Genomic DNA, 71,492 nt, shown 5'->3' on the forward strand with positions numbered 1-71,492 from the left:
TATGAAGACGTGGACATACATGTCTCATTTTTGACTTTGGATGAAGTATCTATTACGAACTTCAAATACCAAATTTGAAACGATTCCGGTAAACAATATCGCTAAAATCATCAAAATACCGAATATCGGGGGGTACCGTTATATGGGGGCTATATGAAGACGTGGACCTGCACATATAATTTTCTGTCTTAGGCTGTAGTATCCATTACGAACTTCAAATACCAAAATTGAAATAATTCCGGTGAATAATGCCGCTAAAATCATCAAAATACCGAATATCGGGAGGTACCATTATATGGGGGCTATATAATAACTTGGACCTACATGGCCCATTTACGAACTTAACCTGCCTACTGGGAAAATATACATGTGTGCAAAATTTTAGCCTTCTATCTCAATTTGTTCGAAAGATAGCGTGATTACAACAGACAGACAGACAGACAGACGGACAGACAGACAGACAGACAGACAGACAGACACACAGACAGACAGACAGACGGACAGACGGACATGGCTAAATCGTCTTAGAATTTTACGCTGATCAAGAATATATATACTTTGTTGGGTCTGACATGAATATTTCGAGGAGTTACAAACGGAATGACAAAATTAATATACCCTCCATAGTATGGTGGAGGGTATAAAAATATTCGTTAAAAAAAATCCCAGCTTCATCTGCCACTTTCTAATGAGGCTGGAAAAAATATTTAAAAAAATCAACTTCTGTTGTTCCTTGAAAAAAAAAAAATATTTAAAACATCTACTTTCTGTTGGTCCTTGAAAAAATATTTTTAAAAAATCCACTTTCTAATGATCTTAGAACAAAATATTTAAAAACAAAATCAACTACTGTTTGTCCTTTTCAAAAATATTCTTTAAAAAATCCACGCTTCTGTTGGCCGTTGAAAAAATATTCATTAAAAATCCCCGTTGACCATTGGTCCTTGAAAAAAATATTTTTAAAAAAATCCCCTTGATTGGTTGTCGTTGAAAAATATTTTTTAAAAAAATCCCCTTGATTGGTGGTCCTTGAAAAAATATTTTTTAAAAAATCCCATTGATTGGTGGTCCTTGAAAAAAATTCTTTAAAAATCCACGCTTATGTTGTTCCTTTTCAAAAATATTCTTAAAAAATCCACGCTTCTGCTGATCCTTTTCAGAAATATTCTTTAAAAATCCACGCTTATGTTGTTCCTTTTCAAAAATATTCTTAAAAAATCCACGCTTCTGCTGATCCTTTTCAGAAATATTCTTTAAAAAATCCACGCTTCTGTTGGTCCTTTTCAAAAATATTCTTAAAAAATCCCTGCTTCTGTTGGTCCTTTTCAAAAATATTCTTAAAAAATCCATGCTTCTGTTGGTTTTTTTCAAAAATATTCTTTAAAAATTCACGCTTCTGTTGGTTTTTTTCAAAAATATTCTTTAAAAATTCACGCTTCTGTTGGTCCTTTTCAAAAATATTCTTTAAAAAATCCACGCTTCTGTTGGCCCTTTTCAAAAATATTTTTTCTTTAAAAAATCCACGCTTCTGTTGGTCCTTTTCAAAACTATTTTTTCTTTAAAAAATCCACGCTTCTGTTGGTCCTTTTCAAAACTATTTTTTCTTTAAAAAATCCACGCTTCTGTTGGTCCTTTTCAAAAATATTTTTTCTTTAAAAAATCAACGCTTCTGTTGGTCCTTTTCAAAAATATTTTTTTCTTTAAAAAATCAACGCTTCTGTTGGTCCTTTTCAAAAATATTTTTTCTTTAAAAAATCCACGCTTCTGTTGGTCCGTCCTTTTCAAAAATATTCTTTCTTTAAAAAATCCACGCTTCTGTCGGTCCTTTTCAAAAATATTTTTTCTTTAAAAAATCCAGGCTTCTGTTGGTCCGTCCTTTTCAAAAATATTCTTTAAAAAGTCCACGTTTTTCTGTTGGTCCTTTTCAAAAATATTCTTTAAAAAGTTTGTTGGTCCTTGAAAAAAATATTCTTTAAAAAGTCCACGTTTATCTGTTGGTCCTTGAAAAAAATATTCTTTAAAAAGTCCACGTTTATCTGTTGGTCCTTGAAAAAAATATTCTTTAAAAAATCCACGTTTATCTGTTTGTCCTTGAAAAAATATCTGTTGTTCCTAGAAAAAATATTCTTTAACAAAATTCACGTTTATTTGTTGGTCCTTGAAAAAATATTCGTAAAAAATTCCACGTTTTTCTGTTGTTCCTTTTCAAAAATATTCTTAAAAAATTCCACGTTTATCTGTTGTTCCTTTTCAAAAATATTCTTTAAAAAATACACGCTTTTGTTGGTCCTTTTCAAAAATATTCTTTAAAAAATCCACGCTTCTGTTGGTCCTTTTCAAAAATATTCTTTAAAAAATCCACGCTTCTGTTTGTCCTTAAAAAAATATTATTTAAAAAATCCCCTTTTTTTATTGGTGCTTGAATAAATGTTCATCTTCGAGTGTAACATTTCTATACACAAACATATATTTATTAATTGAATTGAAACTTACTTTTAACAAACCAACAACAACAACCACTGCCAACAAAAACATCGCAGTTTATAACTGTTTTGTTTAATAAACAAAATTAAAACATTTTAATTAATGGCAGGCAGCGCCACTCAAATCTCCAAACACAAAACAAGTTGTTGGCGTAGTTGGCATAGTTTGTGTGTGTTGGGAAAACTGAGAGAATGGCCTCTCAAACTATTCTCGCAAACAAAACGAAAACAGCAACAACAAAAAAGAAAACTATATAAAAACTGAAAGTTTCTCCAACAAATGAAAACAATTTCAAATGGGTCATAACAACACATTTATTTATGCCACCCAACAGCAACAACAACATCAGGAACAGCAATAGTAAAAACAACAACATTGGAAGCAGTTTCCACCATTATCCAGTTAATACATAAGCCTTAACGTGGTCATTAAAGAACTTCGTAAACAATTAAAAAAAAAAACAGAAAGTTCGGCATAAATGTTTCTTCCAGTCAGAGGAGGCTCTCCCCATTTCCCATCCTGCGCTACCGCCTTCTCATCCCTCGCATTGGCCATTTAGTTTCGTTTGAGTAATAATTAGAATGTTATCAAGTAACACCCATTTAAAACATTAATGAATTTTATTTTTATTGGAGAATGCTTTGGGGGGCCAAAGATTAAAGAAAAGCTGTCAAGGCACTATTTTAACCCATGTTGGGCCCACCAAGATAAAGGAAATTTGTTTACAACAATTACTGGCAAATGTAAGTCCTTCCTATACAACATTTTATTTTTTTTAAAAAATATTTCATATTTTTATGGCATATTGAGTTTGTTGGCCCTGAAGTTGGTGGGTTAATTTGTTGGGCCTTGCTTAGGCAGATGACATTTTTTTTTCTCTTTCAACAACCACACCAGCAATACTTACAACAACAACAGTTGACTGAACTTTCCATGTAAAGGAGCCACTATAAAAGTCACAAGTATAATTGTAATAGTTGCAGTGGACAGAATATTATCTTAAGTAGCTAAGCAGAATTTTCATCTCGAAGGACTATTTAATTAAATTTAATTTACATTGGTAAGATATTAGAGAAAAAAACATTTTAATCAAAAACTCAAAATTATGAGAGCTTAAAAAATAAAATGAGAAGAACGAAATTTAGAATCAACATGTAAAAATGTTCGCCGGGCCGAACTTTTAATTTTGAAACGAATTCTCCAATTTTCAAAAAAAAAAAAAAATCCTTAAAAAATCTGTTCAAATCTTAAAAATACAGAATATTGTCGTTATATTAGAGTCTATGCGACGACGTGGACCAGCATAGGCAACTTTTGTGATAAGCCATTACAATATTGAAATGCAAAACTTGAAAAAATCGGTGAATAATATAGCTAAAATCATCAAAATACCGAATATCGGGAGGTACCATTATATGGGGACGAAGGCGTGGACCTGCACAAACAATTTTCTGTCATAGGCTGTAATATCCCTTAAGAACTTAAAATACAAAATTTGAAATATTTTTGGTGAATAATGTCGCTTAAATCATCACAATACCGAAAGTCAGGACGTATCGTTATATGAGGGCTATACGAAGACGTGGACCTGCACAGCCAATTTTCTGTCATAGGCTGTAGTATCCATTACGAACTTCAAAAACCAAATTTAAAACAATTTCGGTGAATAATGTCGCTAAAATCATCAAAATACGAAATATGGGGAGGTATCGCTATATAGGTGCTATACGAAGGCGTGAACCGAGAGACAATTTTTTGTCATAGGCTGTAGTTTCCACTACGAACTTCTAATACCAAATTCGAAACAATGCCGGTGAATAATGTCGCTAAAATCATCAAAATACCGAATATCCGAAGGGTAGGATTATATGGGGACTACACGAAGGCGTGGACCTGCACAAACAATTTTCTGTCATAGGCTGTGGTATCCATTACGAACTTCAAATACCAATTTTGAAAAAAATTCCAGTAAATAATGTAGCTAAAATCATCAAAATACAGAATATAGGGAGTTACCATGGAGGTTATACCAAAACGTGGACCTGCACAGACAATTTTCTGTCAATTTCTGTCATAGTATCTATTACGACCTACAAATAAAAAATTTTAAACAATTCCGGTAAATAATGTAGCAAAAATCACCAAAATACCGAATATCAGGAGTTACCATGAGGGTTATACGAAGACGTCAACCTGCACAGACAATCTTCTGTCATAGGCTGTAGTATCCATTACAAACTTCAAATACCAAATTTGAAACCATTCCGGTGAATACTGTCGCTTAAATCAAAAAAAAAAATAAAATAAATAAATACCGAAAATAAGTTATATTTGGGCTATACCAAAACGTGGGCCTACATGGCTCATTCTCAATACCAAAAGTCCTTCAGACATAATATCTAAGTAAAATTTTATGACCCTACTTCATTTCGTTCGGAAGCTAGAGATATTCCCACAGGCGGACAGACGTACAGGCGGACAACGTTAAATCGACATAAAATGTTATGCTATGGTGGAGGGTATAAAAACTAAAACGATTATAAAATCCGAAATAAGCATCCGGTTCTCTTTATGTTAAACACATCTCATTATTTCTACTAACACTAGATCTGGATCGAAGATGAAATATATCGCTCCACTCCCTATGGCACCTCCCCCACAAAGGGTCAAAATTTTGATTATCCATGAAGCTCATAAAAAGCCATATTAACACCCGTTTCCATTCAAACTAGGCACATCTCAATATTTCCATCCACACAAGATTTGTTATAAATATGGAAGAGATTGGACAATTTCCTCTGGTATCTCTCCCACAAATGGTCAAAGTTTTGATTAACCAAAACGATCATAAAATCCGAAATAAGCATCCAGTTCTCTTCGTATTTCACACATTCCAATATTTCTACTAACACAAGATCTGCTGTGAAGATGGGATATGTCGGTCCACTCCTATTGGCACCTCTCCCACAAATGATCAAAATTGTCGAAATTTTCGAAATGAATTTCTCATTACATTCAGACTTGGTTCAACTCAATATTTCCATCGATACAAGATCTGTTATACAGATGGTAGAGATCGAACAATTCCTTCTGCTACCTCCTCTGCACAAAGGGTCAAAATTTTGAAAAGAAAAACGCCCATAAAACGCGCTGAAACAGATTTGGTCCAAAGAGACCTAGGGTCTAAAACCGTTATTTTGATGAGGCACGTTTTGACCGCCTTAAATAATATTTACCCTCTCTAGCCACATATCTGAGGTTATAAAAAAATTTTAGAGCAAAAATCGTACTTCATGTGAGTTTATGAAAAACTCTCCTACAAAACATTATTTATTATTTTTAATGGCGTCAGAGGAGGTCGAAGTCCAGAATGGAAACCTTTTCAGGGGACGAAGTAGACCAAACACAAATTGCATTATAGACTGGTAGATGGGAAATTTAACAAATGTTAGAGGTTAGAGAGGTGAAAGTAAACCAGTTTGGATACTGAGGAGATATATACAGGGTGAGATAAAATAACTGCAACAAAGTCAAACGTCATAATTTTTAGCGTCATATTTAAAAATAAGTTTAGATTTGTTCGAATTAGTCGCATTTTGTACGAATTATGACCTTCACACGGCCAATGAAACTGTCACACGCGGCCCGAGTGTTGCTCTCCGGTATTTTGGTCCATTCCGGGCGAAGCGCTTGCTTGAGGTGGTCCACACTTTGGTATTTTTTAGTGCCAACTTTGCTTTCAAAAATACTCCAGACACAATAATCCAACGGCTTAGTATCCGGAGATTTTGAAGGCCACTGTGCGCTGAAAATGAAGCGAGGAACCTCATTTTATATCCATTCTTGGGTTGTTCATGCTGAGTGCGAAAGTACTGAGTCCAGTGGGAATGTCCAAGGTCCGCGGCCAAAATGTTTGCGTGCCCAAGGTTTTATTTACACCCTCCTGAATATTTTCGTAATAATATTCGGCAATTATTTTGATTTCGATTAATACGAGTTGAGGGCGACCATCGGCTGTTATGGCGGCCAACACCATCATCATGGCCGGCGCTTAAGTTCTGATGGCCAACCGGCGGTGCTAATTTTCAGCTGACCTCTTTGGCAAGTAAACGCGATCATTTTGTTTGTGTACAAACTGCTGGACAACAAATGTTTTCTCATCGGAGAAAACCAAATTCGGCAGTTCATCACTCTCGGCCAAGCGAAGCAACTCTTTAGAGCTCTTTTGAGTCTATTTTCTTCATATTGCGGTGTAAGTTCTTGCACTTTTTCGAATTTTCAATGGCTTTACCCTGAGCTCATTTTTCAATATTTGCCAAATGAAATATTACGATGTGTTCAGCTCACAAGCCATTTTTCGGCCACTGCGACACGGGTTTCGATCAAGTCGCTTTTTTTATTTTTCGAACCATTTCTGCTGATGTTGCTGTTTTCTTCTGTCCAATTCCTTGACTTTGGGCTACGCTACCAGTATCACGGTAGCGAGCGATGCTACGAGACACAAAAGATTTATTCACATTTAAATGTTGGAGTTGTCTAACTATAGCCACTTGTGGTTTTCCAGCCAAATATAAGGAAATCACACTATCCCGCTTGAATTCCATCACGAATAACTTTTTTTCTGGATAATTCTCACCAAAATGCTTTTGTATATTTGTAAACAATATAATGAGCTGTCACTGGAATAATTTTAACAGCTGTCGGCCGAGTGGTTTAGAAATGACAGCAGTCTGAAGTTGGTTGCATTGTTTTTATCTCACCCTGTAGTCTACGAATAATTGCAAAAATTCTCCTCTGAACTGAATCGATATGATTCTCAAATGAAAGTTTTTCGTGAACCAAAGTACCCAACATTCTAAGACAGCGTACAAAACCATCGAGAGCAATATTAATAGATATTAATTTTTTCAGTCCACAATGTTCGATTTTCTCAAAGCCTCAATGCCGATAGCGAAAAGTTTCATGTTGGTGCCTCGGGCATGTGGTCGTCTCTGTGGTGTTTGGCCTGATCCCGAGTATAGATGGAGAAATACACTATTTGTGATATTCAGCACCGTTGTAACATTATTTGGTGGAGTGGGAGAATTATCCTACGGGTTTACACATCTAAACGATCTGGTTGATGCCCTGGATGCCTTTTGTCCGGCTGTGACGAAAATTATCTCATTCTTTAAGGCAACCATCATTTTTATCAACCGTAAGAAATTTTATGATATTATGCAGCGTCTGAGGACTCTCATTATGAGAGGTGAGTAGGGAGCAAATTGGAAGAAATTTACAATTTTGATTAAATATTTTTATTTTACTTTGTTTTTCATTGGGTTTTTTTTACAGAACAACATGATTCGAAGAAAATGAAAATGGTCCAGGGATTTTCTTCGTTTGGCAACATTTGCACCTTCATCATTGTTTCGGGAGGTTCATCAACGAACGTTTTCTACAATTTAAGGGCAATAATTACAAATATCATTTATCACTTTCAAGAGGAGGAAAGGAAACTGGAATTTCCTTTTAAGTCACTGTAAGTAAGACAAATAATCGGAACAAAAATATTTTTTAAATAACTTACTCATCGTTCAATTTTCTCTTCACACGCATATTTTTCAGTGTACCGGAATTCACAACCAGATTTCCATACTTTCCTGGTATGTTTTTAATCCTGACTGCATCCGGTGTAATGACTGTATTTTCATTCAGCATTGTCGACGGGTATTATGTGTGTACCACCGTCTTCATATGTTCAATTTTCAAAATTATACAACAGGATATTGGCAGTATATTTGATGAATTGAAAGATTGTAAGTATAATTATTATTCTAAAGGAATTAAAAAATAAGTAATTAATTTTGGCCGGGCCGAACTTTCGATACCCTCTATTGTTTGATAAGAAATAATTTTAAGAAATTGTTTATAGGTGCCAAAATTTCAGTATTCGAGAGCTATAGTTATATCTGATATTACCAACATTTAATTAAAAATTTCAAACTATTATATTGAAAAGTGGGCTAAAATTTCAATGAAGAGGTACAGGCAGAGAGGCAGAGAGGTACAGGCTGCTGGTCCTTGGAAAAATATTCTTTAAAAAATCCACGTTCTCAAGATCCTTCGAAAAATATTTTTTAAAAAATCCACGTTCTCAAGATCCTTCGAAAAATATTTTTTAAAAAATCCACGTTCCCAAGATCCTTCGAAAAATATTTTTTTAAAAATCCACGTTCTCAAGATCCTTCGAAAAATATTTTTTAAAAAATCCACGTTCTCAAGATCCTTCGAAAAATATTTTTTAAAAAATCCACGTTCTCAAGATCCTTCGAAAAATATTCTTTAAAAAATCCACGTTCTCAAGATCCTTCGAAAAATATTCTTTAAAAAATCCACGTTCTCAAGATCCTTAAAAAAATGTTCTTTAAAAAATCCACGTTCTCTAGATCCATCAAAAAATATTCTTTAAAAAATCCACGTTCTCTAGAACATCAAAAAATATTCTTTAAAAAATCCACGTTCTCTAGATCCTTCAAAAATATTCTTTAAAAAATCCACGTTCTCTAGATCCTTCGAAAAATATTCTTTAAAAGTCCACGTTCTCTAGATCCTTCAAAAAATATTCTTTAAAAAATCTACGTTCTCTAGATCCTTCAAAAAATATTCTTTAAAAAATCCACGTTCTCTAGATCCTTCAAAAAATATTTTTTTAAAAAATCCACGTTCTTTAGATCCTTCAAAAAATATTCTTTAAAAAATCCACGTTCTCTAGATCCTTCAAAAAGTATTCTTTAAAAAATCCACGTTCTCTAGATCCTTCAAAAAAATCCACGCTTCTGTTGGTCCTTTTCAAAAATATTCTTTAAAAAATCCACGCTTCTGTTGGTCCTTTTCAAAAATATTCTTTAAAAAATCTATGCTTCTGTTGGTCCTTTTCAAAAATATTCTTTAAAAAATCCTCGCTTCTGTTGGTCGTTGAAAAAATATTCTTTAAAAAATCCACGCTTCTGTTGGTCCTTTTAAAAAATATTCTTTAAAAAATCCTCGCTTCTGTTGGTCGTTGAAAAAATATTCTTTAAAAAATCCACGCTTCTGTTGGTCCTTTTAAAAAATATTCTTTAAAAAATCCACGTTCTCAAGATCCTTAAAAAATTTTTCTTTAAAAAATCCACGCTCTCGAGATCCATCAAAAAATATTCTTTAAAAAATCCACGCTTCTGTTGGTCCTTTTAAAAAATATTCTTTAAAAAATCCACGTTCTCAAGATCCTTAAAAAAATTTTCTTTAAAAAATCCACGCTCTCGAGATCCATCAAAAAATATTCTTTAAAAAATCCACGTTCTCTAGAACATCAAAAAATATTCTTTAAAAAATCCACGCTCTCGAGATCCATCAAAAAATATTCTTTAAAAAATCCACGTTCTCTAGAACATCAAAAAATATTCTTTAAAAAATCCACACTCTCGAGATCCATCAAAAAATATTCTTTAAAAAATCCACATTCTCTAGAACATCAAAAAATATTCTTTAAAAAATCCACGTTCTCTAGAACATCAAAAAATATTCTATTGTAAATTGATGACTCCGAGGAATACAATTGTAAACGCCAACTTTTTATGTGTAGATGAATGAAAATTTATTAAGAGACTGACAATAAAATGTATGAAAATATTTTCTTGAACATACAGAAAATCTAGGATTACTATGTTATAATATAAAACAATCACATACAGTAGAAATGTATAAAGTATTATTTTGACATTTACAACACTTCCCCTCAAAAAATACTTAATACATTTAAATATCAATATTAACTAATCCTAATTTATTAATACATTTTTCGTGATTTGGTTTAGCTAAACATTTCGTCAAAACATCCGCAGGCATCTCTTCAGTAGGTAAATATTTGACTTCAATAACGTTCTCTATAACATTCTGCCTAACAAAATGATGTCTGACGTCCATGTGTTTAGTTCTGTTGTGAAATACAGGATTTTTGCTTAACATTCCGGCACCTTGATTGTCATTGAAAATTGTTGTTGTTTGTTGTTCACCAAATATTTCAGCCAAAAATCTTCGAATATGAATTGCTTCTTTTGTACAATCTGAGAGAGACATATATTCCGCCTCGGTGCTTGACATCGCTACAGTTCTTTGTTTGCGTGAATCCCAACTTATTACTGCATTTGCTAATTTGAATGCATAACCAGTATATGATCTCCGATCGTCTACATTTGACCCCCAGTCTGCGTCTGCGTATCCTACTAGCGATTCATTCGCTCTTTTGAATTTCAACGCATAGTTTTCAGTTCCCTTTAGGTAGCGTAGAACTCTTTTTCCAGCAATCCAATGTTGTTTCCCATAGTTAGTATTATATTGGCTAAGAACGCTAACTGCATGGGCGATATCTGGTCTAGTTGATGTTGCAAGATACATTAGAGAACCTACAAGATTTTGGTACGGTAGGTTTTGCAACTCTGCTTTCTCTTCTTCCGTTTTTGGGCTCATGTTCAAGGATAGTTTAATACTGCAATTTAATGGGGTACTTACAGGTTTGCAATCGCTCATTTTAAACCGCTTAAGAATGGTCTGCACGTACTTTTGCTGAGACATCGTTATTTCTTTTGAATCTGGATCTTGTTGAAATTCTATTCCAAGACATAAATTTAAACGACCTAAGTCTTTTATCTCAAATGATTTCGCCAATTCTGTTTTCAATTCATGACATTTACTCTTGTCATTTGTAGCCACTATTAAATCGTCAACATAAATTGCTACAAGCGTGATATTTTTTCCATCCTTTGACAAATATATGCAGGGATCTGAATCCAAGGGCTTTAGTTTTAACTGCTTCAGTTTTTCATCTAACTTCTTATACCACTGCCGGCCAGATTGCTTCAGGCCATATATAGCCTTGTTCAACAGAAACACTTTCTCACCTCTATATGTTTTCATTTCTGATTCTTCCAATATATGCTTTAAATCGTCTGGTATTTTACGAAATCTAATTGGAAAACATCAAGTTTTAATTCAGCAGCAATTGCCATCACTAAGCGAATAGACGACATTCTGGCAACTGGAGCAAAAGTTTCATTAAAATCCACACCGGGTGTTTGTGTAAAACCTCTTGCTACGAGACGCGCTTTGTAGCGATCAACGACTCCATTTGATCCTTGTTTCTTTCTTAGTATCCATTTTGCATCAATGATTTTCTTACCCTTTGGGCGGTCAACTACTTTCCATGTACCATTCTTCAGCAGTGCTTCATATTCATTTCTCATAGCATTTTTCCACTCTTCAGATTCATAACTTTGAATAGCTTCGTTTACTGTCATTGGATCATTTTCGTTTATCAAATAAGCCATATTTATTTCCGGCGTTTCATCTCCTTGAAATTCGTGAAAAATTTTTCTTGGTCTTCCCCTATTTCCTGTAAGAAATTTCTTCGGACGTCCAGGTCCTCGTTTCGTGGCTATTGGCGTATGAAACTCCTCCATTGCGTCATCACCTTCAGCTACTTTTTCTTGTTTATTTCTATCGTTATTCACTTCATCTTGTGACTCTTCTTCTTCACTAATCACCTTTTCTTCAGCTTTGTCTTCAAAACGAGATTCTTGCGGAAGTATCAGAATATCGTCTCCTTGTTTCAACTCATCGTCAATAAAATCACAGTAATTGTTTTCAGATTCGTACAAATTTGTAAACTTCACATCTCGTGAACACAATACCTTCCGACATTGAGGATCCCATAATCTGTATGCCTTCGACTTTACAGAGTAACCAATAAATACACATTTCTTTGATTTGGCTTCAAATTTTCCGTGTCGCTTTGATTTTTCTAACATATAAGCTGTTTGGCCAAATTTTTGAAAATAACTCACCACAGGCTTCCGGTTCGTCCACAATTTAAATGGAACTTCTCCACCTAGGCTTCTTGAAGGACATCTATTTCGTATATGATTCGCAGTACACACAGCTTCTGCCCAGAAACTAGGAGCTAAACCAGATTGAATCATCATACAGCGGGCCATCTCGACTAATGTTCGATTCTTTCGCTCAGCTACCCCATTTTGCTGCGGAGTATACTCAACCGTAAATTCATGTTTTATACCTTCCTTCTTCAAATAATTCTTGAATTCATTATTGGTATATTCTGTCCCGTTGTCCGATCTTAATGCCTTTATCTTTCGCCCTGTTCGTTTTTCAACCATTTTCTGGTATTCCTTGAACATTTCCAACACTTCGGACTTCTTCTTCAAAAAATATATTTCGCACCATCTAGACTTGTCGTCAATGCACGTCAAAAAATAACGACTTCCTCCAAGAGAACTTACCCTCATTGGGCCACATACATCGGTATGTATTAGCTCCAATAATTCTGACGAGTTTGTTGTTGATCTGTTATATGGGGCTTGGGCATGCTTCCCCTTAATGCAAGTCTCACATACCTGTAATTTCACATTAGTATTGAAATTTACACCAGTTACTTTCTTATTCCGAATAATATCTTTCAAATCGTTTTCATTAAGATGGCCAAAACGTTCATGCCATTCCTTTAAGCATGTCCATTGAACTGATCTGCAATTTTCTTCAAGCCTCTCCTCAACATAATATAAGTTTTGGTTCCTTACCGCTGTTAACAAGGTTTCCTTCGTTTTTGGATTTACTACTACAGCCTTATCCTTGAAGAAAGTCACTTGAAAACCTCTATCCGTCATTTTTGCAACAGACAACAAATTTGACCGTAGATCCGGCACATACAAAGTATTCTCTAGTCTTGCGATACAACCACTTTTTGATTTTAATTTCACAATTCCAGCTCCTTCTATTCTTGTTGAATTATTGTTTGCCAAATGCAAAACGTCTGTATCGGAATCTCCGATGCTGTAAAATTTTCCTTTATTTGCACACATGTGCGATGAGGCACCTAAATCTAAACACCATTGCTCTTTCTCTACATTAGTCCTCATCGAAATTTCCGCATTTCTTGTAAATTCCTGTTTCTTTCGGTTAATATCTGCATTCTTATTTTCATTTTTGATTCTGCAGTCTCTCGCCATGTGACCAATCCGTCCACACGAAAAACATTTTGGTTTAAAATTTGATCCATTTGTATTCCTAGTCTCCTTTCTATTAAAATTCCTTGCAGACTTTTTCACAAACATTGCATCTGTAGACTCACCACTTTCATTCCTTTTTCTAGCTTCATATTCTTCTAGCAATTTCACTTTCAATGTTTCCGGATCAGGCAGCTTCTCCTGTGTTTCTATGGCAATTCTGAATGATTCATATTCTTCTGGAATGCTGTACAATAGCAATATTGTAAGCAAATCGTCTATTATTTCTAGATCCATTTCATTTATTTTATCGACAATGTCAAAAAACTTCCTTATATGGTCTCTGATATCCTCCCCATTTTTCATTTTTAATAGAATCAAGGATTTGAGAAGCATCGCTTTCCGAGCAGGACCTTTTGACTGGTATATGCTATGCAGTTTGTCCCACACTTCCTTTGAGGTATTGCAATTCTTAATTTGTTTCAGTTCCGCAGGGAAAATTGTCAAAATCAAATCAGATTTGGCTTTACCATCTTCTATAATCCATTCGTTAACTTCGTTCGGAGGCGAACTCGGCTTTGGGAAACTTCCATTCACATATTTCCATGCATTATTCTTGACTAACAATGCCTCCACCTGAATCTTCCACGTATCAAAATTCTCTTTACCAAGCGGCTCAATTTTTACATTTGTATAACTCATTTTTGCAAGATTATTTTATTCCTTTCAATATTCCTTTGATACAGCGCAGTGGAAGCGTGCTGGGCCCATAACCTATTGTAAATTGATGACTCCGAGGAATACAATTGTAAACGCCAACTTTTTATGTGTAGATGAATGAAAATTTATTAAGAGACTGACAATAAAATGTATGAAAATATTTTCTTGAACATACAGAAAATCTAGGATTACTATGTTATAATATAAAACAATCACATACAGTAGAAATGTATAAAGTATTATTTTGACATTTACAACATATTCTTTAAAAAATCCACGTTCTCTAGATCCTTAAAAAAATGTTCTTTAAAAAATCCACGTTCTCTAGATCCATCAAAAAATATTCTTTAAAAAATCCACGTTCTCTAGAACATCAAAAAATATTCTTTAAAAAATCCACGTTCTCTAGAACATCAAAAAATATTCTTTAAAAAATCCACGTTCTCAAGATCCTTAAAAAAATGTTCTTTAAAAAATCCACTTTCTCTAGATCCATAAAAAAATATTCTTTAAAAAATCCACGTTCTCAAGATCCTTAAAAAAATGTTCTTTAAAAAATCCACTTTCTCTAGATCCATAAAAAAATATTCTTTAAAAAATCCACGTTCTCTAGAACATCAAAAAATATTCTTTAAAATATTCTTCAAAAGAATATTCAAAAAATATTCTTTAAAAAATCCACGTTCTCTAGAACATCAAAAAATATTCTTTAAAAAATCCACGTTCTCTAGAACATCAAAAAATATTCTTTAAAAAATCCACGTTCTCTAGATCCTTCAAAAATATTCTTTAAAAAATCCACGTTCTCTAGATCCTTCAAAAATATTCTTTAAAAAATCCACGTTCTCTAGATCCTTCAAAAAATATTCTTTAAAAAATCCACGTTCTCTAGATCCTTCAAAAAATATTCTTTAAAAAATCCACGTTCTCTAGATCCTTCAAAAAGTATTCTTTAAAAAATCCACGCTTCTGTCGCTCCTTGAAAAAAATATTTTTTAAAAAAAACACGTTCTTTAGATCCTTCAAAAAATATTCTTTAAAAAATCCACGTTCTCTAAATTCTTAAAAAAATATTCTTTAAAAAATCCACGTTCTCTAAATTCTTAAAAAAATATTCTTTAAAAAATCCTCGTTTTCTAGATCTTTAAAAAAAATATTCTTTAAAAAATCCACGTTTCTGTTGGTCCCTTGAAAAAATATTCTTTAAAAAATCCACGTTTCTGTTGGTCCCTTGAAAAAATATTCTTTAAAAAATCCACGTTTCTCTTGGTCCTTGAAAAAATATTCTTTAAAAAATCAACGTTTCTCTTGGTCATTGAAAAAACATCCTTTAAAAAGTCCGCGCTTCTGTTGGTCCTTTTCAAAAATATTCTTCAAAAAATCCACGCTTCTGTTGGTCGTTGAAAAAATATTCTTCAAAAAATCCACGCTTCTGTTGGTCGTTGAAAAAATATTCTTTTAAAAATCCACGTTTCAGTTGGTCGTTGAAAAAATATTCTTTAAACAATCCACGTTTCAGTTGGTCGTTGAAAAAATATTCTTTAAAAAGTCCACGTTTCAGTTGGTCGTTGAAAAAATATTCTTTAAAAAATCCACGTTTCAGTTGGTCGTTGAAAAAATATTCTTTAAAAAATCCACGCTTCTGTTGGTCGTTGAAAAAATATTCTTTAAACAATCCATGTTTCAGTTGGTCGTTGAAAAAATATTCTTTAAAAAATCCACGCTTCTTCTTCTTCCTTTTCAAAAATATTCTTTAAAAAATCCACGCTTCTTCTTCTTCCTTTTCAAAAATATTCTTTAAAAAATCCACGCTTCTTCTTCTTCCTTTTCAAAAATATTCTTTAAAAAATCCACGCTTCTTCTTCTTCCTTTTCAAAAATATTCTTTAAAAAATCCACGCTTCTTCTTCTTCCTTTTCAAAAATATTCTTTAAAAAATCCACGCTTCTTCTTCTTCCTTTTCAAAAATATTCTTTAAAAAATCCATGCTTCTGTTGGTCCTTTTCAAAAATATTCTTTAAAAAATCCATGCTTCTGTTGGTCCTTTTCAAAAATATTCTTTAAAAAATCCTCGCTTCTGTCGGTCCTTTTCAAAAATATTCTTTAAAAAATCCATGCTTCTGTTGGTCCTTTTCAAAAATATTCTTTAAAAAATCCATGCTTCTGTTGGTCCTTTTCAAAAATATTCTTTAAAAAATCCACGCTTCTGTTGGCCCTTTTAAAAAATATTCTTTAAAAAATCCACGCTTCTGTTGGTCCTTTTCAAAAATATTCTTTAAAAAATCCACGCTTCTGTTGGTCCTTTTCAAAAATATTCTTTAAAAAATCCACGCTTCTGTTGGTCCTTTTCAAAAATATTCTTTAAAAAAACCACGCTTCTGTTGGTCCTTTTCAAAAATATTCTTTAAAAAATCCACGCTTCTGTTGGTCCTTTTCAAAAATATTCTTTAAAAAATCCACGCTTCTGTTGGTCCTTTTCAAAAATATTCTTTAAAAAACCACGCTTCTGTTGGTCCTTTTCAAAAATATTCTTTAAAAAATCCGCGCTTCTGTTGTTCCTTTTCAAAAATATTCTTTAATAAAATCCACGCTTCTGTTGGTCCTTTTCAAAAATATTCTTTAAAAAATCCACGCTTCTGTTGGTCCTTTTCAAAAATATTCTTTAAAAAATCCACGCATCTGTTAGTCCTTTCCAAAAAATATTCTTAAAAAATCCACGCTTCTGTTGGTCTTTGAAAAAATATTCTTTAGAAAATCCACGCTTCTGTTGGTCCTTTTCAAAAATATTCTTTAAAAAATCCACGCTTCTGTTGGTCCTTTTCAAAAATATTCTTTAAAAAATCCACGCTTCTGTTGGTCCTTTTCAAAAATATTCTTTAAAAAATCCACGCTTCTGTTGGTCCTTTTCAAAAATATTCTTTAAAAAAACCACGCTTCTGTTGGTCCTTTTCAAAAATATTCTTTAAAAAATCCACGCTTCTGTTGTTCCTTTTCAAAAATATTCTTTAATAAAATCCACGCTTCTGTTGGTCCTTTTCAAAAATATTCTTTAAAAAATCCACGCTTCTGTTGGTCCTTGAAAAAATATTCTTTAAAAAATCCACGCTTCTGTTGGTCCTTTTCAAAAATATTCTTTAAAAAATCCACGCTTCTGTTGGTCCTTTTCAAAAATATTCTTAAAAAATCCACGCTTCTGTTGGTCCTTTTAAAAATATTCTTTAAAAAAACCACGCTTCTGTTGGTCCTTTTCAAAAATATTCTTTAAAAAATCCACGCTTCTGTTGGTCCTTTTCAAAAATATTCTTTAAAAAATCCACGCTTCTGTTGGTCCTTGAAAAAATATTCTTTAAAAAATCCACGCTTCTGTTGGTCCTTTTCAAAAATATTCTTTAAAAAATCCACGCTTCTGTTGGTCCTTTTCAAAAATATTCTTTAAAAAATCCACGCTTCTGTTGGTCCTTTTCAAAATATTCTTTAAAAAATCCACGCTTCTGTTGGTCCTTTTCAAAAATATTCTTTAAAAAAACCACGCTTCTGTTGGTCCTTTTCAAAAATATTCTTTAAAAAATCCGCGCTTCTGTTGTTCCTTTTCAAAAATATTCTTTAATAAAATCCACGCTTCTGTTGGTCCTTTTCAAAAATATTCTTTAAAAAATCCACGCATCTGTTGGTCCTTTTCAAAAATATTCTTTAAAAAATCAACGCATCTGTTAGTCCTTTCCAAAAAATATTCTTAAAAATCCACGCTTCTGTTGGTCTTTGAAAAAATATTCTTTAGAAAATCCACGCTTCTGTTGGTCCTTTTCAAAAATATTCTTTAAAAATCCACGCTTCTGTTGGTCCTTTTCAAAAATATTCTTTAAAAAATCCACGCTTCTGTTGGTCCTTTTCAAAAATATTCTTTAAAAAATCCACGCTTCTGTTGGTCCTTTTCAAAAATATTCTTTAAAAAAACCACGCTTCTGTTGGTCCTTTTCAAAAATATTCTTTAAAAAATCCACGCTTCTGTTGTTCCTTTTCAAAAATATTCTTTAATAAAATCCACGCTTCTGTTGGTCCTTTTCAAAAATATTCTTTAAAAAATCCACGCTTCTGTTGGTCCTTGAAAAAATATTCTTTAAAAAATCCACGCTTCTGTTGGTCCTTGAAAAAATATTCTTTAAAAAATCCACGCTTCTGTTGGTCCTTTTCAAAAATATTCTTTAAAAAATCCACGCTTCTGTTGGTCCTTTCCAAAAATATTATTTAAAAAATCCACGCTTCTGTTGGTCCTTGAAAAAATATTCTTTAAAAAATCCACGCTTCTGTTGGTCCTTGAAAAAATATTCTTTAAAAAATCCACGCTTCTGTTGGTCCTTGAAAAAATATTCTTTAAAAAAACCACGCTTCTGTTGGTCCTTTTCAAAAATATTCTTTAAAAAATCCACGCTTCTGTTGGTCCTTTTCAAAAATATTCTTTAAAAAAACAATATCCCGTTCGTCCTTTCAAATCAGTACACTTTCATAAAACAATGGTAACCCAATTTTGCACTGATGTAATATCTTCTTCTCTTTCCGTTTGTTTTTTATCTCTTTCTTCCCCTTCCCAAGGTGAACACGCTACTGACGAACAAAATCATCGAATTCGCCAAAAATTGAATGCCATAGTTGAACGTCATAATACGATTATCGATTTGAGTGCAGATTTTACTGCAAGTTTTACCGTTATCATAATGTTGCATTTTATGTCGGCAGCCATCGTTGTGTGCTCCAGTCTTTTGGATTTAATGTTGGTAAGTTAAGGGCAAGAAAAAAATGTGTTGCCAATAGACTCAGCTAAACAATGGCATAGAAATTGCAAGTTTTTTTTTTTTTTAAATCAATGAAAGGAGATTTCTTGATTCTGCAAAGGCTGCAAGGACACTTCATAGGTTCCGGTGTCGGAAAAGCTTTGAAAAACGGTTGACTTATTCCAACTGCAGTTTGGGGTCTATTTGGGGTCATTTTGGGAGAGACAAAGAAATTTGCAGTAATCCGATATTGTCAGGTCCAAGCATTAAAGTACAGAACGGATGTAGGTCTCTCAGTGAATAATTTATAATTTAAAAAAAAAATAATAATTTAAAAACAAGTAAAAAAGCTGTAAGTTCGGCCAGGCCGGACTTTGAATATCCTCCAACATTTGGAACGAGTTTTGGCAATTTTTAGTTAAAAATTCCGTTAAAATCTTAAAAATACCGAATGTAGCCGTTATATTAGAGTCTATAGGTCGAAGTAGCCCTTCCTTCAAATCCGAAACTTGAAAAAATCGGTGTATAATGTAGCTAAAATTATCAAAATACCGAATATCGGGAGGTGCCGTTATAAGGAGCCTATACGAAGACGTGGACCTGCGCCAGACAATTTTCTTTTTAGGCTGTAGAATCCATTACGAGCTTCAAATACCAAATTTGAAACAATTCCGGTGAATAATGTCGCTAAAATCATCAAAATACAGAATATCTGAAGGTTATATGGGAGCTATGCGAAGACATGGACCTGTACAGACAATTTTCTGTCATAGGCTGTAGTATCCATTACGAACTTCAAATACCAAATTTGAAATAATTCCGGTGAATAATGTCGCTAAAATCATCAAATACCGAATATCGGGAGGTACCGTTATAAGAAGGCTATACGAAGACGTAGACCTGCCCAGACAATTTTCTGTCGTAGGCTATAGTATCCATTACGAACCTCAAATATCAAATTTGAAACCATTCTAGTGACAAATGTCGCTAAAATCATCAAAATACCGAATATCGGGAGGTTATATGGGGGCTATACGAAGAAGTGGACCTGCACAGCAAATTTTCTGTCAAATTTCAAATAACAAATTTGAAACAATTCCGGTGAAAAATCTCGCTAAAATCGTCAAAGTACCGAATATCGGCAGGTACTATTATTTGGGGGCTATACGAAGACGTGGACCTGCACGAGCAATTTTCTGTCATAGGTTTTAGTATCACTTACGAACTTCAAATATCAAATTTGAAACAATTCTAGTGAAAATGTCGCTAAAATAATCAAAATTCCGAATACCGGGAGGCACCGTTATATAGGGACTATACCAAAACGTGGACCTACATGGCCCATTTTCTATACCAAAAGTCCTGCAGACATAATACACATTTGAGTAAAATTATATCAACCTACTTCATTTCGTTCGAAAGCTAGAGTGATTTCCACAGACGAATAGACGGACGGACATCGCTAAATCGACATAGAATTTTATGCTGATCAAAAATATATATAGTTTGTGGGGTGTAAAATGTATATTTCGAGGTGTAATAAACGGAATGGCAGACTTAATATATCCTCCATACTGTGGTGGAGGGTATAATAATATTTATTGAAGGTTCTGAAGCCAAAACACACCCCAAGTTAACAGCTTGTTAGTGGCCTCCATTTTTTTTTTTTTTTTTTTTTTTTGGTGGCTTCATCCTTTTTTGTAGCCCAAAAATGTAGTGCAGTGAATTGTATTTTTTCTTCGAGTGTATAAATTCCATACTTTATTCTCCAACTATTTTCCCAGCTAACCCATGCAAGCTAGGTGCCTTCGAGATAAACCCGCACACACACACACAACCCCAAGCCATCATACCATTATTTATTTAGCCATAAAGTGTTTTTCTTTCGCACTTTTCCCCTGTCCACAGGTTTTTTTTCTGTTTGTCTTATCCCTTCGTTGCACTTCGAACCAAAGTTGGCCCAGAGAGTGTACCACCGAACACAAAGTCTTCGACGATTGCCCTAATTATTTTTCATTCTTTTTTCGTCTTGTTGTTGCGTGTGTTCTACTCTTGTTTTATGTTTTCTTTATTATGGCATTTTCAGCAAGTTTTCATTCTGGCTGCAGTCCTCCTCCCCCTCCTCCAAAATCCTCAAACTGTTGCTGTTGCTGCTGCCGTTGAAAGTTAAAACGATGAATGATGAAAACACGCAACTTAAATTACTTTAACTTTTTAATCCCATTTCTTATGTATTGACTAAGAGCGAGGGAGAGAGGGAGGGAGAGAGAGAGAGAGAGAGAGAGAGAGGGATGGGAGAGCGCCCAGGACGCCTACTTAAGCGCGTTTCCAAACACTTTTTTAATGATTGCTTCTGTTGCGTCAATCGAATCCGCTCCAGCCAACATGCCGACGGGCTATTAAGAAGCTTTGAAAACTGCGATAAAAATAAGCTATAATTTCTTTGCCGAAGAAGAACAAAGAGTGAAATTGCAATAAAACTAACATTAAATTGCATTAAGCTGAGAAGTTTTGTAAAAACAACAACAACAACAAAGAGCAATTTGTTGTTGTTGTAAACAAGGGAATATGAAGAGATTTTCTTAAGAAAAATTCCATTAGAAAATTTGTGGAGAAATTATGTTTTCATTTTTTGGAAAATGAGAGTTTAATTAATATTATAATTGGTATGAGAAAATTGAAATAATTAAACATTAATTTCCACTGAAATCAATTACACTGTACGGGAAAATTCGGGTTTTTCTATAATTACTAAAAGAACCTAGAAGATTATGAATGTAGGGCTTAAAGTAGAAGACAGGTGTATCGGTGTCTTTAGAGGTTATATCGCAGAGTAACCTAAATAGAGGGGACAAGACCCCGTCCCTTTTAAACACTTTTGTAAATTTCAGGATTAAAATTTCTTGGAATCCGGTCATTTTAGATATATAATGTCCTCGGCAATATTACAGATAAAAATACGATAAATATTCTGGTCGATAATTTTAACCTCAACCGAGTCGGAAAATTGATCATTTTGATATATATTTTTTTAAATATGGTTAAAAACTCCCTTTAAACGGGATCATAGCAAGTCAGTCAGTTATTTGCCATAAAATTCTACTATAGGTCCCTGAAGACTTCAAAAGTCTAAATTTTACCTAAACGCCAGTAATTCATACATATTAAAGACTAGCTGGCCCGGTCCGCGTTGCCGGCCCGTACTTTCAGTTTTTAATGCATATGTTTAAAGCATAATAAATCACAGATCTGACGTATGTGAGCGGGACGATTTTTATTATAAGTAATGATTCCAGTGTAACAAATCTATATGATCTATTATAGCCCCATATGGAAACTCAGCTCAATTTTTGGTATTGTAAAGAGCTTAGCAACATTTTCCATTCAAAGTAGCTGTAATTTAGAATTTGTATTTCCAACGTTTAGAATGCCGTGCTGCGTGGTGATAATTGAGTGCAGAATGATTTCAAAATACTCAAAGGTAGTAGCTCTTTTATTTCCCTTACCGTAAGAATGGAATTAATTTTTTGTCACTAAAAATTGTGCGTTGGAGACCCCATAGATTCCATATTTTCATCATAGTATAATTCCAGTGCTTCTTTCTAATATTCTTAATTTTGTTTCATGTTTCTGAAACAATTTCCGACTGAATGAGTCCCAGTTTGATATTTCGGAATATATTTCATAGAGATACATCCCAAATCTACCTTCGCAACCAATATACTTGGGGGTTACAAATTCAATAGAATACAAAATTTCTTCTCTGACCACACATTGATTGGAAAAGTGGGCTTGGGGGTATAATAATGTGGGGACTATACTTAAATAAATTCCTATGTGGAAAATTATCTGTAAGATGGTTCTCTACCCCAGAGTAGCCTAAATACCAGTTTTTAGCCAGTGGCCAAGACCAAGATGGACCATACTGCGAATATTGAAAATTGTATGCAAAGAGGTTTTCTACGCCCTTGGAAACAAAGATGTCAAATAAGGGCCAAAAAAATGAAAAAAAGTGGCCAAGATAGCTTAAATCATATGAGGGGTTATGACCCATATTATGATTTAAGGTATCTTGAAAATTTAGGAAGAATTTCTGGAAGAATATAAACCCTTTTCTTACTAAATGTTCAATTCGTTCTACTATTTATGCACCTTGAATTCTGCATTTTGAGGTCTTATTGGACGGATTATTGTCATATAAAAGAAGTAGGTCCACGTTTTGGAAATGAGGCCCATAACGCTTTGTCAGTCACTTTTGTTTGTGGGTCCTAGATTTTAAAGCTAGATGCCAATTTTAGACATGAAAGATGGCCATAAAACATCGTATTGCGCATTCATTTCATTTTATACCATTTATACCCTCAGTCATATGGCTACAGAGGGTATATATCATTTGATACGGCCAAAACGTTCTTCATTGAAATAACGTTTTTAAACCCTAGGTCTATTTGGACCAAATCCGTTTCAGGACATTTGGAGTCGATCTAGCGATGCCCGTCCGTCTGTCTGTCTGTCTAGCTGGTGCGAACGATAACTCCCGAAGGGAGTATCCGATTTGATCCAAAGTTGGTATATCGTAATATTACTGTCAAACTTAGATCGAGTTCTGAGATGGGCAATATCGGTTCACTCCTTCTGGTACCTTCCACACAAAATGTCAAAATTTTCAAAGAGAATAATTTTTTGCACAGAAAGACAAGGATAATCCGATTTTGCTCTAACTTTGCAAATCCTAATATTTTCATCAGCGCTAGGTCAGGGGCGAAAATGAACTATATCGGTCCACTCCATCAAGTACTCCCCCACAAAGGTGACAATTTCGAATAATTAAAACTCTTATAAAACGTGATGTAAGAGTCCGATGCTCTGCAAATTTCACACATCCTAATATTTTTGTTAACCCAAGATTTGGTATTAAGATGGAATGTATCGGTCCACTCCTTCTGGTAACTCCCCCACAAAAGGTCGAAATTTAAAAAAAAAAAAATATTTATTGCACAGAAAGATAATAATAATAATCCGATTTTGCTCCAACTTTGCGAATCCTAATATTTTCATCAGTGATAGATCAGGAGCGAAAATGGACTATATCGGTCCACTCCATGAAGTACCTCCGCCACAAACGTTCAACATTTTGAATAATTACAGCCCTTATAAAATGTGATGTAAGAGTCCGATTGTCTTCAAATTTCACACATCCTAAAATTTTTGTGAACCCAAGATTTGGTGTTAAGATGGAATATATCGATCCACTACTTCTGGTACCTCCCCCACAAAAGATCGAAATTTTCAAAAATATATTTTCTGCACAGAAAATATTTATTGCACAGAAAGGATAATCCGATTTTGTTCCAACTTTGCAAATCCTAATATGTTCATCAGTGTTAAGTCAGGGGCGAAAATGGACTATATCGGTTCACTCCATCAAGTACCTCCCCCACAAAGGGTCAAAATTTGGAATAATTAAAACTCTTATAAAACGTGATGAAAGCATCCGATTTTTTTAAAATATCACACATCCCAATATTTTTATAAATCCAAGATCTGGTGTTAAGATGGAATATATCGGTCCACTCCTTCTGGTACCTCCCCACAAAAGGTCGAAATTTTGACCTGTCGGCTAAACCGAGATATATTTTTAACTTTTTTCTTTAAATTTTGCAGGTCCCAATATTTTTATTAGCATTAGATGAAGTGGAACACTTCGATCCACTATATTTGGCATCCCACGCACATTTCAACATTTTCTAAAAATTATTACATATCTCATATCAAGTGAGGCTATGGTCCAAATATGGCACGTTTAAATATTTATATCAGAGAGAAGTTGGACAATATTGCCCAACTGCTTCAGAAACTCCCCCATTATGGCTCAACATATTGGATAATAAATACGGATGCCAAAATATGTTTGCATAAAAGGACAATAGCTGAGGGTATACATCCGTCCGTAAAAAACCGACTGATGCTTTTTAACTAGTTTTTTTTTTTTTTGCTGCCAAATAGTTTGCCTTAATCCCATTATTGTTGTTTTTTATAAAACAAAGTTTATGTATTTGTGGTTTTAGGTTTCGGAAAGAGCCACCAATCCTCATCAGTTCACCTGTTTTTTTTTTTTTTTTTTTTTTTTTGATTAAAGAGTTTTGGTCGGAAGTTCCATTGGAAAATAGTCATCAGGTCTAGGTAGTAGTCAAGGTAATAGTTAGAAGGAGAAGTTAGAAAAATATTTGTCAGAAGGTCCTTGGAAATAACCGCACTACTGCTGTAGAGTTAAAAAAAAAAATTAATTTAAAAAAACATTTATTTATTATCCTCATCATCTCTACTCGAATCCCCTTTTATAAATATTTTCACCTCTTCTTCTTGTGCTTACTTTTATAATTTTAACGATTTCAAATCTCTGAATTCGCATCTGAAATGTCCAAATTCGCCATTGTAAATGAAAAACTTGGAATTGTCCCATATCCATTATATTACACTTCACACATTCCCATACACCTAACAAGACTTATATTAATGTAGCAAATTATAATTATGGAAACTACTAAAAAACGAAACTTTATTTCATCTTGAACGAACATCTATATTTTAAGGAAGGACGATAGTTATTTATGCAATAACATAATGTGTTATTGTTATATCACTCGAAAGACCATAGCATCTATACACAATACCTGTCCTCCAACCACCCAGATAATTTTAATATTTAAATGTCCTTTCCTTTCCTATTCATCGCCATCTACTTTCTCCTGTGAAAGGATTGTGGTGTAAAGCCAAAATTAACATTGGTGACAAAACTGTTTGGCCAGAACCAATGGCCTTGCAGTTAACTTAATTCGGTGCATTAATTATGCCCTTCCCCACGTTCTCCATCACTTCCAAGGAAACCATGAACCACTGCAAAGAATAAAATTTTTTCGAAGGATAATAAACAAGAGTGTAGTTTTTGTTTAGCAAGGACATTGTTAACATTATCAGAAATAACAAATTTTTCTCATTTCGTTTGTGCAGTGTTTTTAATTTATTTTTTGTTGTTTTCGTTTCTCTTTTTTTTCTTCTTTTACAGAATACCAATTCGGTGGGCCTATTTATCTATATTTCGTACAATATTGCAGCATTTGCCCAGTTGTTTGTGTATTGTGTTGGCGGCACCTTTGTCAGTGATAGTGTGAGTATTTGCAACTATTTATTAATGTTTGTTATTAACTGGAAAACGCAAGGATATTTTACGAAAGAAAAAAGGACAAATATTATGTAAGGAATGGAAGACATTTCGAAGGTCTTCATTGTCTAAAAAGGAAGGCTATTTTAAGACCTTTAAAATTTTGAAGACCTTTTAAAGGCTTTTATAAAGGGTACAACTTCGGATGATTTACTGTAAATGGAAGACATTCCGAAGGTTTCCATTGTCTAAAAAGGAGGGATATTTAGAGACCTTTAAAATTTTGAAGACCTTTCAAAGACTTTTATAAAGGGTACAACTTCAGATGGTTTACTGTAGATGGAAGACACTTCGAAAACTCTTTTAAAGTGTTGAAGAATATCAGAAGGTCTGCAGAAGAACTTTTGGAGACTTTTAGTATTTAACAAGTTAAAAAGTATCTGCCGGTTTTGCCGAACGATGCCTCGTTTATATAAATATATTTTGACTTGTGTTATGAGTATCCAAACTCTTGACCCTTTATGGGGGAGGTTCCAAAGGAGTGGGTCAATGGTGTCCATTTCGTATCTGACCTATATGTGATATCAGTGTACTAGACTATATCGACTACATCATTCCCCTTTACATGAGAAATGGAATCATTTTCAAAAATTAAGAAATGTGTGTGAGGTACGAAATAAAGTGGTTCGGTCCACTTCATCTAATACTGAAAACAAATATTGGGATGAGCATCTAAAATCCATTTTCAAGTTTATGCGAATAATTAATCAAAATGTAAAAATGTTGTGGGGAGGTAACAGAAGGAGTGAGTCGATGAATTCTATATTCATATTTGATCTCAGGTTACCAAGTTTTATAGAAATCGCTGACTTTTTTCGTAAACTATAAAAGAAATAAATGTTGAAAACTGTGACCCTTTTGTGGGGGAGATACCGAAAGGGGTGGACCGATATCTAACATCATCACACCAGACCCTAGGTTAGTAAAAATATTGGGATGTGTAAAATTTGATGGAAATAGATGCTTACTGCACATTTTTAATGTTATTAAAAATTCTAAGCCTTTGTCGGTGAGGTACCAGAAGGAGTGGACCGATATATCTTCCTACCAGACCTTGGATTATATATTATATAAGATATTATATATTATATAAGATATTGTCATGCGTGAAATTTGAAGACATTCAGACTCTTTCATTACATTTTATAAGAGGTATAATTATTCAAAATTAGATGGACTGGATGGAATCGACCCTGTCAGGTCAGGTGATGCCAATATTTGGACTTGCAAAGTTGAAGCAAAATCGGATCATAATTTCTCTTTCTATGCAGTAAAATATAGATTTTTTTGAAAATTTCGACCTTCTGAAGGAGGTGCCAGAAGGAGGGGACCGATATTGCTTCAGGGAAGACAGTTTAAATGTTGCCTGTGTCTAAAAAAGAAGACAAAGAATAACTTTTGGAGGTCTTTACTTTTTAAAAATGTATAAAGAATATTTTATTATAGAAGGGCTTCGAACTTACCCAGAACATCTTATATTTATTACAAACCCTACAATGGACTTGATGCTTTCTATCTTTAAGAGGCATACAGAAGATCTACCATTTTTATCGATCGATCTTTACCCATAGTCTTTCATCGTAATAATACGGAAGACATTTTAAGGCGCTCTATAAAGGGTAATACTTTGGAAGTCTTTCTATAGAAGAGAATCTTCTGAAATTCTTTTCATAAATCGAAGAACCATAAAAGATGGAAAGGCCTTCAATTTTTAAAAATGTATAAAAGATTTTTTTGTTATAGAAGACCTGCAGAACTTATTCTTACATCTATTGGAGATATTCAAAAGGTTTCCCATTTATTCAAGAGCTATAGAAGTTATTTTCACTGTAGAAAACCTTGTGAAGGTCCTCCATCTTTAAGGGAATATTCAGAAAACCTTTTTTATAAGGCCAGGTCTTCTGTATCAGATCTTTTGCAGGATTTCCATCTGTAAAAAACATATACAGGGTGAGAAGAAAAAAATTCAACCTAATTCAGACTTCCGACAGCTGTTAAAATTATTCCAGTGACACCTCATTACATTGTTTACAAACGTACAAAAGCATTTTGGAGAGAATTTTCCGGAAAAAATGTTATTCGTGATGGAATTCAGGCGTGATAGTGTGATTTCTTTAGATTTGGCTGCAAAACCACAAGTGGCTATCGTAAGAGAACACAAGCATTTTCATGTGAATAAATCTTTTGTGTCTCGTACCATCGCTCGTTTCCTCGATACTGGTAGCGTAGCCCGACGTCATTGAAGTGGACGGAAGAAAAAAGCAACATCAGCTGAAATGGTTTGAAAAGTAAAGAAGCGAAACTCTCGTCACAGTGGCCGAAAAATGGCTCGTGAGCTGAACATATCGCAATATTCCTTTCGGCAAATATAATAAATAATAAACTAAAGATGAGCCCTGGGTAAAACCATTGAAATTCCAAAAAGTGCAAGAACTTACACCGCAACTGAAAGAAAATAGACTCAAAAGACCTAAAGAGTTGCTTCGCTTGGCCGAAAGTGATGAACTGCCGAATTTGGTTTTCTCCGATGAGAAAACATTCGTTGTCCAGCAGTTTGTAAACAAACAAAATAATTTACTTGCCAATGAGGTCAGCTGAAAATGTGTACCTTCGGTTGGCCACCAGAAAAAAAGAACTCAAGCGCCGGCCATGGTGATGGTGTGGGCCGCCATAACAGCCGATGGCCGCTCTCCGCTCGTATTAATCGACCGTGGCATCACAATAAATTCCGAATATTATCGCGAAAATATTCTCGAGGGTGTATTAAAGCCTTGGGCACGCAAACATTTTGACCGTAGGTCTTGGACATTCTAACTGAACTCAGCACCATCGCACTCAGCACGCGCCAAACAAGAATAAATACAAAATGAGGTTCCTCGATTCATTTCCAAAGCACAATGGCCACCTAAATCTCCGGATACCTATCCGTTGGACAATTGTGTCTGGAGTATTTTGGAAAGCATGGTTGGCACTAAATTATTATCCGATTTTGTTCAAACTTTGCAAATCCCAATATTTTTGTCGAATCCATAAAGTACCTTCCCACAAATTGTCGAAATTTTTAAAAATGTAAACTCTTATTAAATGCGTCTTCAAATTTCGCACATCCCAATATTTCTATCAATACAAGATGTAAAGTTGGAAAATATCGGACCACTCCATATGGTACCTTCCTCACATCGGCTTAAAACTTTGCGTAAAAATAACTCTCATGAAATGCGAAATATGCATTGAAAATTTTCAACATTTATAGCTCTCAAAATTTGCGGAGCAAATCAGGTTGTAAAGGCATGGTAAATCTTAAAAAAAACAAGTAAGCAAAGGCTACAGTCGAGCGGGCCGACCGTTGAATACCCTACAACACTGTAATAAACAATACAGTTTATATAGGCGAGATACTCGAAAGAATTCCACATGATATTGTGACAAATAATAAAAGAAAATCATCAGGTTTCGTTCTCTAATTTTCGGATAATAGCAACTTAAACTAATTTGCTCATTTCCAATTTATTGGTAGATGTTGCACGTAAATGGTCTTCCTAGATCTGGAACCAATATTTCCCAAGGACCTATAATCTCTAAGAAGTGGCAAAAGATTAACATTTATTATTGCTTTTTGATTGAAACGCATCTATATGAGATACAGCCATTTGACTTTATTCTTCAACGAAATCAGCGTTAACGAAATAGTCAGAAGTGCGGCTTTCCTGTATTTGTGAATTCTCCAAAAAGTCACTGGAATGGACATTTTCGTATTTTGTCTTTAAAAGTTGGCAAACTCCTTCACACATTGAATATTTTTGGATGACCATCCAAAACTGCTTGGCTTTTTCAATGTCCGGTAACCTCCATAATTACGACCAGCTGACAATTTTGCAGTTTTTTGGTCCATTTCAACCCCTAAATATATGGCGATCATCTCCAAAAAGAATTGGCTTTTATTCTGACCCTCATCTTATCTCTATGCAAAATTTCGTAAGGATCGGGCCATAAATGCGATCTGTATATGATATCCTGATATCCTAACTACTTAGTTTTGTTAGCTGTAGAAATATTCCCAAATGTTTGATTCAAAATGAAAATATGCCAAAAATATGACAAAATGGAAAAAATATGAGAAAATGTTACAAAATCAATATTTTCATGTTTAGAGAGATATTTTTATGCGATTTTGTAGACGTTTTTTCTTTCCTACCAAGAGGCCATTCTGAATTAATGAGAACTGTCGAAATCAGTTCAGCCGTTCTCGACATATAAGAGATCTTTCAAGCATATCTTCTTTGATAGACATATATATCGCACATATTTTGCTATATATCCGATTTGTTAGATGTTAACATCAATGTAAAGATCAGAAGTAACCTTGTCATGGCTTTATGATTTCGCCGGGATTTAAAATATTCGCGGTTTAATGAAATTTTTTTAATTTTTTCAACAAAAAAGATATGGTCTATTTTACCCGCTAAATATTATCCGATGACCACCCAAATTGGTAGGCTTCTTCCCCGCCCTAAACTCTAGCAACATGCGAAATTCCGCGTCGATTGGTCTATAATTGCGACCTGTAGAGCAAGTGCAAAATCAGGAATTTTTTCAGTTTTTGGTCCATTTCAACCCCTAAATATTATGCGATCGTCACCAAAAGAAATAGGGTTCTATTCTGACCCTAGCCCCACCTCCATTTTAAATTTCGTGAAGATCGGACCATAATTGCGACCTGTAGAGTGATTACAAATTAACATGGACAGACGGACGGACGGACATACATAGCTAGATCGACTCAGCTCGCCGAGATAGGAAGATCCATATATACTTTCCTATGTGGGAAATCAATATTTCGTGGTGTTACATAATTTTTGGCCCAATCAAACTTATAATACCCCCAACACATAGTGTTGTAGGGTATAAAAATTATAACATACATCATATAAATTGAAGGATATAGGTCAGATTTTAGCGACTGATACTTCTTAAGTTGTTAGCTCTATTTTCATAACTCACTAATATTCTAAAATTATGGAAAAATTAGAAATTTGTAATTTTGAGTCTAAACTTTTTACTCAAAATTCCCAACAAAAAACGCTTCCTTTTATCTATCATCTAACTTCTAAGGCTTTCAATTTTTATATGAACTTTAAAAGGTCTTCAATCTGCAGACGATCTTCAAAATATATTCCATGTTTAAGATATTGATTTTCCTCTATGGATACCTATTATTATCCGTCATATATAGGAGGTGTTTCGAAGGACTTTCGTTCTTCAAGATCTTCTAAGGGTTCAGGGAAAGGTCTAAACTTTTCAAGGTCATTTTGGTATTAGAAACCTTTTAAAGGTTTTTAAAGGTTAAAACAATTTATATGGGGTTCTTTATTACTTAATGCTCTATTACTTAAGGCTCTCTAACACAATTTCCCCTCAACAACATTGTCGTTCTCTCCCACTCAAATCACTCAAAGGATATCAAATTAAATACTCTAAAGCAAAAAAAAAAACTTTCTTATATTTGACATACTTTAATAATCTGCATTCTCTTTTTTTCTCTCCCTCTCTCTCTATTTTCCCTCACCGCTCACCCACCACATGTCTGCTTCATTTTTACATATATGGACACATCCTTCACACACACATACATACATGCTTCTATATCTACTTATCGTTTTGATGTACTCGAAACTATGCTGGTGTCTATAAATGTACGTATAATGGCTGCGAATGGGTGGTTGTCGGCGCAGAGTGCCGCCGTCGCAGATGTTCTCTACAACGTGGAGTGGTACAAATGCGATATCAAGACTAGAAAAATCATTTTAATGATATTGCACCGATCTCAGAAGGCAACAACAATTTCTGTGCCATTTTTTACGCCATCATTGCCGGCCTTCAGTTCGGTAAGTAAGAATGAAAAGAAAAACACTAACAAAAACGATAGAGGGGAAAAGAAACAACAACATCTATGGTGGACTAGAATGTGTAATGGAAAAACGTAAGATAAGGTAATGGAATATTCTTCGGCAAACATTCCACATTCTTCTGCACTCTTTCTAACTCGGTTAAGATTTATGTTCGCTGGCATGTCAATAGACACTTGGAATATATTTACACAGGTTGACTAGGAAGATAATGATGATGGCGAAGAGGATGAGACGAGGACGACAACTAAGACCACGTCGTTGATGGTGAAGGCAGTAGAGGCTACATGGCTGCTGCTGCCGCCATGGACATTGCTGATAAATTGCAATGTATGAGGAGGAAGGAGGGGGATAGAAGAGAGGGAGAGGGAGAGGGAGAGAGAGAGAGGGCACGTGTGTTTCACCATCCAAAGTCATTGTTTACCTGGTTGGTTAGTTACTTTATTTCAAGGCCTAGCCGGTGGCCTTTGCCACACGAGGGACAGTTTGTTTGCCTCTGTGTGTTTAACGTCATCTCTCGTTTTTCTCTCACCCTCTTTCTCTCTCTCTCTCTCGTTTCTCTAAGCCTTGTTGACGGAAGGTAAATTATGTTTCACTTATAAAACAGGAAACATAAATAATGCCTCACAACTAAATGACGGTCGGATTTTCTCGTTGATGACAACAACAAGAACAACAACACCAGGGGAGTTCATTTTTTTATGCGGCCTTTCTCCACTAAGCCAAAGTAAATAAAGTGACCTTAAGTACCTAACACTTAAATGTGATTTCAAGAGCACAAAGGGGTACCTCATAAACAAGTGTTTTTCAAAGGGGTCATTTCACAGAACGTGTCATTTTTGACGGTTTAACATTACAATCAGCGGGTGGTTTACTATGGCAGGGGGGGGGGGTTAATTATAAAAAAAATAATAATAATTGCTCTTTGTTAAAATTTGAAAAAAGGGTATTTAAATTGTAGTATTGGGGCAGTTTTTTCCTTAGAAATAAGTCCAATGATAACAAAGGAAAAGAAACGGGCATTAAGTCCAGTATTTTCAAAGGCAGTTTAGGCATTGCAGGCCCACAAATGTTGAAAAGTGTTTTAATTGAAATTTAATACTTTCACACCTCTAACATAAGAGGGTGTGATTTTCGAAAAAAACGGAGACGGAAAAATGTGTGCGGATTAAAATCGTTGATGAGTATTTTTTGAACCCTGAAAGAAAAATTCAACGTCAATGGAACAACATTAATTTTTTTCTGATGACAATGTAATGAAATATGGCTACAGTCATGTGGGGCCTACAACACCACATTATTTTGAAAGCCCCCTTATGCCCAAATTCATTTTGGACGATTTCGATTTTGAAATAATGTCATAGAGCCCAGATGTTACCCTTATGTTGGCATTCCGCCGTGTTGTTATGTATTCGAAACAAAATCATTAAAGTCGTATTCAATTTTACAGCTATATATAATCCAATGGTTATCCAAAATGTTCGACTTCTTCCCTGTAACTAACTCTCTCCTCGTGTAGAGCGACCGACACGACAATATCAGGAAATTTTTTTTTTTTTTTGGTTTGTTTGTCCCTTTTAACCCCAAAATTTCGTCCCTTTTAAATCCTAAATGAGGATCGGACGATAATTGCGACCTGTATATAATACCTTCACCACATAGTGTGAAAAACTTTGAAAAATGTACAGTTTAAAAATTCTAAGTCAAATTGAAAAAATCGCATGCGATTAAAAATATGACTAAAATTAAAAAAAAACGTAACAAAACATATTCACTTTTTTATTCGCATATTTACAAGCGATTTTCTCAGATGTTATCCTTTTCTGGCAAGCGACCATTACAAATTGATGAGAATTGTGAAAATCAGTCCAGCAGTTCTTGACTAATGAGCGGTCTAACTAACATCTTCTACTTTGATATATGAGAATGTATATACTTTGCTATACAGGGTGAGATAAAAAAACTGCAAAAACAAAATATGTTTTTTTTTATTTTCTTTTTTAATTTATTGAATGAAAGCAAAAAATATCGGAAATAGCATCAAATTTTAGAATAAGTTTAGACTTGTTCGAATTGGTCTCCTTTGGCATGAATTATGGCGTTCAAACGGCCAATGAAACCATCACACGCTGCCCTAATGTTGCTATGCGGTATTTTGGCCCATTCCTGGCGAAGCGCTTGCTTCAGATGATCGACACTTTGGTATTTTTTTGTGTTAACCTTGCTTTCCAAAATACTAAAGCCACAATAGGCCAACGGATTGGTATCCGGAGATTTTGGTGGCCATTGTGCGCTAGAAATGAAGCGAGAAACTTCATTTATAAACATTCTTGGATGGCACGTGCTGAGTGCGATAGTGCTGAGTCCTATTGGAATGTCCAAGGTCTGCGACCAAAATGTTTGCGTGCCCAAGGCTATAATTCACCCTCCAGAATATTTTCGCGATAATATTCGCCATTTATTGTGATACCACGGTCCCTCACCATGGCCGGCGCTTGAGTTCTGGTGGCCAACCGAAGGTGCACATTTTCAGCTGACCTCTTTAGCAAGTAAACACGATCATTTTGTTTGTTTACAAACTGCTGGACAACGAATGTTTTCTCATCGGAGAAAACCAAATGCGGCAGTTCAACACTTTCGGCCAAGCGCAGCAACTCTTAAGCCTTTTTTGATTTTTTTTTTCTTTCTGTTGCGGTGTAAGTTCATGCACTTTGCGGAGCTTTGTTTACTTTCTTTACTCCGAGCTCATTTTTCAATATTTGCCGAATGGAATATTGCGATATGTTCAGCTCACGAGCCATTTTTCGGCCAATGCAACACGGACTTCGGTCAAGTCGCTTCTTTACTTTCGGGCTACACTACCAGTATCACGGTAACGAGCGATGGTACGAGACACAAAAGATTTATTCAGATTTATATGCTGGAGTGCTATAACGATAGCCACTTGTGATTTTCCAGCCAAATATAAAGAAATCACACTATCACGCTTGAATTCCATCACGAATAACTTTTTTTTCTGGAAAATTCTCACCAAAACGCTTTTGTACGCTTGTAAACAATATATTGTTTACGCCTGTAAACAATATAGTGGGCTGTCACTGGAATAATTTTACAGGTGTCGGACGAGTGGCTTTGAAATGACAGCAGTCTGAAGTTTATTGCCGTTTTTTCATCTCAACCTGTAAATATATATGTCCTTGAAAAAATTATAAAAATATTTTAAGGATTGACAAAAGTCCATGATGCTTAGTTAAAAAATCTGCTATTCCTAATTTGTACATTCATATATATATTTTTTTTTGAGCCGAAGGTCCTTAAATTCAAAATTAAAAATACGATTTTTCGCTAGGAAGACTTATAATGTCGGAAGATTTAACTTAAGATAATGCTTCCTTCAGTTTTTTACGAGACATACGATATTTTGATGTGGCATGATCTGGACGTTAACTTTAAAAACGTGTAACTACTTTAAAGGGTTTTTTCCAAAGTATTTTTTGTGCGACTGGAGTACCCTCAAACTCAAATATCTTGTCAAATTCAAGTCAATGGAAATATAGGCCCATTTCTTCAAAAGATAGCATTTTCTTATTATCATAAATCTTATTGACCCGGATATGATTCAATTTTCCACTGACTATTTGAAAAGATTCTTGAAGATCTCTCCATGACATTCCGATAAACATTCGAAGATTATTAAAAATAATTGTCGCAGAAATGCCAGCTATTCAAAGGAGATTTTAACATTTATTTTTTATTTTTCCAAGGACCTATTATCCAAAAATGTTAATTTTTTTATATAAAATGAGTTTCTGGAAAGTACTGGAATTTTTTAATTTTTATTTTTTTTTGTCGAATATAGATATTTAAAAAAATCTGGTCTCAGAGAATTGAATATTTAATAAAATATTTTATAAAGACCTACTGACCAAAATCGCCTTTATATATATATGTGTGTAAAGGATCATAGTCTTCGTCATATTTATTTTCTAATTCAGATTGAATTTTTGATTCAATAAATTTAAATGAAAAAAAATATTTTTCGATTTAGTGATTTTAATGTAGCAACCGCATATTTAAACATTTTTTAATCGATTTTGTTTTTGTTCAAATTCTGAGGGAATAGGACATTTTTTTGTTTCTCTTAAAAAAAATAAGAGCTAAATAAGAGCTAAACACCCTCCAACTAAGCCTTTTTTCGCTCCGGTATCCCATTTCTTGATGCAATGTCAACCCTCATTATTTTTTTTTTTTTTTTATTTTTTACCTATCGCTTATTTTCATTACCATTCTTTCCTTTTCTCTTCTTTTTCCCGCAGATTATAAGCACAGCGGGTTCCTATATTGCCCTGCTAAAGACTTTTCTCTAAAACCCCGCAAACAAAAACAAAACCGAAAATGACAACAGAAAAAGTCACAAGCAGAATGAAACAATAATGAATGAAGAAAGAACGAACGAAAACCTCATCACGATGGCAAACATGAAATTAAAACAAACAAAAAACAACAAAAACAACAAACATAGCAATAGAATCCTTTTAAAGACAGCAGCTGGAGAAAATTGAAAGAGAAAACAGAAAAATGAATAATCGCAAATGATTCGATGACAATGTAGTTTATTGTTGTTTTTGGCCATGGTTTGGTTGGTAAATAGCGGAGTAAAAAAACATTTGGCTGCTGGAAGAACATCACTTACCAACACCAGTGTCATTACCACCAACTGGTGGCAGCTAAAACAACAACTGGAAGCCAACGAATCAACCCAACAAATGAACTTCATGCTTACACAACCCACAATTGGCCCAGAACAATAGCCGGGTCTCCCGCTCTCCGGCAAAAACACACATTAGTACCCTTTTTCCTGCTAAGCTGTGTAATAAGCTGCGGTAGCAAAAGCATCAGTATTTCTTGCGCGATTGACATATTGTTGAATTTTGCTTTGTTTGATTGATGGCATTCAGCGGCAACCACCAATCCAACCGACCAGCCAACCAACCAGCCAACCATCCGATCATTCGATCCAACAAGCAAACAGTCAAAAAAATATTTGCCATTGAACCAAATGTCGATTGCAAGGGATTTCACGCGCTGGCTTTGCTTTTCCGCTGGGTAGTTCGCCGTGACAGTGACTCTGGTCGATGATGGATGCTGTGCGATTTGTTGTTATTTTTTCTGGTTTTTCGTTTCACATTTTTTTTTTTTTGGTTGTTCCTTCATATTTTTTCTCTCTCGCTCTCTCTCCCTCTCTCTTAATTAATGATGTTTTTATGTGTTCCCTCTTTTTCACTTTCTTTACACTTTTAAGAGTTCTCGTCTCATCGTCATCATTGTTTCTTAAGCTTTGTCTTAAAGCTTTGTGCGCAATGAATTTTAAATAAATGAATTGAAATATGCCATTGCCAAAAAAAAAAATCAAGAAAAACAATGAATTTTTCACATTTCCTTCTAATCACAGCCTACTGGAAGAGATTTTCTTGAGGCACAAAATGTTTCATTTGTATGGGTAAGTATGACTTGGAAAGGTTTAATGCCATTAATCACCGCTGTTGTACTTCATCATCATTTCATGGCGTATGAGTGTTATTAATGGTGCATTAAATATTAATCATACGCAAGGATGGGGGTTTGGAGTGTCATTAAATGTGATTTTTTTGCCGTTGTCTGGGAGTATTAAATTCACTTAGAAGACAATTAATTTGTCTTGATATTTAACCAAATAAACGCATTTCATGTTAATTATGAGGTATTTAATTTTTGAAGTTCTTAAAACTTAGAATGATTTTGTTAAATTGCAGGAATTATATGAATTCGAAACATGGGTTTTGTTTTTTTAGCTATCAGATTTTCGGTGTAAACAATATTCAGCATAAGGTTTTGCATTTATGAAATGCTAGAAGAATTTTGAAAATTTACAAGTTTGAAAGTTCGATTTGTCTAGCAGAGAGTCCGATACCTATAAATGCCCTCGTTATATGGTAATGTATATACTTATATGCATGGTACAATAAAAAGGTAAGGTAGGGCTACCAGCTGATTACATTTTTTTTTCTAAGTGTGCCCGACTTCTGCCAATTTTGTGTATGTATTTACTGTTTTAAAAAATGAAAACAAAATATTTTCAAAACCAATGATTGGCAGACACGTACATTGTGGCTCGCGCATTAAAGCTTTCAACCATTTTAGCCATTAAATTGAAAGATTAAATAGCTTGGATCATATTTTTGAGAGAAAGCCCAGACATTCCATACATTTTCGCGCCATTTAACCACTTTAAAAATGAGGAAAAATATGAAAAAAATTAAAACAACTTGTACATAATTTTGAATGAGTCTGACAGGAAGCCTTAAGGGCTAAGTACATAAGAAGCTTGAAGTCATGGCCCGGCCTATTTTGTGACATCGTTTTTAATTATAATTTGACATTAATATGCCTAGCCATGACTTCAAGCTTTTTATGTATTTGCAGCCTTAGGGCTGCATTTCGGTAGTTTTACGAAGCTGTTCTATCTCCTTATTGTACCATGCTTATATTTATATCAGACACATGCAACCTAAAAATACATTTCGTATTATTTGCATAAAGCAGAGAATATTCAATAAAATAAAAGTATTCAATATTTGTCAAAAAAATAGGAAAATTAATTTTTTTTGCCAGAAAGTCCTGAACAAAATTTTCGGCCAGAAAATCCTTCAAATGCCTAAAAAAAATATTTTCTTCAAAGGCCAAGGCTTATTAACAAGAGGTTCTTCAAAACATAAAAATCCAGGATTTCTTGAAATAATGTGAAGTAAAAATAGTATTCAAAAAAAAATCTTCAAAAATTGAATTTTTCAAATACTTCCTAAGAGCCTAATGACCAAAAATCGTGGATTTTGTAAAAATATTTTTTAAGAACCTCCTGACCAAAAATTTGCGATCAAAATTCAAAAACATTTTCCAAGAAATCGAGGATCTTCCTAATTATTTTTTGAGAACAAGAATATTTCAAAGAAAATTGATCAAAAACCTGGTGCCAAAAATCTTTAATTATTAAGATTTATTATAATTTTTTTAAAAAATGAGCTCCAAGCATAGAATTGTGGGATTTTTTTCTGAATAATTTAATAATCACAGATTTTTTAATAATGGCAGAAATCATTTTAATTTCCCTGAAAATTTCATAGCCCGAGATTTATTAACAAAAGTTCCTTAAAAATTTAAAAATCCACGATTTCTTCAATTGAAGTCCCAAAAATTCTAACAGCCCAAGAATTTCTAACGTGAAGTGCTTGAAAAGTTTTAAATAACTCGAAAAAAATGTAAATATTTTTAAAATGTCTATAATCCCTAAAAATTTGAAAAACCAAAAATTTTTTATAGTATGTGGTTAAAATCTTAAATCGAAAATCTACGGCATAAAATCCTTAAAAAATACAAATTTTTACCTGAAAAAACCTTTGAAAATTCAACGTTTTCTCAATATGATACCTTTAAAAAAACATGAAAATCATTAATTACTTTGAATGGAACCTTTGAAAACAAAAATCCACGGCCTTCTTTAAAATTTTTTTTGGCAGAAAATTTTTAAAGATAAATCCGAAGTCCTTGCAAAAATTCTTTAAGAATCCACGATCAATATTTGAAAATGTAAGATTTTTTAAAAAATATTGACAAGTCCGAGGATTTTCTTAAAAAATATTTTTTAATTAAAAAAAAAAAAACAACAGCAAGTTGAAAAAAAAAAACTTGAAGAATCCTTAATCAAAATTTCAAATTTCCAGACTTGAAGATTTAAAAAAAAAGATCAAGGAAATCACCGTTCCTAGATATGAAGAAACAAATATCTTGAAATATCCGCTTCTAGACCCAAATATCCTGAAAACAAAACTTCGAAAATTTGCTATTCTTTGCATGAAAAGTTTTTTTTTTTCATAATTCAACGATTTGTTGCTCGAAGTCCTTGCCCAAAAGATTTCCCTGCAAAATTTCCCTGCAAATCCAGGATATCTTGGAAGGAAAAAATATAACGTTAAGTCCTTTAAAAATTCAGAAAATATTTTGTAGTATAAAGTAAAAAAAATAAATAAATTGGGAAAAAACTAGAACAACCGACGATTCTCTTAAAATCCAAGAATTTTGTCGGAAGTTCTTAAAAAAATTCAGATTTTACTGGAAAAAAACTAAAACAAGACACATAAAAAGAACCGGATGCTTATTTCGGATTTTATAGTCGTTTTGGTTGTTGAAAACTTTGACGCTTTCTGGGGAAGATGCCAGAAGGAGTGTCCGATCTTTACCATCTTTATTGCAGATCTTGTGTTGATAAATATATTGAGATGTGTCAAAATCGAAATGGAATCGGATGTTAATAAAAATATTTTGATCTGTGTAATTTAAAGACAATCGAACCCTTAAATCACATTTTATAAGAGTTATAATTAACCCTTTGTCGGGGAGGTACTTGATGGAGTAGACCTATATTGTCCATTTTCGCACCTGACCTGGCACTGATGCAAATATTAGGATTTCAAAAGTTGGAGCAAAATCGGATTATCTTTCCTCTTTCTGTGCAGTACATTATTTTCCTTGAAAATTTTGAGATTTTATGTGGGAGATTTTGTTGAGATTTTGTTGACGTAAAGCCCTTAAAACTTCAAATTTAATTTAATTTAAAATATTTATAAATCCAACGTTTTCTTTTCATTATATCCTTAAAATCCAGGAAAATCTCCCAGAAAATTTCTTGGCAGAACTTCATATACATCTTGAAAAATAATTTTCTTCTGTCACGAAGTTCTTAAAAAAAATCCCAAAAAATCCAAGATTGTTTTGTCGGGATGTCGTTATGAAACTTCTTGAAAAAATCCTTAAGGTATATTTTGGAAAATATGAGATATTTCACAAGGAAGTCTTTTAAAATATTCCTGCAAAATGAACGTGATTTGTTTCAAAATAAAGGGTTTCTTGACAATAAACCCTTGAAAATTATTTAAAAACCAAAAAACAAATATGCATTTTGTTCTCAAATTTCAAAGTTTTTGCCAGGATGTGTTGAAAAAATCAACAATTTTTGAGCTGGATGATGTCAACTAATAGTCTTAGTCTTTGGAAGAACATTCTTTGAAAATCCAGATCTTGAAAAAGAATTTTAGAAAATCGACAATTTCTTGGCATAAAAATGTTCTTCTATTTAAAGAATATTTTTTCAAGGATCTGCAAAATATCTTTTTTTGAACGTGGATTTTTTGGGAAATATATTCTTTAAGAACAAACAGAACGCGGATATTTTAAACATCATTTTGTCAAGGATCAACAGAATGCGGATTTAAAAATATTTTTTCAAACCGAAATCTTTTCCACGGATTAAATGATTTTTTTTCAAGGATCTACAGAATGTGGAATTTTGATAGAAATTTTTTTTCTGGGAGCAAGAGAACGTGAATTTCTTTTAAGAATATTTTTTTCGACACAATGTTGTTTTATAGGGAATATTTTTTCAAGGAGCGTAAATTTTCTGGAAAATATTTTTTAAGGTCCAACCGAACGCGATTTTTTTAAAGGATATTTTTTTCAAGGACCAACAGAACGTGGATTTTTTAAAAAATATTTTTCAAGGATCAACCGGTCGCGGATTTTGAAAATAAATTTTTTTCAGGGATTTTTTTTTAAGATTTCCCTTTCAAGCATCAAATGAACGTGGATTTTTTAAAGATTTATTTTTCAAGGCTCAACATACAGTATATAAAAACATTTTTCAAACTAGGTAAATTCAATTCTTTTTATTTATTTATTTACCATTATATAGAAAATAAATACACTTGTTAAATAAATTTCATTCGAAAATTAGAAAAAGAGCTCTGATATTTCAAATGATTTTGTAAGCATTACTTATGGGGTTTAATTTTTTCTTGAGGGTATCGTTTTTTCCAGCAGCACGGGTTTTAAGTCTACAGGAACCTTACCGCACACTATGCTGTTGTAGGGTAACACCTGGTGGTAACCCAAGGACTTCCTTACAGAAATTCGTGGAATTGACAAAAAAAATTAACAAAAACAGCACATGGCTTAAATCGTTATGTTTACAAAACCACTTTTTCACAAAACCACTGATTTATTTCCTTTGATAAGTTATATCTTTCAAGCTATGAGTTTTATTCTCCCAAAAGTTTACGGTACCTACATATTTATTAAAATTAAAAAGCATTTGTGTTTTTTTATTATTTTACATGGCTTCCAATTGCCCTACCAAATTCCGAAAATTACATTCCAAACATATTTCCCAAAAAAAGGAATGTACATTTTTTATATACAAATATCAAAACCTGACAAAGAAACGATTTTCTCCACAAAAAAAAAAATTTCTAGAATTTCTGCCAAGAAAAAAAAAATAATTGCATTCGAACGACACATGAATAAATTTCAGTGAATTACATTCTCTTTGTGTAGAGCCATGTTAAACTATTTCCATTTAATTTAAAAAAATCGGATACATTTATGATTGATTATGTGCAGTTTTTGTTATATCTTCCCTTTGCCAGAGTTCTCAAAAGTAATTTCATCACACGATCTTCTTCCTCTTCCATCTTCTTTGTGGGACTTTGTGAATGACTTAGTGACAAATATATACTTTTGCATATAATTTGCATTTGTAATTTTCAGTTTCGAAATCTTGTCGCCGTCTCTGTGTGTGTTTGCGTATTTTTTCTTTCCATTACAAAAAAACAAAGTTGAATAAGAAGATTTCCTTTTACAAATTTCTTTGAGCTTAAATAAAAATATTTAACTTTTACAACATGCAAATAAACGCACGCATACACACGTATAAACACACACATACACCCAAATGTGTACCCAAAAGTTATGCATATGAAAATATTTAACAACAAAAAAATATTTTAAAAAATATTTTCTATAAAATCCACGTTTTATTGGTCCTTGAAAAAATATTTTCTATAAAATCCACGTTTTATTGGTCCTTAAAAAAATACTCTTTAAAACATCCACGTTCTGTTGGTCCTTAAAAAATATTCTTTAAAAAAGCTACGTTGCGTTGGTCCTTGAAAAAATATTCTTTAAAAATTCCACGTTTTGTTTGCCCTTGAAAAAAATATTCTTAAAAAATCCTTAAAAGAATCTTCTTTAAAAAAAGCCCACGTCCCACCCATGTTGTCCTTGAAACAATATTCTTCGAGAAATCCATGTGCTGTTAGTCTTAAAAAAATATTCTTCAAAAACATCCACGTTATTGATGGCCCTAGAAAAAATATTCCTTAAAAATCCATGTTCTGTTGGTTCTTAAAAAAGAATAATTAAAAAATCCACGTTCCTTTGGTCTTAAAAAAAATAATAATTAAAAACTTCACGTTCCTTTGGTCCTTGAAAAAAATATACTTTAAAAAATCCACGCTTCTGTTGGACCTTAAAAAATAATAATTAAAAAATCCACGTTCCTTTGGTCCTTAAAAAAAATAATTAAAAACTCCACGTTCCTTTGGTCCTTAAAAAGTAATAATTAAAAAATCCATGTTCCTGTGGTCCTTGAAAAAAATATACTTTAAAAAATCCACGCTTTTGTTGGTCCTTGGAAAAATATTCTTTAAAAAATCCACGCTTTTGTTGGTCCTGGAAAAAATATTCTTTAAAAAAACCCCGCTTCTGTTGGACCTTAAAAAATAATAATTAAAAAATCCACGCTTTTGTTGGTCCTTGAAAAAATATTCTTTAAAAAAATCCACGCTTTTGTTGGTCCTTGAAAAAATATTCTTTAAAAAAATCCACGCTTTTGTTGGTCCTTGAAAAAATATTCTTTAAAAAAATCCACGCTTTTGTTGGTCCTTGAAAAAATATTCTTTAAAAAATCCACGCTTCTGTTGGACCTTAGAAAATAATAATTAAAAAATCCACGTTCCTTTGGTCCTTAAAAAATAATAATTAAAAACTCCACGTTCCTTTGGTCATTGAAAAGTAATAATTAAAAAATCCACGTTCCTTTGGTCATTAAAAAGTAATAATTAAAAAATCCACGTTCCTTTTGTCCTTGAAAAAAATATACTTTAACAAATCCACGCTATTGTTGGTCCTTGAAAAAAATATGCTTTAAAAAATCCACGCTATTGTTGGTCCTTGAAAAAAATATACTTTAAAAAATCCACGCTATTGTTGGTCCTTGAAAAAAAATATACTTTAAAAAATCCACGCTTCTGTTGGTCCTTGAAAAAATATTCTTTATATTTAAAAAATCCATGTTTCTTGATCCTTGAAAAAATATCCTTTAAAAAATCCACTCTTCCGTTGGTCCTTGAAAAAGATATCCTTTAGAAATAAACGTTCCTTTGGTCGTTGGAAAAAAATATATTTTTTTAAATCCACGTTCCGTTTGTCCTCGATCCACTCTATTGTAAATTAATATAAAATTTTGAGTTGAACTACAACAACTTTCCTTGTCTCATAAATATAAAAGTAATGAAACAAAATAAAACATGCTTGTCAGTCTCGGTATCCTGATGCTAAGCCCATGTTTATTTAACAGTACACACAATAGTGATAGTCTTGGTTGTAACAATCTTCTGTGTTTTAGTGCTGGTAACAATACAATAGTTGTTCACTAACATACACACACATGTATGTGTGTGTGTATGTGTGTTAGTGTCCTGTGTAAACTATCGTACATCTTCCTGTCTATGTAAATACATAAAAAATTTCAAAAATTTGCATATTTTATAAGAAGCTTAATTAGCATTTGTTACATTCTGTCATCCTGAAACGCACCCGAAGTTATGTCTTCAAAATTTATCCAGATGCCTTCAATTACACCAACAACAACAACTACCACTACAACTACGGCTGATGTTCGTCTTCATCCTTGTTGTCGTCCCTTTAAATACCCCATGTCAATCAAAATCCCTAGAACAACTAACTATTACCAAAAAGAAGAAGAAGAAGAGAACAACAACTGCAACAAAACATAAGGATTTACACAACAACAACAACACCAACTACAACATCTTGACAAGAAAATGTCTTAAATATTTTTGGGGAAGCCTTTGTAAAATATTAAGATTTAATCTTTGGCTTATTACAAGTTGTTAGAGGTATTAGTTATTCAGGATGATGTTAGGAGTAAGGGAGGGCAATGCAGAGGTCTGGACAAGGACCGACATAACGTGGATTTTAATAGAAGAGTTTTTTATATAAAGACTTTTTTTTAAGAACCAATAGCCATCGGGGCATTTTTTTAAATAAAAAAAATTGTCAAGGACAAAAAGAAAGTGGATTTTTAAAGAATATTTTTTCCAAAGAACTATAACACGGATATTTTTTGAAAATATTTTTTCAAGGTCAGACAGAACATAGATTTTTTTACAGAATATTTTTTCAAGAACCAAAAGAACGTGGATTTTTTAAAGAATATTTTTTTCAAGGACCAACAGAAGTGTGGATTTCTTAAAGAATATTTTTTTCAAGGACCAACAGAAGCGTGGATTTTTTAAAGAATATTTTTTCAAGGACCAACAGAACGTGGATTTTTTAAAGAATATTTTTTCATGGACCAAAAGAACGTCGATTTTTTTTTAAAAATATTTTTTTAAAGGACCAACAGAAATTTGGATTTTTTAAAAAATATTTTTTAAAGGACCAACAGAAACGTGGATTTTTTAAAGAATATTTTTTTCAAGGACCAAAAGAAAATTGGATTTTTTAAAGAATAATTTTCAAGGACAAACAGAAAGTTGGTTTTTTTAAAGAATAATTTTCAAGGACCAACAGAAACGTGGATTTTTTAAAGAATAATTTTCAAGGACCAACAGAAACGTGGATTTTTTTAAGAATAATTTTCAAGGACCAACAGAAGCGTGGATTTTTTTAAGAATAATTTTCAAGGACCAACAGAAGCGTAGATTTTTTGAAGAATATTTTTTCAAGGACCAACAGAACGTGTATTTTTTAAAGAATATTTTTTTTAAGGACCAATAAAACGGGGATGTTTTTGAGAATATTTCTTCAAGGACCAAAAGAACTCATATTTTTTAAAAGAATATTTCTTCAAGGACCAAAAGAACTCATATTTTTTAAAAGAATATTTTTTCAAGGACAAACAGAAGCGTGGATTTTTTAAAGAATATTTTTTTCAAGGACCAAAGGAAGCGTGGATTTTTTAAAGAATATTTTTTTCAAGGACCAAAGGAAGCGTGGATTTTTTAAAGAATATTTTTTCCAGAACCAACAAAATGTGGATTTTTTAACGAATATTTTTTTCAAGGACCAACAGAACGAGGATTTTCCAAAGAATATTTTTTTCAAGGACCAACGGAAGCGTGGATTTTTTAAAGAATATTTTTTCCAGGACCAACAGAAGCGTGGATTTTTTAAAGAATATTTTTTTCAAGGACCAACGGAAGCGTGGATTTTTTAAAGAATATTTTTTCCAGAACCAACAGAACGTGAATTTTTTAAGGTATATTTGTGCAAGGACCAACAGGAGGTGGATTTTTTAAAAATATGTTTTTCCAAGGACCAACAGAACGTGGATTTTTTAAAGAATATTTTTTCAAGAACCAAAAGAACGTGGATTTTTAATTTAAAGAATATCTATATCTATTGAGACTGCCTGGCCTTCAGCTCGTCTATGGAAACTCCATAGCCTTCAGCTCGTCTTTAAAGACTCCCTGGCCTTCAGCTCGTCTGTAGAGACTCCCTGGCCTTCAGTTCGTCTATGGAGACACCCTGGCCTTCAGTTCGTCAATGGAGGCTCCCTGACCTTCAGCTCGTCTATAAAGACTTTCTGACCGTCTATAGAGACTCTCTGGCCTTCATCTCGCTTATATAGACTCCCTGGCCTACAGCTCGACTATAGAGAGGCCTTCAGCTCGTCTATGGAGACGCCTTTCTATCAAGGCTGACCAATCATTTTCCATGTAACATGACCAGACTCCATGTTTTTCCTCCCAGTTTCCTTGTCATAGACCATTTCACAAATATTATAAATTTTCCAGAATTAGTATGACCCACAAACAGGCATTCATACCCATTAAAACCCCCAAAATAAAATGTCAGCAAAAATTGTCATTTCGTCAGGCAAACTAAAAGCATCCATTTTTTTCCTTTTCGTGTCTACTTTGACCTAATGACACATCCTTCTTTTGTGGGCACAGAACGGAACACAGCATGACCATTTTCTAATGGCCCCAGAAAATTCCTCATTTGACATTAAAACATTGACAAGGATTACAACAAAAAAAAATACATAAAATGACTTTGTAACAGATGTAACAATGGTAGCAACAACAACAAAAACAATAGACCCAGAAACAAAAACATATTTCTTACATTATCTTTATTAATGTTGGAAATTTTGTGACAACAACACGAACAAAGTTTTTAAATTCAAATAATTCTCTCATTTCTTGGTTACACACACACATTCCAAATTTGCCCCTTTGCGGTGTAAACATGTCGGAAACATATGTCCCATGTTAAATGTGTATGGGTGTGTGTGTGTGTATAATATAACAATGATACAAAATTTAACATTTCAAAAGATTCATATGAATTTTAATGAGCATTCGGAACATTTTGCAGAATTTTGTGGGTAAATATTTTGGCTGCAATGGGAGGTGTGGAAAGGACCTTTGAAAACCAAAAAAGGAAAGGTTGTAATGAAAAAATTGGACTTTGGGCATCTTAGACCACTACACCTGTCATTCATTTCGGCCTTAAACAAAAGAAGGAGAATTTACAAGATTTATGGAAAAGTAATAATGTTATCCCAACAAATAGTAGATGAAATCAACAAAGAAAGGTCAAAATGGAGGATACATTTTAGGCCAACATCGAACCTACACGTTTAGAAGTTATGAATTTTCCTGTCCTATCAATCTTTTGTAAATGCCCATCGTAAAATTCCTCAAAAATGTGGGATGAGATTTCACTCACCTAAAATTTTCAGGATTCAACAGAGTTCTATACATTTAATTTTATTATATTTATTATTATACCCTCAGCAATATGGCTAAAGAGGGCATATATCATTTGATACATATTTCGATTTTTAGACCCAAAGTCTGGCCCACACCTTCTGATCAACAAGTCATGGATGCAATGCTCATATGGGATATGTCGGTCCACTCGTTCGGATACTTCCTCCACAAAGTTCAAAAGTTTGAAACCTGGCACGTCCCAATATTTATACCAGAATTAGGTCTGATGCGAAGTAGACAATACTGGTCCACTGGTCGAAAATATTTAACCTCACACTAACCACAAAAGTATCATCTTTGGCCTTTTTTAAAAAAATCGGTTGAAAAGTACCTTTAAACAGATCGTTACAAGTCGAAATATTTTACAAAATAATTCATAGTGAAATTCTAATATAGTTCTACAGGGTGAGAAAAAAATGGAACAAAGTCAAACGCCATTATTTTTACATTTTTTTTAACTGTCGGAAATAGCATCAAATTTTAGAATAAGTTTAGATTTGTTCGAATTGGTCACCTTCGGCACGAATTATGGCCTTCAAACGGCCAATCAAACCGTCAAACGCTACCCGAAAGTTGCTTTGCGTTATTTTGGCCCATTCCCAGCGATGCGCTTGCTTGAGGTGATCGACACTTTGGTATTTTTTAGTGCCAACCTTGCTCTCCAAAATACTCCAGACACAATAGTCCAATGGATTGGTATCCGCAGATTTTGGAGGACATTGTGCGATGGAAATGAAGCGAGGAACCTCATTTTGTAACCATTGTAAAGATGGATCTGAGTCCTGTTGGAATATCCAAGGCCTGCGGCCAAAATACTTGCGTGTCCAAGGCTTTGATGGTCGAGGTCGTAATTATAAGACCGAATTGAAATACTTGGGCAATGAATTTCATCCCACACCTAGATCGGTTAAAGGAGAAAATGTGCAGTACTGTGGGTAAAGTTCGTCGTGTGTTGAGGTCTGAATGGGGCCTATGAATGGGGAAATGGGCTGTTGTGTATGGGGTGTCTTTTCGTAGCTTGTGCTACTTATGGTGCTCCCATATGGTATACGACAACGTTAGGCTGGGGGTGTCGCAAGATACTTTCATGCCAACGAGTTATGATGTTGGCTTGTTTACCTGTATGCCGCTCAGTGTCTAGTGAGGACATGCAGGTGTTGCTCTCTTGGATCTTGAAGTGATTCGTGTAAACGTGCCCTTCTTGGCCAAGAGGGGTTTACCTACTGTGCCTTCTGACTGTGTAGAGAGAATGAGAATGAGTAGACGGTGTAGAGAGAATGAGTGTCCAGGATCGCAAACCGCGGCTGCGAGAAATTATTTCATCTAGATGGAATGAAATTGAGAATGATATAGTAACCTTCAGGTTTATCCCTAATGTTACTTTTGCTCAGACGAACCCCGATTTTGGCCTTCATGGTTCCCTAAATGAATTTTTATATAGAAGGAACATCTCTGGCACAGAAGCATGTAGGTGCGGGGCGCCAGTCGAGGATATAAATGTGAGATGAGTGTGTGGTTTAGGGTGTCTTAGTACTTTTCTATGGCCTACACGTGAATAATACCCACAAGGGCTTACCAGTCCCCTGGACACATGGGACTGAAACTGGAAGTAACTCGGTTACGAGATCTGATCAGAGGTCTTTTTCTTGTACCGTAGGTGGTGGGGACTCACAGAGAATCTCAACTTTCTGCCTCACCATGTTAGATCCTTCAGATCTTGTCGGGCCACGTCCAAATCTAATCGGTTGCCGTTCGCCAGCGTCAGAGCGGAAGAGGTGAATAGGCCACGCAGTTCGCAGTGAGAAAGCTACTTCCATGTAAACGTGGTGATTAGACTGCTCCATCAGTGTAGCACTTGTGATGCGCTAGTCCTATTCTCTGATCGTGTCTTAAACTTTCTCTCTTTTTTTAGTGACCAGTCCCGTCTGGTATGGAGCAAAAACTGGTAGTAGTTTCGACTACGAAGTCTGACCGGAGACTATTCTGGTGTCAGGTGCACCTAGATCTTTTTGTTTTGGTTGCAACGCGGTGGTTGTGGTTTATACCCAAATCGCGGGTAGATCTTCGGCTCCATGTGGTGTTGCTTTCTCAACCGTGTGCTGCGACTCATAGAGCAGCAGAGGTGTATGATAGTCCTCAACCCCTAACCAAGAGGGAAGTGAAGCCCATATACCTGATCTTCGAATTGGTACCTGTGGAATAGACCTAGAACTCTGTGGAGAGCTAGCACTCTCTAAGAGAACTCTGGGTAATTCCAAAGGGGCGCTGGCCGACGCATCGTTTCGCGACCACTGTGCAATGGTGCATCATGGTTGAAACCGCCAAGGCGATAATCATATAAAACCCCCTCCACATCATCACCCTCCAAAATATTTTCGCGACAATATTCGGCATTTATTCTGATTAATATGACGGAAAGCGATCATCGACTGTTAAGGCGGCCCACACTATCACCATGGCTGGCGCTTGAGTTCTGGTGGCCAACCGAAGGTGCACCTTTTCAGCTGACCTCTTTGGAAAGTAAACACGATCATTTTGTTTGTTTACAAACTGCTGGACAACGAATGTTTTCTCACTGGAGCGGAGAAAACCAAATTCGGCAGTTCACCACCACCATTGGACCAAGCGAAGCAGCTCTTTTGAGTCTATTTTCTTTCTGCTGCGTTGTAAGTTCTTGCACTTTTTGGAATTTCTATGGATTTAACCCGAGCTCATTTTTCAATATTTGCCGAATGGAATATTGCGATATGTTCAGCTCAGACACAGCGACGAGGGTTCCAATCAAGTTGCTTCTTCTTTTCGAACCAATTCTGCTAATGTAGCTGTTTTCTTCCGTCCACTTCCTTGACGTCAGTCGGGCTACGCTGGTATTGGTATCACGGTAACGAGCGATGGCACGAGACGCAAAAGATTTATTCACATTTAAAAACTGGAGTTCTCTAACGATAGCCACTTGTGGTTTTTCAGTCAAATATAAAGAAATCACACTATTAGGCTTGAAATCCATCACGAAGACTTTTTTTTGGAAAATTCTCACCAAAGTGCTTTTATACGCTTGTAAACAATATAATGAGCTGTCACTAGAATAATTTAAACAGCTTTCGGATGAGTGGCTTAGAAATGACAGCAGTCTGAAGTTGGTTGCAGTTTTTTCATCTCACCCTGTAATTTACTGCACAGAAAGATAGAGGATTCTCCGATTTTGCTCCAACTTTGCTAATCCGAATAATTGCATCAGTGCTAGGTCAGGTGCTAAAATGGACAATATCGGTCCACCCCATCAAGTATCTCACCCAAAAAGGGTCAAAATTTTGATAAATAGTAACTCTTATAAAATGTGATGTGAGAATCCGATTGTTTTCAAATTACACACATCACAATATTTTTACTAGTCCAAGGGTTTGATGTGAAGATGGAATGGAATCGGTCCACTCCTTCTGGTACCTTCCCCACAAAGGGTCGAAATTTTGAATATTCATGAAGTTCATAAAACGTGAAATTAATGTCCGATTCCATTCGTATTTGGCACATCTGAAAATTTCCATCAACACAGGATCTGTTATAAAAAAACGGTAGAGGTGGGACCATTTCTTCTGGTACCTCCCCCATAAAGGGTGAACCTTTTGAATAACCTAAACGTTTATAAAATCCGAAATAAGCATCTGGTTTTCTTCAAATTACACACATCACAATATTTTTAGTAGTCCAAGGTCTGGTGTGAAGATGGAATGGAATCGATCCAATCCTTCTGGTACCTTCCCCTCACAGGGTCGAAATTTTGAATATTCATGAAGCTCATAAAACGTGAAATTAATATCCGATACCATTCGGACTTGGCACATCTGAATATTTCCATCCAGGATCTGTTATAAAAAAAAACGGTGGAGATCAGACCATTCCTGCTGGTACCTCCCCCGTAAATGTTGAATATTTTGAATAACCTAAACGTTTATAAAATCCGAAAAAGAAACAGGTTTTCTTCAAACTACACGCACGACAATATTTTTTATTAACCCAAGAGCTATTGTGATGATGGAATATATCGGTTCACTGCTACTGGTAACTCTCCCCACAAAGGGTCAACATTTTGAGTATCCATGAAGCTCATAAAACGAGAAATTAACATCCGATTCTATTCAGACTTGGTACATCTGAATATTTCCATCAACACAAGATCAGTTAAAAAGATGGTAGAAATCGGACCAGTTATTCTGGTACACCTACCACATAGGGGCAAAGTTTTAAAAAATCACATCGATTATAAAATCCGAAATAAGCGTCCAACTCTCTTCATATTTCACACATACAAACATTTTTTCAAACACAAGGTCTTTTAGGAAGATGATATATCTGCGAAAATATTTCATCTGTTTCTCCTATTTCGTTCCAAGTTTTTACTTGAAGTCCACCAAAATTCCATCAAAAGAAGGCAGAATATTATTTTTAAATTCATCATAAATCCTCGTCTGTTCCTCCCTACTCCTGTTAAGAATATCCTTCATTTTACAAAAAATACAATCTTAAGACTCTTCATTTAAATTTGATTTCAAAAAGAAACATTTCAGATTTCTTTCCATTCTCATCTTACACTCAAATGTCCATATTTACATTCATAATTCAAAAAACCAAGTCAAAGTAATCATGTCGTGGTGTATGTATGTACGAGTGTATACAACTTTTGTATTTCCTTGCATTACTCCTTCAAACCAAAAAAATCAGAAAAAAACAAATTGTTCCCTGAACCTAAGACTTTTCTCCCATTTGCATAATCATATTATGTCTCTTATTCTTTATTTGGCCATATCTGAATTAGCCAGATTTGTTTATTACCCCCCCCCCCCACACACACACTTGCATATTTGCATGCACACATGCCTGTGCGTATGTGTTTGTCTGTTTGTAAGTCTAGGTATGTTTATGTCTTCAATGTTTTCTTTGTCCGTAATATTTGACTTTCATTTCCATTCCTTATTTTTAATTTGATTAAAAGAGTTTCCTTGTTTGCCATTACGACTATGTATGTGTGTGTGTGTCTGTTTGCCTGGCTTGTGTGCATGTTATATCAAGATAAATATGAGCCAGAATAATTCAAATATACACAGAAATTGTTATTACTCAAAGCTGCTTGGGAATTAAAGAAAATTTGTAATTTATAAAAATTAACAATTTATGAGAGGAGAGAGAGAGATAAGCAGATGAAAGTTGTTTTGAAAGTTATTTTAAATGTTCAAACACACAAAATTGTGGATTTTTAAGGAATTTTCAAAAGGTATCTTAATACACAAGGCTCACCATTTTGTATACCGTCGGGAGGATTGTGCCCAGTTATAATATGCTCCTTATCTAGTTTCGTGGTCTCCGATCGTTTGTAATAAAAACTCTCCGTATGAGTGATATGAACTATACAATATTTATGATATCACTCATACGTACTGGTGTAGTTAACTACGACACAACTCTAACCCTCAGGCTACATGTCTTTGAAAGAAATCCGTTTAAGAAAATTTGTAGTCGAGCAAGCGATTTATGTTCCCACGTCTATCTGGTTGGCTAGCTGGTGCGTACTGGTCAAATATAACACTTAGTTTTTTGACCAGAGCATTTATCTAATATTTACGCACTCCGTCATGCTGTTAGTAGTTGTGGCCCATTTTACAGCTAAATATAATCCAATAGTCATCCAAAATGCTAGACTTCTTCCCTGTCTTCCAAGATTTCGTGTCCTTTGTTTCCTATTTGTGAAAATTATGAGAGTAGTAATTATTTACAATTTTGACCCTTTGTGGGGTAGGTACCAGAAGGAGTGGACCGATATTGTCCATTTTCTCACCAAGCCTAGTACTGACGCAAATATTAGGATTTATAAAGTTGGAGCAAAATCGGATTATCATATCTCTTGCTGTGCAAATTTTTTTTTTTTTTTTTTTGAAATTTCGACCATTTGTGGGGGTGGTACTAGAAGGAGTGGACCGATATATTCCATCTTAACACCAGACCTTGGGTTAATATAAATATTGGGATGTGTGAAATTTGAAGACAATCGGGCTCTTACATCAAATTTTATGAGAGTTGTAATTATTCCAAATGTTGACCATTTGTGGGGGAGGTACTTGATGGAGTTGACCGATATTGTCCATTTTCACACCTAACTTAGCACTGACGCAAATATTAAGATTTATAAAGTTGGAGCAAAATCGGATTATCGTTTCTCTTTCTGTGCAAAAAATACATTTTTTGATAATTTCGACCTTTTGTGGGGGAGGTACCAAAAGGAGTGGACCGCTATTGCCCATCTCCGAACTCGATCAAAGTTTGACAAGAATATTACGATGTACCAAGTTTGGACCAACTCAGATACTCCCTTCGAGAGTTATCGTGCGCACCAGCCAGCCAGATAGACTCCAAATGTTCTGAAACGGATTTGGCCCAAAGAGATCTAGGGTCTGAAACCGTTAATTCGACTAGGCACGTTTTCACCGTATCAAATGATATGTACCCTCTGTAGCTGAGGGTATGAAAATTTAATCGAATTTGAAGAAGGGTGTACCCGATTTGATCCAAATTTTTGGTCGTTGTAATATTTCTATAATTTTAAGGCCAAGACAATATCAACTCACTTCTTTTTGCAAGTCCCTCAACAAACGATTCTCCTTAGGGGTCAATATTTTGATTAATCATAATACAAGTAAAAATATATTTTAATAGTCGGCTAAACCGACTGGCCTTCTTACCTTTTTTTAAGGATATTTTAGGAACATCCTGATTAGAACTCGTTAAAAAATTATTAAAGAATCAGAACTCTTCGATTTTTCAAGAATTTTTTTGGAGGAACACCAGATCAGAATTTTACGTGTTTAAACATTTTTTTTAATTATTTTCAGAAACTATTTTCAAGGACTTTGATCATTTTTGATTGATTATTGATGATATATTATTTGCATTGTTTTACCTATTCCTGGATTTTTAAGATATTTTCAAGGACCTCCAGATCAGAACATGTGGATTTTGTTTTTTTTTTTTTAAACTTCCGTTTTCTATTTACTCTTTCAGATACACTACTATAAGGTCAAAAAATTTGAAAATTACAAAAATTATTTTCTGCTTATTGTTGTAAATCCTTGTTGAGAATTTTTTTTAAAGAAATTTTATAAAAAGTATCAAATTTTTTATTTCTAAGCAAAAAGTCTTTGATTTGGAAATGTGATTTTTTAATTATTATATTATATCATTTGAATCGAAAATATTTTAAAATAATTTTATAGGACCTCTTTTCTAAAAATATTGGCTTTGTTTAATATGTTTGAGAATTGTTTCAGATACCATTGTGTCAGATATTCTTCCAAAAACTATGGATGTTCTTAAGTCATGTTTACAACCACTTTTTTTAGGATTTTTAAAAAGACTTTCAGACTTCAAATCTTGGATTTTCAAAAATTATTTCTAAGAAAATATTTTCAAAGAAATAAGCAAAGGCCATAGGACTGTCTAATTTTTTTTCAAGGATACTTTTGTGAATTTTTAAAGGTATTTTTTAAAAGATTTACAAATAATTTTTTATGGTTAACAAGTATAATAAGTATTTTAGAGAATGTTTTAAGAACCTCCGGATCAGAACCCTTTTATAGTGATTTTTTTTTTAATAATCTCTATTGAGATTTTTTTCCTAGGAATTCAAAAACCTCTTGAATAATGTAGATTTTTCAAACGTTTTAAATTAACGTCCTCATCAGCTCTCTGGAATTTTTAAAGAATTTTTCTCAAGGATTCTTAAAGGTTTTTATAGACCTCAAAACTTGCAGATGTCTAAAGTTTTTTTTTTAAGACCTCCTGATTATAGTTCTTGAAATGTCTAAGAATTTGTTTAGGGATTGTTTATAAATTCTCCTCCTCCTCAGAACTTGTGGAGTTTATAAAGAGGGAAAAAACAAATGAATTAATGAGGATTGGTGGCTCTTTCCGAAACCTAGGTATTCCCTGCCTTACCCCCTGGTAAACATTACCATCGTTCTCCGCTAATAAACAAACGTTGTTTTTTATAAAAACAACAATAAAGGGATTAAGCCTGACCATTTTGCAACAACAAAGATTTTTAGGAGTTACTTCAAAGACCTTATGATTATAGTTCTTGAAATGTCTAAGAATTTGTTTAAGGATTGTTTATGAATTCTCCTCTCCTCAGAACTTGTGGAATTTTTAAAGATTTTTTAGGAGTTAATTCAGGGACGTCCTGTCCCTCGAGGATTTTTTAAGATTTTTTTAAGAAATCTTAAAGATCTTATGGATTTCTAAGATTTCTTTCATGATCCAAACTCATGGAAATTTTAAAAAAAGTTTCTAATCTTCTTTTTAATTTTTTAAAATTTTATTTCAGACATCAGCACCAGTGGATTTTTAAAGATTTCCTTCAAGAATTCAACACAATGTTTTTCCAGGACCTCATAATCAAAACTCTTGGGTTTTTTTAATTTTGAATTTTTTTATTCAAGGAAATAGTAGTAGGGACCTTCTGATCTGATCAATTATAATTTTATTTATTTATTTATTATTTTTTTTATTTTTTTTTTATTTTTTTATTTATTTATTTTTTTTTTTTTTTTTTTTTTGAAGACATTCTGACCAGAACTTTCAGATTCGTTAAAGAAAGATCGTATCTAAGTTTTTTTTTTTTTTTGAAGGAAGTTTTAAGAATTTCATTGACGTTTTAAGGATCCTTCAAGAAAATATATCTGGTGCTTTTTCTAAAAATTATCACATATCTCATATAAAATGATGGAAGTAACCAATATAGTCCAACCCTGGCACGTCGTATATATTTAAATCATATTTATTTAGATCCAATACGAAATTGACCATATTGACCCATTTCTTCGGAACCTACCCCAAAGAGGTTCAACAATTTGAACAATCATAACAGAGGTCAACATATATTGAAATAACCGAATAACCCTCAGCCAATGGGTATACATCTGTCGGCAAAACTGACTGATAATTTTTAACTTGTTTTTTTAAGTTTCTTCAAGGATCGCTTAAGATTTTTTTCCCAGTGAATTTTTCAAAAGACATTTTAAGAGATTTTCAAGGATTATTTAAAAAATTGCACCCTGCTGAAAATTCGTGAATTTTGAAGAAAACCTCTGATCAGAACGCGCTGATTTTTTAAAAATTTATTTTAATAATTTTTAAGGATTGCTTCCTTTCCAAGGATTGTTTCCTTTAAATAATTTCAATGATTATTTTAGACTTTTTAAAAATCTTTTAGGTATTTTACAGGATTTTTTTATGAATTATTTCATTTTTTTAATTAGTTAAAAGAAAGCTTGAGAATTTTGAAGTACCTAATGACCAGAACTAATGGTTTTTATTAATTTTTTTATTGATTTATTATTTATTTTTCTTTAGGTTTTTTAAGAATTTTTCAAAGATTTTGTTTAAGAATTTACCTTTCAACCTAACTTTGTGGAAATTTTGAAAAAAATCTTATTGCATTTTGTATATTTTTAAACAAACTTACTCTCTATTTTTGGGTTAACTCATTCATATTCACCCACCCTTGCCATTTAGTGTCCACCACCTCATTCCCTAATTCTATTCAATGAAATAATTTTACACTAAATTTACTGCATAGCTCGCCATTGGCCCAACATCCACAGAAAATGCATTTGCATACCCTCAATGCCACTAAATTTCGAAATTCATGGCCTTAATATTCCTGTAACCCCAGGAATGATTTTCAAGCGAACAGTCCCCCCATTGAAAGTGGAGGAGTAGACAAAAGGAATGCAAACAACGAATAAACAAACCAACATTTATTCTTTAAATGAATAAAACATCTGTTATTATTGTAAATTAATTGAATGCAATTTATATTACACAAAAACATATGCGTATGTGTGTATTGGTGTGTGTGAGTGTGTTAGTGTACGCGCGCATTTTATGTGTATCAACGAATAATTTTTGGTCGACGACATTCAAAAATGCATAACGAAAATGTGTTATTGAGAGATGTGAGTGAGTGAGTGAGTGAGTGAGTGAGTGTATGTGCGTCCTTGTGTAAATATACAGGGTGATATGAAAAATCGGAAACAAATTTCATTTGCTGTTATTTCTAAGCCACTCATTCGACAGCTGTTAAAATTATTTCAGTGATAGCTCATTAGATTGCTTACAGGCGTACAAAAGCATTTTGGCGAGAATTTTTCAGAAAAGAAGTTATTCGTGATGGAATTCAAGCGTGATAGTGTGATTTCTTTATATTTGGCTGGAAAACCACAAGTGTCTATCGTTAGAGCACTCCAGTATTTAAATGTGAATAAATATTTTGTGTCTCGTACCATCGCTCGTTACCGTGATACTGGTAGCCTGGTAGCCCGACGTCAAGGAAGTGAACGGAAGAAAACAGCAACATCAGCAGAAATGATTCGAAAAGTAAAGAAGCGACTTGATCGAATCCCGCGTCGCAGTGGCTGGTAAGCTGAACATATCGCAATCTTCCATTCGGCAATTATTGAAAAATGAGCTCGGGGTAAAACCATTGAAGTTCAAAAAAGTGCAAGGACTTACACCGCAACAGAATGAAAATAGACTCAAAAGAGCTAAAGAGTTGCTTCGCTTGGCCGAAAATGGCGAACTGCCAAATTTGGTTTTCTCCGCTCCGAAGAGAAAACATTCGTTGTCCAGCAGTTTGTGAAAAAACAAAATGATTGTGTTTACCTGACAAAGAGGTCAGCTGAAAATGTGCACCTTCGGTTTGCCACCAGAACTCAAGCACCGAGCGCGGGCCATGGTGATGGTGTGGAGCGCCATAACAGCCGATGGTCGCTCTCCGCTAGTGTTAAATTACCGTGATGTCAGAATAAATGCCGAATATTATCGCGAAAATATTCTGCAGGGTGTATTAAAGCCTTGGGCACGAAAACCACAAGTGGCTATCCTTAGAGCACTCCAGCATTTAAATGTGAATAAATCTTGTATGTCTTGTACCATGGCTCGGAAGAAAATAGCAACATCAGTAGAAATGGTTCGAAAAGTAATGAAGCGACTTGATCGAAACCCGCGTCGCAGTGGACGAAAAATGGCTCGTGAGCTAAACATATCGCAATTCTCCAATTGGCAAACATTGCAAAATGAGCTCGAGGTAAAGCCATTGAAGTTGCAAAAAGTGCAGGAATTTACACTGCAACACCGTAACTCAAGCGGCGGCCATGGTGATGGTGTGGGCCGCCATAACTGCCGATGGTCGCTCTCTGCTCGTATTAATCGACCGTGGCATCTGAATAAATGCCGAATATTATCGCGAAAATATTCTGGAGGGTGTATTAAAGCCTTGGGCATGCAAACATTTTGGCCGCAGACCTTGGACATTTCAACAGGACTCGCACTCAGCTCTCGCCACCCAAAAATGATTACAAAATGAGGTTCCTCGCTTCATTTCCAGCCCACAATGGCCACCAAAATCTTCGGATTCCAATCCGTTGGACTTTTGTGTCTGGAGTATTTTGGAAAGTAATGATGGCACTAAAATATACTAAATTGACGATCACCTCAAGCCAGCGCTTCGTCGAGAATGGACCAAAATACCGCAGAGCAAGATTCGGGTAGCGTGTGACGGTTTCATTGGCCATTTGAAGGTCATAATTCGTTCCAGAGGTGACCAATTCGAACAAATCGAAAATTATTCTAAAATTTGAGGCTATTTCCGACATTTTTATACCCTCCACCATACTACGGAGGGTATATTAACTTTGTCATTCCGTTTGTAACTCCTCTAAATACTCATGTCAGACCCAACAAAGTATATATATTCTTCACCAGCGTAAAATTCTAAGTCGATTTAACCATGTCCGTCTTTCTGTCTTTCTGTCCGTCTGCCTGTTGTAATCACGCTATCTTTCGAACGAATTGAGATAGAAGGCTAAAATTTTGCACGCGTGCTTTTTTTTCTAGCAGGCAGGTTAAGTTCGTAAATGTAGGTCCACGTTTTCAAATAGCGCCCATATATAAGTACCTCCCGATATTCGGTATTTTGCTGATTTTAGCGACATTATTCACCGGAATTGTTTCAACTTTGGTATTTGAAGTTCGAATTAGATACTACAGCCTATGACAGAAAATTATCAGTGCAGGTCCACGTCTTTGTATCTTTGTATATTATTCACCGTTTATTTCAAGTTTCGAATTTGAATTTGGTAATGGCTTATGACAAACAAGACCTATGTAGGTCCACGTCGTATAGACCCCAATATAACGGCTATATTCGGTATTTTTAAAACAGAATTTTTTAAGGACTTTATTTTTTGAAAATTTCCAAATTCATTCCAATTGGTGGAGGGTATTCAAAGTTCGTCCCGGTCGAACTTACTGCTTTTTAACTTGTTTGCTTTCATTCAATAAAATTAAAAAAATTTAAAAATTATGGCGTTTGACTTTGTTGTAGTTTTTTCATCTCACCCTGTATATGTGTCTGTCATAGATGTCCATGAGTGTGTATGGCTGGATGTGTGTTGAAGAGTTATTAAATGCCTGAAAACGCACACATATATTCCTGTGTATGTGTGTGTTTGTCTGCGTATGCCGTGTTTGGTACTGTGATTTAAGTGGCATTAACCAGGAGCAAAGCTGGAACATTTTCTGCAATGCGGTAAATAATATTTGTCGAGTGTTGTGCAAATGCCAGCGAGCACAACATAATAACAATCCGACGTGAACCAATTTTCAGCAGAAAATGGGCATGCATAGCAAAAAATTAAGGGAGAAAATAGGATTCATGAGGGTTTGGGGGTATGGAGGCCTTTTTTTGTAATTTCCATAACCAATGCATGGCCTACGGATTGTAAGCTCCCTCCTCATTGGGAGGAGCACCCAATAACCCTTCAAATCCAAAGTTTATTACTTAACTATTATTCCCTCCTCTAAATGGACTCTTTGATTGAACTCCACCCCTGGGATATAGATAGGCAAAAAAAAAACCAAGCCAAGCCATTTATTGAACATTTCGAAATATTCCTGGCCAAACACACACAAACGCACACATCGGCATGTTGTTCTTAGGCATCAGCATAAATATGAACAAGAACATCAATTTGCCCCGGTGCATGCATGAGTGTGTGTGTGTGCGTGTGTGCCTGTGGAATTTTATTTATGCCACCAAAAAAAGTCCCATGGGCAAATGCCTCTTAACAACAGACACACACACACACATTCATACACATACACGGCAAAAAAACCCAATATCCAATGTCCGTTGTCCAAAAAGCCCCCCCAAAATTCACATCAACCTCAACTTCGACTACTGAAGGATAAACATTCAATTTGCATATTACATAATTCTCGTCATTGGCTTAAACGCACTGTTTTTCGCCTGAAAATGCCTAACGAAGTGCTGGCCAGTCGCAACAACAACGGCAAATGAAACGAATCGCCACAGTAACAACAGGCAGACAGCTAACGAAATTATTAAAAGGACTTTGTGAATAAAATGCCTCGTTCTCGTTTTTTTATCGCGAGTTAATTTAATAACTTGGAGAATTTTCAATTTGTCGAAAAAAATAAAGAATTTATAACGAATCGGGAAAGAGGAACAAAGTGTTATTCAAAAAATAACAAGTTAAAAAGCAGTAAGTTCGGCCGGGCCGAACTTTGAATACCCTCCACCATTTGAAACAAATTTGGAAATTTTCAAAAAATAAAATCCTTAAAAAATTCTGTAAAAAATTTAAAAATATGGAATATAGCCATTATATTGGGGTCTATACGACGTGGACCTACATAGGCATTGTTTGCCATTAGCCATTACCATATTCAAATTCGAAACTTGAAATAAACGGTGAAAACTAAAATCATCAAAATATCGTATATAGGGAGGTACCGTAATATAGGAGCTGTGCGGACCAACATAGACCATTTTTCTGTCACAGGCTATAGCATCCATTACAAACGTCAAATACGATATTTCAAACAATTTCGGTGGGTATTGTACCTAAACTCTTCAAAATACCAAATATAAGGAGCTACTGATATATGGGGCATATACGAAGACCTGGACCTGCATAGACAATTTTCTGTCCCAGACTGTAGTTCCCATTACGAACCCTAAATACCTAATTTGAAACAATTCCGGTGAATAATGACGCTAAAATCATCAAAATACCGAAGTTTGGGAGGTACAGCTATACGAAGACCTGGACCTGCATAGACAATTTTCTGTCACAGACTGTAGTTCCCATTACGAACTCTAAATACCTAATTTGAAACATTTCCGTTAAATAAAGTCGCTAAAATTATCAAAATACCGAATATCGGGAGGTACCGTTATATGGGGGCTATATGATAACTTGGACCTACATGGCCCATTTACGAACTTAACCTGCCTACTGGCAAAATATAGACGTCTGCAAAAATTTAGCCTTCTATCTCAATTTGTTCGAAAGATAGCGTGATTACAACAGACAGACAGACGGACAGACAGGCAGACAGACAGACACACAGACAGACAGACGGACATGGCTAAATCGGCTTAGAATTTTACGCTGATCAAGAATATATCTACTTTGTTGGGTCTGACATGAGTATTTCGAGGAGTTACAAACGGAATGACAAAATTAATATACCCTCCATATAAAAAAGAAATAAAGGATTCAGGACAGAGAACAGAGAAAGAAAAATTTAAGAGATAGGGAGAAAATTACTGAAAAACAGAAATGGAGCACTAGAGTTGAATTTTATACTCTACCATAAGATGGGCTGGATACAGGTATATAATATTGATCACTCCGTTCAAGGTTTGTTAATTTCCAACGTTCCCATGAACAGTTTAGGTTTGTTCCAAAAATTCGTATCAGACCTTTTTATACCCTCCACCCAATACAAAATGTTGTAGGGTAGAGGGAGAGAAGGAATACATAGAGTGATAGAGAGATGGGCGGGGTGAGCTATATATCACTTAATATATCATACGAAATTTTCTAAATTTCTATATTTTTATACCCTACAACACTATGTGTTGGGGGTATAATAAATTTGATTGGGCCAAAAATTATGTAACACCTCGAAATATTGGTTTCCCATATAGGAGAGTATATATGGATCTTCCTATCTCGCCGAGCTGAGTCGATCTAGCTATGTATGTCCGTCTGTCCATGTTAATTTGTAATTACTCTACAGGTCGCAGTTATGACCCAATCCTCACGAAATTTAAAATGGAGGTGGGGTTGGGGCCAGAATAGAACCCTATTGTTTTTGGAGATGATCGCATAATATTTAGAGGTTGATATGGACCAAAAACTGAAAAAATTCCTGAGTTTGCAGTTGCTCTACTGGTGGCAATTGTAGACCAATCGACGCGAAAATTTACATCGAGTTAGAGTTTATTAGTGAACAGAATCCTACTAACTTGGGCGGCCATCGGACAATAATTAGAGGGTAAAATAGCCTCTAAAAAATGTCCACAAAACCACAAATATTTTCAATCCCAGCCAAATCACAAAAACATTAAAAGATCACTTCTGTCCTTTACAGTGATGTTAATTGCCAAGAAATCGGATATATAGCAAAATAGGTAAAATATATATTCTGCTTATAAGTCAAGAACCGCTGGGCCGATTTTCACAATTCCCATCAATTCAGAATGGTCTCTTGCCAGAAAACGATATAATCTACGAAAATCGCGGAAAAATATACCAATAAAAAAGTGAATATCTTTTGTCGAATTTTTTCAATTTTTGTTATATTTTTTATCGCATGCGATTTTTTCAATTTGACTTAAAATTTTGAATTGGAAATTTTCTAAATTTTGAGGGTACACGAATTAAGGGTCGGAATTAAAGCTTATTGTTCTTAAGATGTACATTTTGAGGTGCAAATGGACTAAAAAAATTATTTTTTTTCTAATTTTGTAGTCGCTCTATAGGCCACAATTGAAACGGAATTTCGCAGAGAGTTAAAGACCGTGAAGAAGTGTAGCAATTTGAATGACTGTAAAATGGACCACAACTTTCGTGTGAAATTGTTTTGATTACTTAACAACACTACGGAGTGCGTAAATATTGGTCAAATTCTCCGGCTCAAAAAAAACTAAGGGTAACCTCTGGGCGGGGCTATTTGACATTATTTCAAAAACGAAATCTTCCAAAATGGATTTCGATATAAGGGGACTTCGAACATATTGTAGTGTTGTAGGGTATCACATGGTCGGCCCGCACGACTATAGCCTTTGTTTACATGTTTTTTTTTTTTTTTTAAAATTTTATTGAATGAAAGTAAAAAAAATAGAATAAGTTTAGATTTGTTCGAATTGATCACCTTTGGCAGGAATTACGACCTTCAAACGGCCAATGAAACCGTCACACGCTACCCGAATGTTGCTCTGCGGTATTTTGGCCCATTCCGGACGAAGCGCTTGCTTGAGCAGATCAACACTGAGGTATTTTTGAGTGCCGGCCTTGCTTTCCAAAATACTCCAGACACAATAGTCCAACGGATTGGTATCCGGAGATTTTGGGGGCCTCTGTACGCTGGAAATAAAGCGAGGAACCATCACAATGGCCGCTTACAAACTGCTGCACAACGAATGTTTTCTCATCGGAGCGTAGAAAACCAAATTCGTCAGTTCACCACTTTCGGCCAAGCGAAGCAACTTTTTAGCTCTTTTGAGTCTATTTTCTTTCAGTTGCGTTGTAAGTTTTTGCACTTTTTGGAATTTCAATGGCTTATTTTTCAATATTTGCCGAAGGTAATATTGCGATATGTTCAGCTCATGAGCCATTTTTCGGCCACTGCGACGCGGGTTTCGATCAAGACGCTTTTTTTACTTTTCGAACCTTTTCTGCTGATGTTGTTGTTTTCTTCAGTCCACTTCCTTGACGTCGGGCTACGCTACCAGTATCCCGGTAACGAGCGATGGTACGAGACACAAAAGATTTATTCTCATTTAAATGCTGGAGTGCTCTAACGATAGCCACTTGTCATTTTACAGCCAAATATAAAGAAATCACACTATGACGCTTGAATTCCGCCACGAATAATTTTTTTTCTGAAAAATTCTCACCAAAATGCTTTTGTACGCTTGCGAACAATATAATGAGCTGTCACTGGAATGACGGACGAGTGGCTTAGAAATGAAAGCAGCTATGTTATTCCGTCGTTTGTTACACCCCACGAAGAATATATATACATATATATATATATATATATATATATATATATATATATATATATATATATATATATATATATATATATATATATATATATATATATATATATATATGTCCGTCAGTCTGTGGAAATCATTCTAGCTTCCGAACGAAATAAAATAGGTTGATGAAATGTTACCATATAGGTCCACGTCTTCGTATAGGCCCCATATAATGGTGCCTCCCTATTTTCGGTATTTTTTTTGTGATTTTTGCGACATTATTCACCGAAAATGTTTCAAATTTTGTATTTGAAGTTCGCAATGGATACTACAGCCTATGACAGAAAATTGTCTGTGCAGGTCCAAGTCTTCGCATAGCTCCCATGTAACGGTACCTTCCGATATTCGGTATTTACATGATTTTAGCAACATTATTCACCGGAATAGTTTCAAATTTCCTATTGGAAAATCCTAATGGGTAGTACAAGCTATGGTAATTTCGTATGCAGGTCTTCTTCGTATAACCTCCATATAACGGTTTTCATTTAAATGGAAGATTTCGCTTTTTTTTTAAATTTTTAATGTTGCAAAATGGTCAGGCTTATCCCTTTATTGTTGTTTTTATAAAAACAACGTTTGTTTATGAGTGGAGAACGATGGTAATGTTTACCAGGGGGTAAGGCAGGGAATACCTAGGTTTCGGAAAGAGCCACCAATCCTCATCAGTTCCCTTGTTTTTTGTCTGGGATATTCTCCCCAGAAGTTATTTTAAAAAATAACTTCTATGACAGAAAACATTTTTTACCCAAGTGACGAGATCGTAAGCTCAATAGAAGAGAAACCAAAGAATTAAATAAAACTAAAATTATTTTGGAAAGTCTTCTAAATCTTACAACCGCACTTATAAATATTTACATCTTTCTCCACTTGTTATGCTTTCGTTCAACCTGAACGAAGTAGCATAATCATGTAAGTTGGTTTTGTCTGTTACAACAAAAACCCCTTCGTCGACCGTGCCTTGTCTATAAATAGAACAGTGTGGCTTGTTTGTTCGGGATACCGTAGTATTTTGTTGTTGCAAAATGGTCAGACTTATCCCTATATTGTGTTTTTATAAAAACAAGTTTCTTCCAGACACCAGCTGTGACATCCATATCAAATCTCAGGATTTCAGATATATTCCAAATTTTGTAGTCTTGGTAGAAATATAGGATACATTTCCAAATTCCATCAAATTTTAGGATTTCAGTTATTTTTTAAATTCCCTCATTACCAAATTTAGAACCCTTTAGTACAATTACAGCACACATTTACCACTCCATATATCTGAACAACAAGCACCAACAGTGGCATCTATAGAAAATTTTAAAATTTCAGCTTTATTCATTAGCTCAATACCAAATTTTGTATTTTTCGAAAAATGATGGTACATGTTTCCAAACACAACTCCCAGATACCGATGGAGATCTCAATATCAAACTTCGGGATATTAGATCTATCCCTTCACCAAATATCCAATTTAGTACCACTTACTATTTCTCGTACAAATATAAGTTCATATCTATTCACCCAATACCAAAGTGTACCGAATTAAGTACAATTTCGTACTTTTGTATAATTTTAGGGCGCATTTCAAAAACCACCGCCAGAACTCAAAACCAGATACAATATCAAATTTCAAGATTTCAGCTCTTTTCCTTTACCCAATACCAAATATAGTACTATTTAGTACTTTTCGTACAATTATAGTACATATTTTCAAAACTACCTCAATATCTCACTCCCAGATACCAAGAGAATCCTCAATATCAAATTTTGGAATTCCAGCTCTATCTCTTCATCCAATACCCATTTCAGTACCATTTAGTACTTTTCGAACAAATGTTGGACGCATTTCCAAACCACCGCCAAATCTCAAACAGAGACACCGTCAGTAGTCTAAATATCAAATTTCACAATTTTATCTCTATTCCATCACCAAATACCAAATTTAGTACTATTTAGTACTTTTTGTACAATTATGGGACGCATTTTCAAACCAACGCCACATTTCAAACACAGATACTAAACAAATACAAAGGGTACAATATTTAGTATCTCTTAATACTATTCGTACCGTTCTAGTATAAATTTCCAAAATCCCTGCCATATCTGACTCCTTCGGACCAAGAATGACCCTCACACAAAATTTCATGATTCTTGCTTCAGCTGTTTCGTCTGGACTTTAATGAATCGTTAAGTCATTCAGTCAGTGAGTCAATTTTCTGCCATCTCTCTCACAAGGCATAAAATGAGAAATTATTTCCAACTTCTCTTCAAAATTTCTCCCATTCCAATTATATTTCTCTCCCGATCACTGTCCCAAATGTCCCCATGCCGGAGCTACGCAATTCATTACACTTTCCTCCACCCATCAAATATCTATGCAAATGAGTGTGCCTCCATTGGTATGCGTGCATGTACGTGTGTATGTCTATGAGGAGTCAACATAAATTCCTGCATTTCACTTTAGCTGATGAAACAGCAACAAAAAATCTGAGAATTTTTTTGTTCTCCTCGCCATCGTCGTGATATTGAGTTTGTGTGGTACTTTCTTCAATTATAGTGGTTTTAAAGCTTCATCATGGGCATTCCGACCAAGGGAGATGCAAACAAATATCTAAGGATGAAGGCGCAAACATGCCAGGCTACTAATATACAATGAGAATGGTGAGGCGTGGATGGTCATGATGGGGGGAACATTCCGTGTTGGAGAGGAGTCACAAAATTCCATGTGGTTCATGCACAACAACATAATGGGCCATATAGGTCGATGAATGGGTTTTTACCACACCCTCACCCCCCAATAATGGTTTATATACAACAACAAAAGACATTTAGTACTGAATGGTATGCTTAACTTCTAGAAATTGTATCTACGCCCCTGTTTCCAGCCATTACCCTGAAAACTGCTATTTGCTTCGTTACAGCCCGTTTTCCCTATTTCTCGGAAAAATTTTGCATACAATTTGCTAACTAACAATTCATAAAAGTGACATCACATAGAGAGTAGCCTTCATTGTCCCGAATTAACCATCAATGAAATGTTCATTTTCTCTCTCTCTCTCTCTCTCTCTCTTTGGTATTTGCGATGCAGTGAAGTGATGAATTATCCGTCGTTGTTGTTGTTTCAACTCGACCTTACAATGCAAAGGTTGGAAGTTCAGAGCGATATCAATCGCTGCATTGTGGCCAGCTTAGATTGACATGCAGCTGCACCAGAGATGGGAAACTTATATCATTTTTTTTTTTTTTTGTTTCTCCCAAGTGGTTGTCCATGTCACTGCGGATCGACTGTTTGGCAATGTAGTTGTCAATCAGAGTTAATCAAGTGGTTTCTATTAACCGGGTGGAGCAATGGAGCAGAAGATAGAGGAGAAGGACGAATTTGCTTGGGTACACAATATGCTTAAAGGTGCAGTATGCATGGATAATAGATGATGCTAATTTAAAATTATGAAGACATGAAAAAAAATATGTTCTGCTAGGGGAGTAATCTACAAATTTTATAGAAGACACTTAGAGGGTATTCTACTCTAAAACAACCATTCACATTGTTTCACAACTTTTTAGAAAATTGCACTTATACGGTACGAAAGGTGCGAAACAGTATACGAATGTTATTGATTAAAGCTGGAGTTCCTAATTTTCGTTTGAGAGTGGTGAAAACAGTTTTTGGAAAATTGTACTAAAAAGTACGAAATAAGTTACACAAGTAAAAAAGTTGAATATCCTCCACCATTTGGAACAAATTTGGCAACTTTCAAAAAAAAAAAAAATAAAATAAAATCTGTTAAAAATTCTGTTAAAATCTTAAAAATACCGAATGTAGCCGTTTTATTAGGGTCTATACGATGACGTGGACCTGCATCATCAAAATACCGAATATAGGGAGGCACCATTATATGGGAGGGCTATATCAAAATGTTGACCTGCTCAGACAATTTTCTGTCATAGGCTGTAGTATCTATTACGAACTTCAAATACCAAATTTGATGCTATTCCGGAAAATAATGTCGCTAAAATCATCAAATTACCGAATTTCAAAAGGTACCGCTTTATGGGGGCTATACGAAGCCGTGAACCTGCACAGACAATTTTCTGTCATAGGCTGTAGTATAAAATACCAACTTTGAAGCAATTCCGGTGAATAATGTTCCTACATCATCAAAATACCGAATATCGGGAGGTACCATTATCTGGGGGCTATAAAAAGACAATATTCTCTTTTAGACTGAACTACACATTACGAGCCTCAAATACCAAATTTGAAACAATTCCGGTGAATAATAATGAACAACCGTTAAAATATGGAATATCGGGAGGTAACGATATATTTATTGCCTTCAAACGGCCAATGAAACCGTCACACGTTGCCCGAATGTTGCTCTGTGGTATTTTGGTCTATTCCCGGCCAAGCGCTTGCTTGAGGTGATCGACACTTTGGTATTTTTTAGTGTCAACCTTGCTTTCCAAAATACTCCAGACACAATAGTCCAACGGATTGGATCCGGAGATTTTGGTGGCCATTGTGAGCTGGAAATGTTGCGAGGAACCTCATCTTGTAACCATTCTTGGGTGGCGCGTGCTGAGTGCGATGGTGCTCGTTGGAATGTACAAGGTCTGCGGCCAAAATGTTTGCGTGCCCAAGTCTTTAATACACCCTCCAGAATATTTTCGCAATAATATTCGGCATTTATTCCGATGCCACGGTCGATTAATACGAATGGAGAGCGAGCATCGGCTGTTATGGCGACCCACACCTTGGCCGATGCTTGAGTTCTGGTGGCCAACCGAAGGTGCACATTTTCAGCTGACCTCTTTGGCAAGTAAACACGATCATTTTGTTTGTTTTCAAACTGCTGGACAGCGAATGTTTTCTCATCGGAGACAGAGAAAACCGAATTCGGCAGTTCACCACTTGCGGCCAAGCGAAGCAACTTTGTAGAGCTCTTTTGAGTCTATTTTCTTTATGTTGCGGTGTAAGTTCTTGCACCTTTTGGAATTTCAATGGCTTTACGCCGAGATCATTTTTCAATATTTTCCGAATGGAATATTGTGTGATATGTTCAGCTCAAGAGCCATATTTTCGGCCACTGCGACGGGGGTTTCGATCAAGTCGCTTCTTTACTTTTCAAGCCATTTCTGCTGATGTTGCTGTTTTCTAACGTACACTTCCTTGAATTCGGACTACGCTACCAGTATCACGGTAACGAGCGATGGTACGAGACACAAACAATTTATTCACATTTAAATGCTGGAGTGGAGTCTAACGATAGCTACTTGTGGTCTTCCAGCGAAATATAAAGAAATCACACTATCACACTTGAATTCCATCGCGAATAACTTTTTTCTCAAAAATTTACACCAAAATGCTTTTTTACGCTTGTAAACAATATAATGCGCAGTCACTGGAATAATTTTAACATTTATCGGACGAGTGGCTTAGAAATGACGGCAGTGTGAAGTTGGTTGCAGTTTCTTCATCTTACCCTGTAGAGTCATATGCATATTTTCGTATTGGCCCCCTCTATAACTGTATCACTTGATATTGGGTATTTTAATGATTTATGTCACATTTTTCGCCGGAATTGTCATAAATTTGGTATGTGAAATTTGTAATGGAAACCACCAGCAATGACAGAAAATTTCCTGCAATAGTCCATGATAACTCTCAATATTCAGTATTTTGATGATTTTAGCCATATATTTTAATCAAAGTATGTCAAAGATAATATTTGAAGTGGGTAATATGTATACAGGTCCATATTCTCGATATTCAGTGTTTTACTACATTTTTCAACAAGTTTGTTTTAAGTTCTCCAAGATCTGAAATCAACTGATTTTTAATTGTTTATTTTTAGAAACAGTAGATTTGACATATTAAGAATCCTCAGTTACAACAATGACTGACTGACTTAACGCTTCATCCACGCCCAGACGAAACGGCTGAAACTAAAATCTGGAAATTTTGGGTGAGCTAATAACTTAAAATTGTAATGAAAATTAAGGCTGAGGAGTAGAGTCGATGGATGGAGGTAGTATTGGAAGTGTATACTCATTTATACGAAAAGTACTAAATGGTACTAAATTTAGTACAATTCGAATTCGGAGAAACAGAGGGAGCTGAAACCTTGAAATTTGAAATTAACATTACTGACGGAATGTAGGATTGGGATATAGAGGAAGTGTTCGAAATGTGTACTAATGTGCACGAAAAGTACTAAATG

The 71,492-nt window shown here is 34.5% G+C and overlaps 1 protein-coding gene across 1 annotated transcript; it reads left to right on the plus strand.

Annotated features, from left to right (window-relative positions):
• The first annotated feature begins 7,401 nt into the window (after positions 1-7,401).
• Positions 7,402-37,573, plus strand: LOC101892362 (odorant receptor 22c). Its single transcript, XM_059123908.1, has 7 exons — positions 7,402-7,732; positions 7,819-8,005; positions 8,092-8,282; positions 18,833-19,014; positions 26,078-26,179; positions 31,966-32,118; positions 36,456-37,573. Exons 1-7 carry the CDS (start codon positions 7,402-7,404, stop codon positions 36,504-36,506), a joined length of 1,197 nt encoding a protein of 398 aa, XP_058979891.1. The 3' UTR covers positions 36,507-37,573.
• Positions 37,574-71,492: the final 33,919 nt, after the last annotated feature.

This window comes from Musca domestica, unplaced genomic scaffold (genome assembly GCF_030504385.1).
Source record: "Musca domestica strain aabys unplaced genomic scaffold, Musca_domestica.polishedcontigs.V.1.1 26, whole genome shotgun sequence".
NCBI lineage: Eukaryota > Metazoa > Arthropoda > Insecta > Diptera > Muscidae > Musca > Musca domestica.

Coding starts and splice junctions, on each gene's coding strand:
- LOC101892362 (XM_059123908.1), top strand. CDS start 7,402: ATGTTCGATTTTCTCAAAGCCTCAATGCCGATAGCGAAAAGTTTCATG. Junction 8,006..8,091: donor GAATTTCCTTTTAAGTCACT/GTAAGTAAGACA, acceptor CATATTTTTCAG/TGTACCGGAATTCACAACCA. Junction 8,283..18,832: donor ATTTGATGAATTGAAAGATT/GTAAGTATAATT, acceptor CCCCTTCCCAAG/GTGAACACGCTACTGACGAA.